The following is a 70,751-nucleotide window of genomic DNA, read 5'->3' on the forward strand; positions in this document are numbered from 1 at the left end:
GTCATCCCTCTGCTTTACCATCTCCTTTGGACACACACCCGATCCTGACAGCCCTTGTCTGTCTCCATCTTGCGTTCACCCCAAGGATGAGTGAATAATGACACTGGCCAAAGGGGTAATTCTCGCTGAAGGCTTAGGGGATTGGTGGGCAAAGCGCCAGCTCTCAGTAGGAGGTGGCACATGGCTCCACCAGCACAGTCACCAGGACACAGTGCCAGGACTGGAACAGGCACTGCCGAAGAGCATGAGATGTAGACAGGCGTTCTTGTGTTTACAGGCCACACTTCTCAATGCCTTCCTGACAAGGGGGCTGCCTGGGCTAGCCTGTCACAAAGATGCCTCCTCTACAGATTGTCATCCCTGGCTAAGCAAGGCTCATCACCACCATTTAGGGATCCACAACGCAGCTCCATCAGGCAGTGTTTCTGGCTGGAGGCAAACAGATGGACATGCCCAACCAACATCTCCCCACCTCATCAAATGGAGAAATCCATCTTTACTTGTCATCACATTTTGTTCTAAAGTTTCCTGCAGTATTTTCTGGCACAGCCATATCTAAATGGAATGGCAGAAGTCCTTTCTGGCACAGCCATATCTAAATGGAATGGCAGAAGTCATAAAGCCAACACAGATGCTTGACAAAGATCCAGGGTTGAAGATTTAGCTCAGTGGTAGAACGCTCGCTTACCAAGCACAAGGCCCTGGGTTTGGTCCTCAGCTCCAAAAAAAAAAAAAAAAAAACCAGAGCAATTCTTTGTTGCCGGGTGGTTGTGGTGCACACCTTTAATCCCAGCACTCCCACCACTCGGGAGGCAGAGCCAGGCAGATCTCTGAGTTCGAGGCCAGTCTGGTCTTCAAAGTGAGTTCCAGGAAAGGTGCAAAGCTTCACAGAAAAACCCTGTCTCGAAAAAAACCAAAAAAAAAAAAAAAAAAAAAAAAAAAAAAGGAACAACAAAGATCCAGCAGAGCTGAGCTGCATGATGGCTGCCATGCCACCTTTGGTTTTCATCTCCACCTGTTGCATACTTGACTTTTAATATTTGTACAATTTGGGGATACTGGATGATGGAAAATTCCTTATGAATCATTTATGCCTTCTCCCAGGAATGCTACTTCTAAGCTTTCCCAAGACAGTCCTGAACATCCTATTCCCCGTTCTTTTAGGGAGATATCCAAACAAGATATTCAAAACAAAGTAAACTTAAAAAAAGATTTGGTGGGCTAGAGGAGTTGGCCACAGTTCAGATTACAAGCCTCTTCCCACTGTATACTCAATTACATGGCATATACCTCTGCCCTACACAGAGACATAATGATGAGCAAAGTATGGAGTGGAAAGATGATAAAAAGAATGAGATGTCAAGACCTCCCTTTCTTAGAAAAGTTAGTATATACAGAGTCATGGTAATGTTATATGACCAAAGAACAACAGAATAGCAGGATTAGACATATAGGCAAATTCTATAAAGATATGTGAACATTATATTGTGCCAGAATTTGAATAATAACTGCAGCAGCTTTGGCCTGAGGACTTTTCCTGGGCACTCTGATCACTAAGAGTTAATAATACACTAATTGGGACATGGCAATATGCCCAGGGTGACTTGAAGATTTTGTTTTGGTCTAGTATCCTTGAAGCAACCAAAGCTACCAGCCAAAGAACCAGCTGTCATATGCTTCTAGATTCTTAAAATTGGGTTATGAAGTTAATGAATAAGAATGATAACTGTTTATTAATGATGTCAAAACTTGAGGGGAAAATGATTGGAAATGATAACTCTGTTCTGTCATAGTTTATTAATGATGACAAAAAGATGAGCAAAAGGAAGTGAAATACATGTCCAAAACCAAAAATGTTAAGATCTGTTTTGAAACATCATCATGTATCCCTGCTCAATAATTCTGCATAAATAAAGCCTGTGAGAGATACAGGTTGACAGAATAGGACAAGCCACACTGAGATGTGCTTCCTCTGACCATCTCTCCTAAAACGAAACTAAGAAATGTCCTGTGTCTGATTCCTCCTGTCGAGGCTCTTGCATCCACCCATCTTCAGACCCTGCCCTCATCCGGAGCTGGACTCTGGCAATTTTCTTCAAGTACATGAATTTTTTACTATTGATATAGAATTCGAGAAGAATATATTTTATTTTTCATAAAAGTTTTAACAAAAATATATTTTTTCCTTAACTTAAAAATACAGTTTCAGAAAGCAAAATTCAGGCTGTTACAGTTCATTACACATTTTACAAACAGTAGAGGGAAGCAGTCAGTAGAAGTGTGTGAAGCAATGGAGCGCTCACTTCAGAAGCTTGACTCTGTCCTTCAGCACCTTAAAAGTGGGGTTCTTGCTAATTTTCTTGTTGAAGATGGCCAGAAGCTCTTCCTCTGACATGTGATGGTCGCTCGTCACTGCATGGTACTGAGCTATAACCTTTACAAAAAGAAACAGATGTCAGGTGGGGAGGCCATGTCGTAGATGTGCTTGGCAAATCTACCTACCAAGGCTTCTTTGGGCATGAAGTATATGGAAAAAGGTCCAGATGTAGGTCAACATTACAAGATAAAAGAAACCCAGAAGCTGGTCACACAAGCCTGCTCCGCTTGTGGAGACCCAGCAGCTGCCCAGGTGTGTACACAACTCCATGTCACACAGCACTACAGAATCAAGAAGGAGGGGCTGGCAAGATGGCACAATGGAAGGGACTTGCCTTGCAAGCCTGATGACTTAGTTCAATGCCCAGGGCCCAAAATGGTGAAAGGAGAAAACATATTCCTACAAGCTGTACTCTGACCTCCACATTTATGCGTGCACACACACAAATAACACACACACACACACACACACACACACACACACACACACACACACACACAAGTAAATAACACAATAAAACTTTTTTTGGAAAAAGCACCAGCAATCATTTGCATCAGAGAGAGCAAAGTGCCTGGAAAAATCACTTCTGGTCATTTCCAGTACAGTCAACTGTAGGCCACTGCATGCAGTCTTTAGACAGTCAGAGAGCCACCATGGCGTGGCTGCAGGATGGATGGGCTTGTTCTAGTTGCACACGTGAGCAGCTCTGAATGTCTGTCTGTCTGTCTCAGTGTTTCAGGTTAAACAACACACATACACTTTTAGAAATAACCCCTCCCCAGCTGTTCCATGCCTTATTTTTGTTTCAGGATGTACCTTTTTCTTTAACTTTTTGACTGAGATCTCATTGTCTGGAGCCTGCTTCAGCACGGCTTTAATGGTCCCCTTCCAGTTGAATTTACCTGCAATGCAAAGAATGATGCATAAGGCCTTTTTTGTCTTGTCACCCAAAGGGCAAAGAAAAATATGTTTTCACAGTTGTGTGCTTCCTGGGAAATAACATGACTCTCCAATGAACAAGACACCCAAACTCTTTACCAGTAATGGGGACCTCTAGGGACCAACTATGTACTCAGTGTGGAGAGATGGTCCCCTCAAGCATCATGGTAGGGACAGCCTCCTGGGAGAAAGGATCAACAGCAACATTGACAGTGGGGTGCATTAGATACAGCTGAGCACCCAAGCCTGCTCTTGCTTTTCCTGCTAGGCCCATAGCTGAATGCCAGACTCAGCAAACCTAAGACAACATGGAAAGGTGGTGAGACAGAGACTGGCATTGTCTCAGGGTCCGCTTTGGCAGTGAAAAGAAGGAGGGGACTTTGACTTCCTTGCTCTACCTGGCAGCAGGAATACCCACCACCTTAAGGTCTGGAGAGAAAGCCAGGTAAGCAGGAGGTAGGCTGTGGACACAGGCCTGTAATTCCAACTAGGGGGGCTAGGCAGAAGGATCACAAATTCAAGGCCGGCTAGCCTGGGGTACAGAGCAAGGTCAAGGCCTGCCTGGACAACTTTGGTGATACTTTTGTCCCAAAATAATAGGAGAGGTCATGGATGAAGCTCAGTGATGGACTGTTTGCTTAGCACAGACAAGGCCCCATTCCTTTCAAGCCTTACTTGGAGGTGGGGGCAGGGCAGGGGGAGCTGGGTATGGTGGCACACGCCTTTAAGAGGCAGAGGCAGGCAGATCCCTGTGACTTCAAGGCCAGCCTGGTCTACAGAATGAGTTCCAGGACAGCCAGGGCTACACAGAGAAACTGTCTCAAAAATAAAACAAAACAAATATATAGATACAATACATACATATACGATATATAAAGAAGTCTCAAAATTATAATAGTGAGAGAACAAAAACCCCAAATCCAACCAGAAAAGGGACAAAAGGCCAGTAAGAAAGGAAACAACTTAATCCTTAAAAGCCTTCAGTCTACAGTCAGAGAAAGGCTTCGAGAGATCTGATTAAGCTCCCCCTATGGCTCCATCTCCCATCTGGCTCATTTCTGCTGGCAAGAGGAGAGGGTGGGAGTCTACACAGAGGGTACGGATTTGCCACTTCACAGAACTTTTAAGAGGAGCCCCGTGGTCTTGGATTCTGACAGTACATATATGGAGAGCTTAATGGGGTTGGGAGGTGGCCATGGAGCTTCATGTAAGGAGATACTAGGAACAGACCCAGAGGCAGAGAGGGGACAGCTAACAACTGCCTGGACCTCAAGACATCTCTACAGGAGAAGCTAGACAAGGCAGACGGGGCAGACGGGGAAGGCGGGAAGGGAACAAGCCTGGGAAACCCACACTGGGCTCCCTGCCAACTAAAGACAATATATCGCTGTGGTTTGGATCCGGAGTGCCCCCTAAAGACTGGAGCCCAGCTTGGAACCCTGACTATGTGGGACCCTAGTGAGTCTTTGGGTCATTGCAGAACTGACCTTCAAGAGGCTGTGGGATCTGAGTCTCTTTTTTTTCCCTTTTCGGCCTTTTGAGCAGCAAGGCCCTACCACAGACCCTAAATCATAGGACTAGTGACCATGATTCAAAATTACTGATTTTATAGTTTGGTCATCTCAGATATTTGTTACAGTAACGAAACACTGGCCCGCATTTCTGTTTTCAACCCAGACTCTCCTTTTTCCTTAAGAGAGGACAGAGGCACCGTGGTACCAACCCGTAGGCCTGGAGCTCTGGGTTCACTTTAAAATTTTTAGCTGTGCTTCTGACGGGCATGACCCTGCAGGGAAGTGCTTGCCTGCCTCTGGCAGGAGTATCTTTTCCCTACCCACACAGGATAAACACAGGCAGTGGTACCTTTCGCTGGAACCTCATGGTCCTCGGCCTCTCCCTCCTCAGGCCGTCCTGGAGACTTCATCTTTTTCTTCTTGTAATTGGACTCAACTGTGAGTGAAGCAAAAAGGTTCAGCTGCTTCCGGTCATAAAAGCCCAGCTCAGCATCAGCATGCCAATTCCCTCCCCGGACCTCAGTCTGCAGGTTCTGTTATATGCTTGCTGAAGATGAGCAAGAGAAGGCTGACAGGTGAGGTCAGCTGGACCCCTACAGCTTCTGCCCTTCTCCCTACCTGGTCTAGAATGTGAGGCCTAATACATTCCCCTGTACCCCAACTCACAGCCCCACCGAGAACTCAAGTGTACAGGCTGAGCACACACCTTCTGAGTGTTTTCGCCGCTTCTGTTTTCCTGCCCCCGTCTTGGTCTGCCCCTCATCAGCATCTTCCCCAGGGCCCCCGTTTCCATCTGCATCCTCTTCTGAGGCCTGCCCACCCCGGGCCCTCTTCTTTTCTGGTGGGCCGTTGGCCTCAGTGGTCTCCTCCCCACCAGCCTCATGTCCAGCCTCCTGGCCCTTCTTGCGCTTCTTCGTCTTCTGGCCCTTGAGGTTTTCCTGGTGGTTTTCTGACTTCAGCTCCTTCTTCTCTTTCTTCCTGTTCTTCTGCCGCTCCTCCTTCCTTTCTCTTTTATTCTTCTTTGCCTCTCCTTGTTCTTCCGTGGTGCCATTTGTTTTCACAGACGGAATCTTCGTGGGGATCTCTGCAGGTGGCTTGGCCACGTGGCTGGGTGGCTGCTGATCTTGCTCCTGATGAAGCAAAAACAAGAATTATCTAAGGATGTGGTCTGGCCTCGCCTACTGCCCATACTATACTGCTTATGACTGGGACACCAACAGCTAAGATTTAGCAATGCAAGTACAAAAGGACAACAGCGGCCAACACCCCCAGCTCCCAGCCACTCTGGAACCTGTTCTCATGATATTAAAGGGTGAAAGGAAGCCAGACTGTGATTCTGGCTCACTGTCGCCCTTCATCTAGATGAGGACACAACAGCCAGGTGTGGGGTGTCAGGTTGTGGAATATTAGCTGAAGATGTGTTACATTTGCTTATGCTGTGGAATATTTGTTTAATGATGCAAAGATGTGTTGCATTCTTTCATGTTGCATTTGTTTAACTCTGTAAAGCTGTGTTACTTTGTCTGTCTAAAACACCTGATGGTCTAATAAAGAGCTGAATGGCCAATAGCCAGGCAGGAGAAAGGATAGGCAGGGAAGACAGGCAGAGAGAATAAATAGGAGAAAGAGAGAAGAGAGGAGCAAGAAAAGGAGGAAGGATAAGGGGCCAGCCACACAGTCCGCCACAGAATAAGAAAGAAGAGATATACAGAAATAGAAAAGGTAAAAGCCCAGAGGCAAAAGGTAGATGGGATAATTTAAGTTAAGAAAAGCTCACTAGAAACAAGCCAAGCTAAGGCCAGGCATTTATAAGTAATAATAAATGCCCATGTGTTTATTTGGGAGCTGGGTGGCAGGCCCCCAAAGAACAAAGGGTAAAAGAGTGGAAAAAACAACAACAACAAAAAACCCAAACACCAAAAAGCCAACTAGAGTGTCAGGGAGCTGTAGGTAGCAGGTACCCAGGAGCTACTGCTTCATCTCTAGGACAAAGCACGTGTAACTGCCAATTGTGGCTGAGTCACCTGTAAGAGTATGGCTAACACAAGAAAGGTATGCCCTGTGTGTAGTGCAGCAGACACAATGCAGGTAAGTGTTCTGTGAATGGGTACAGACAAAGGCACTGCACATCACCCTTCTCCAGATGAGATGGCCACCCTCAGCATGGACATGGACAGCTGCCAGCGGGAAGAATAGGCAGTAAAATCTGCTAGGGTCTGAGTGCCTCTCATGGGGCAGGCACTGAAGGTTGGTTTCAGACGTGATGGAACCAGAAGTGGCAGAACCTGAAGATGAGGGGCCTAGGGAGGCTGGGTTATCAGGGATGCTGCCCTCAGTGAGTCAAGACCAAACCTACCCTGAACCTTGTTAGCTTCCTGCCAACCATGTCACCACTTCCCAAAATGCTCCCATCACACACTACCTTGTCTGCCAGAAGCTGAACAGATGGAACCACCTAATTTTAGACTTCCAACCTCCAAAAGTGTGAGCCAACCAAGCCTCTTTCCTTCACAAAGAGCCCAGCCTGAGTCACTGTAGCCCAGAAATCCAAGGCATTGCATGCACTGTGCTGAAACAGACTTCCTGCCTCATTCTGTACTCAGTAAGAATGGGCAGCAGGGCCCATGCGAACAGGTCCCCTTTCTGCTACATTCCTACCTTGATCTCTTAAGACGTATGAGGACAGGCACTGAACTGTTGTGAGCTGTGGGCCTCTGCAGAGGGAGGGATGTGGCTGCCTCAGGTGCTGACGCCTGGGCTGAGGCACCCACAAGCATGACAGCAAGTTTCACTCCTCAGCCACTTTCAAATGACATGGGACAAGTTACCCAGTCAGTCCTCTCTGCAATGCCAAAATGAAGGCAAACTGGCCTTCACTTGCTGCACTAACTCAGTGCCTGGGAGGACTGCACCGGGAAGCAGACCAACTAACTGCTGAGGATTTCTCAGAGGCTGACAAGGCTCCCGGGGAAAAGAGACTTAACGAGAATACAGAAAGAGACCCAGGAGGAGGAATGGGAGACATCCTTCACCCTTTTCCTATGACTGTCTTCTTCTGCTAAGTTATTAAAATGTATTAGCCAGCTTCCCACTGTGATAATGAACATCTGAGGTGACTAGCTTAGAAAACATTTATCTCAGCTGATGATTCTGAAGGTTCCTATCCAAGACCGAAAAGCTTTGGGTCTCAGGCAAGGGCACGGCAGTGTAAACCATTCATGTCATGAATCAGAAAGCAAAGAGAACAAGGAAGAGGCTGAGATCTCAACACCCCCTCAAAGGCATGTCCTCAATGTCCTAACTTCCTCTGACCAGGACCCACTTGGGTCCTTGCTAAAAGCTCCACACCTCCCAATACTGCCAGAAGCTGAGGATGAGCCTTTAACACGTGGGCCTTTGGGGACATTCAATACTCAAACTGGAACACGTGACCAGAGTGCCAGCGCCTTCCACTCCCCTTCCACTGAGCTTAGCCCCAGTCTCCAGCTGGGGTCAAACCAGCGCACGGCCGCAGAATGGAAGACACACAGAAGTTCTTGCTCCCGAGCGATGCCTTGCCCAACTCTTCCGCAGCAGAACACCCCCTTTCCTCTCTGCCCATGCTTTTTGCCCTTCATAGCGCTAAGACTGGGCTTCTATGTAACCCCTCATCCACTGCTGTTTCCACCACACTAGCTCCACTGAGGCAGGGCATCACCTGATGATGGCTGTAGCCACGGCACCGCTGCTAACCCACGGGAGAAGCTGTACATCAGAAATAGAAACCCCCACTCCCGCTACACCTGCAGTGAGAGGGTATGCCTAAGCCAAGGCTACAGCAAGCCAGAGGCCCTTTGTTCTGTAGACAGTCACTGGGCAGAGGTGGGGGGGGGGCTGCTGGAACCAGCCACTGCTTAGCTGTCGGGACACAGCAGGAGTTGACTGCTCATTTTCTTCAATTTTTCAAAAGTTCATGAATTCCAAAGAACTAGAAAGAAGTCAAAATCCCACATCTGAACTAAGCAATTTCAAATCTTTGAATTTTTTTGTGAAAATAACAAACAACCTTTTAAAATTATATGTCACATTCATGTCCATTAAATGATAAGCGGTTTTAAGATTTCAATGGTCCATTCTGTGTGCTGTGGAGACAAGTGCAAGATATACCATAAAGGTGAGTTTCCTTTTGATCTCACTTTGCTGCTCAAACTAACTTTCCCTTTCTGTGTGTGCACAGATACAGGAACACTGGCTTGTGTGTGTATGTGTGGAAGCCAGAGGTCAACATCAGGTACCTTTTAAAGCCACTTTCCACCCTATGTTTTGAGTCAGGGTCTCTCACAGAGCCTGAAGCTGTTTATTTAGGCTAGACAGATTGGCTAACAAGTCCTTGGGTTCCACCTCTCTCTGCCTCCTCACCGCCAGGATTACAGACAAGTACCGCCATGCCAAGCTTGTATGTGAACACCAGGGACCCAAAGTCAGGTCGTCATGCCTGTGCAGCAAGCACTAGACTAGTCAGAGCATCCTCCTGTTTTCACACCACCAAAGTGCCCAAACAGGATGTACGTGGGTAGATGGAAATGGACAATGGAACCAACAACTTCAGTGAAGAATAGCAAGCCAAGTCCCATTCCCATGGTCTACACCTGGGGGCTCTCTGCCCAATCACTTTCACCAATAGGTGGTTAATGGTGCAAATGCTCTCCCTGTAGCAGAAGCAAGCTCAGGCTGACTGACCATCCACTAAATACCCACAGGAACACTATAACATGCAGAGTCTGGGGCCCCACACTCTGGCTGCAAGATGGGATGCCCTCAGCCTGTTTATAAATTTCTTTCACAGTACCAAGTCACTCCTAGACATTTGAGGTCTGCAATAAGTAAGGAATAAATAAAAAGTGTATAACAGCACGGATGTTTTAGATTAGGAAACTGAGGATCTGAGGCTAAATAATGTGACATGATCAAACACACAGAGCACAGCTGAGTCCAGAATCAGATCAGCCAGACATCAAATCCTGGACCATTCCCATTCACCCAGCCCAGGGCTGTGCCAATCATTCCAAAGATTGGTCCACTGCCTCACATGCAGGCCGAATGGCTGCCTCTGCACACCGGGTGCTCCCAGCTCAGTGATGCCCATCAAGGAGAGAGCAGAGGCTCTGTGGAAATGCCCTCTCAACCTCCAACACAGCACACCATTCTGTTATTCCCAGCTGTCTGTCATACCGCAACTGCAAAGTGGAGTGGACTCACACTGCTGGACGCTTCGGAGAAGATGTTCCACACCTGCTCCAGAACAGAGTCGCTGTGCACTTTCAGGCTGTTCCTCATCCAGTTCTGCAGACATAAAGAGAAAGCCACTGTCCCCTCTGACAGGTCACTCACTGATGGGCCGCACCCCGGTTTGGGAACATCGTTTAAATCCATACCTGAAACTTTGCCTTTTTTCTGGGAACATTGTCAAAAGCACTGATTTGCTGCAAAAGTTCTCGAACCTTAGGGCTGACATTGGGTTTCTTTATTAATTCATTAATTTTCTATTAAAAAAAGAAGAAAATAAACAACTGACATATTGGCATGGTCAAGGGGCTCTTACCTTCGAAACCAAGATTCTGTATTTACATCTATGTGTAATGACAAAAATTCCCCGGTCCCACACAGCACTGAAGTCCTGGCCAATGTTATTGGGCAAGAAAAAGAAGCCTTCTTAACAGAAGGGACAAAATCAGGTCAAATATCCACAGGCAGTATTTGAAGGAGGCAACCAGTCAGAACTAACACCTCGTTCAGCAGAGCTGCAGAATACACAATCAGTTCTTAAAAGGCAAGCTGCATTTTTATATACCAACAAAAACAACTCAACTGTGAACAGTAGGAGATTCCATTTCCAATATAACATAAGGAACAGACTAATTAGAAAAGCTACAACCAAAGAGAATTATGAACTAAACACACTGTTACAAGAACCAAAGAGGGCATTAATCTCATGGACTGAGACCACATTAAGATGCCAACCTGAAAGTCCTGGCAAAGTCCAGCTGTATGTGTGCTCTAATTCACATGGAACCCCGAGGGACTCCAAAGGACAAAAATAATCTTGAAAAAATAAAAGGTTGTTTTTTTTTTTTTTTTTTAAATTCAAAACTCACTACAAAAACACAATGATCCAAAGAGTGTGGTACTGTCACAAAGACCACTGGAAAAAGCAGGAATAAGCCCCCGAGGATATAGTCAAAGGGTTTTTGACAAGGATGTCAAGACCAGTCCATGGAAGAATGGACCCCCTTCTAGAAATAGTGGATCCTCACACGGAAATTGGACTCTTACCTATGTTACATAAACATAACCCCAAATGGATCAAAGATCTAAACTTATAAAATCTTAGGAAAAAAACTTTCTAGATAACTAATCTGGTAATGATTTCTTACACACGACACCAGATAGACAGCATTAAGGGCCAGCAGGATGGCTCAATGGGGAAAGTGGCTGTGTGGAGGTCAGAGGACAATTTGTATCCATCACTTCTCTCCTACTATGTGAGTCCTGAGGATTAAACTCAGGCTAGCGGACTTGGTGGCCAGCACCTGTATCCTGGCTGAGCCATCCTGACGGCACTATACACATCTTAAAGGTTTCTGCAGCTGCTCTAAGCCCTTCATGAGGTCATGTCAGGAGACGCACCTTCAGAGAAGCCAACACCCCAAGTTCACACTCACACTCTGCCATTCAATAGGGGAACTAGTAATTTGATTTTCAAGAAAATGCAGTCTCCACAAAGGTGACATCTGTCCAGCGATCTCGCCTTCTTTCAAGTTGGAGCTCAGCACTTGGGTACATATTTTCACTTTATTTAACTAGAAAATTCCTTACACTTGTTAAATCGTTTACTTTGTTCAGAAGTGACAGGCTGACAAAGCTTAAACTGTAAGGTCTCTACCACAGGGAGGGCACCTGTACACGCTTCAGTCTCAGTTTACAGCCAAAAGAAAGTTAGCAGGAACCCTCAGATACTGTGAGCGCCATCTGTACACACATCAGCCAAAGATCAACAGAGCACAGTTTTATCTTTCTCAAGTGTTCTGACACTTCTGCTCCACCCGAAGGCATGCTGTCACTGGGGCTTGTCTGCACAAGTGACACCTCTCACCGAACTCCCAGAAGGAAGCAGGTGTGGGAAGTGACAGGCTGGAGAGAGACCCTTACCTGAATCCACGCCTGCTGCTTTGCGTCACCTTTGTGTGTCTTGGCTTCGTAGTCTTTGCCTCCATACTTCTGACCTTCACTGATGCACTTCACGTGGCTTTTGTAGTCATCGCCCCTGCAGAGAGACCCAAGTCTCATCACTAGGCTGACAATGTGCAAGTGGCACCCAAAGACAGCACACTGCTTATCGTTTGTGACTTTCCACACCCGGCCATCTGCGCACACAGCCTAATTCTTACCCTCATTATTCTGCTTATTTGATGCCTTCTTCAAAGCAATGGGAGCTGACAGAACCATAACAAAGTACCACCCCTCCCCCGTACACGCCCACTAAGTCCCTTATTCTGAGTGCTCACTTCCTTGCATTGGATAGTGGAAGCAAAATGCCAGCCAGGAAGCTGAATGATCACATTTTCTCTAAAAACTTTTTTTTAAAACTTGATGGTGCTGGGAACTGAATCTAGGGCCTCATACATACCAGACAAGATATCTGCCATTGAGCTATAAACTATATGCTCCCAAAACTGTATGCATACTAAGTGACACAGAGTACCCAGAGGACAATTTGGGGGAGTCATTTATCTCTTCCACCTTGGGTCCTGAGAATGGAACTCAGGTGGTCAAGCTTGTAGGGCGGGCACATTAAAACCCACTGAGCCACCTTGCTAGCCCCAAATTCTCTAACCAAGAGGACCCAAGAAGCCCTTTGGTCTTCACTTTAACAAGTCCTGAAAATGAAATGGCGCTCCCCGAAGAGTCACACCAAGTTTAGTCAGCAGACCATAGGCCTCTTTCTTGGTCTCTGTCCTCATTTCACCCCTCTATTTTCCCAAGCCTGGTGGGGTCTGGACTTCTATCCTCGGATCTTCAGGAATGATCAGAACTTACCAGAAATCTTTCCCACAGTCGATGCAGGAAAGACATTCACAGTTTCTGCAGACAGATACGTGCTTTTCCACCTGTACTTTCTTCACTGATTCACCGCATGCATTGCATGTAAAAAATACCATTTTTGGTTAAATGGTTAAATATTCTGAGACAGGTTTGAACTCTTGCCCTAAAAACCAAAACAAGATAAAGGCAATTATAATAAGCTGAAACTCCTCCCAATACATGAATTCCACAGTAAAAAGAGCAGGCTCAAAGCTTACCCATAATCCTGGAGAAGTACCCCATTACCAGTGTCAGAAAAACCCTCAGTGCTCAGCACAGGCCAGGAACTATGCTCAGGAGCTAATGTACTGAGCCTTCGCAACAAGCTTACTCAGAGACACAGGGAGTAAGGAACTTGCCCAGGACACCGTCAAAGGATTTAAACCTGACAGATTGGCATTGGCAGCACAGATAAAGCTTTCACTAAAGATCTTAAGCACCCCTCCCCCTACATAAAATGTACAAAATCAAAGAGGTGATGAGCGCCACAGTGCAGGTGTGCAGTGCAGATTGTTACTGCGACTGCAGCAGCAACAAAGCAAGGCAGTAAGCAGTGGAGCTCAGCAGGCAGAGAAGCTAAAGAACAATTCCCACATGCACGGTGATGGAGTCACAAATAAACTGAAGACATCCTCTTGGCCTCAGTGGACAGGGACAAATGAACACTTTCCATTAGGGCTTATGCGCATCAGGCAGGAAGAAAAGTCCTCCCAAATCCAGGTGTGCCAGCCTCCCTAAGTGCACCCAGCACAGAGGGCATCTGCACACACACACACACACACACACACACACACACACACACACACACACACACAGTCAGTTCATGCTGCATGCATGCTACTGTACTCTGCACAAACAGGCTTTTAAAGTGCTACAAATGCCACGGTAACTTTCCATGCTTACATAGCCTTTTAATCACTGGACTCTAAGAGAACAGTGCTGTTCTTACTAAAATGGGCTTTGTTCAGTCCAAATACTGAGAGCTGCTGAACCCAGAACCCTCCTCCCTCAGTGTAAAATGAAGCTGAGGAGCAAGTGAACACACAGGACTTGCTTCTCAGTTTCTTGTAAGAACTCCTCAGCACCAACAAGCTGCACTTGGTTTACAGTGAATTCTCAAGCATGTACCACCATTCCAACCCCCACCCACACCAGTGCTAGTGAGGTCATGCCAAAGCAAAAACAGGAAGGACTGTTTTCTTCCATTGAGCCCTGAATGGAAATGTACACCCAGGTGAACAAAGTCCCCCTGCCTTGTGGGGCACTGTTGAGACACTGGTGCATCTTATTCACTAGACACAAACTGCAGGTCCTGGACACCAATGTGCCTCCCTCCTTGGCTTTCCAACAGAGCTGATCAGCAAGAGAAGGCATGTGGACAGCTACAGCCTGGCACCAACGGTCAAATGAACCAGACAGGACCACTCTAGGCCACGCAAGTAATGTTGTCTGGTCTGGTTTTTTGTAAAGACATGTGACAGTCACAGCTCAGAGAGCTGGGACCATGTTTAATGTTTCCCATAGCCTGGCTTCTGAGATGCTTACCATCACTGTGCACAAGGCAGATAGATGGAGGGTTTTTTTTTGTTGTTGTTTGTTTGTTTGCCAGACAGCAAAGGCAGCAGTTCTGCTGCACAGGTGAGAAAACTCGGGAACAAGAGCCGACATCAGGTGTCACCTAGAATGGACACTCTTACACATTTATGTAAGAACATGACAAAAGTCGCTGATTAGATACTAAGAGATGGATTGCCACCACAGCACAGGGAGCAGCTGCTGCAATTAGCTAAAGGGGACACACACACACACACACACAAATCAGAAAGCACTTCCACAATGAGGCTGACGAAGAAAACACCCCTCCAACCTCCACCACCGAGGACTGCTGTTTCTGGCCAAGGGAGGATCGAGCAGCAAACCCTGAGAGCCATGGGTCTGTTGGTTGGGAAAGACCAGAATGAAAGGCCCCAAAGGGCACTGGAAACAAGATAGAGGAAGTGACAAAAGTGGTGTGCCAAAAAGTATGCTTACAGCACCTATACAGAACAGGTCCCTACGGTCAGGGCACAGCGTGAACACCAACTCTGGGGAAAGCTGGAATCAGGTCATATGTCCAACTGAAACATCAGTCTGGAGCCACACTCAACTGCTTTTCTATCCACCTGATATGAAAGGGGAAACAGTGTGTCCACCTGCTAGGCTAATGAGATAAGATCTGTAAGGAGCTTATTCATGATCCAGGGAGGACAACCCAGCCCCAGGGGTCACCTTGGCTGTGCAGCACATCCAATCTGGGGAAAATATCTTCCATTTATGAGGAGCATGCAGCACTAGACACATTAGGAATGCTAAGGCTCACCTCACAAAAGCCAGCTCAACTGACCGTCCAGCAGGATATTAGTCTTAGTCCAGGCCTACCAGCACCACAAGTGTGAAGGCTACAAACTACGAACGGAACCCTGGGTAAGTGAAGCCAGCAATGTCCTGTGAGGTTTCCACTGCTGTGATAAATAAATGCTGTGACCAAGAGGTACCTGGCAAAGCCAGAGGTCAACTTCAGGAGTTGCCCACCTCCCCCACCCCTCTTTTTTTTTTGAGACAGGGTTTCTCTGTGTAGCTTTGGAGCCTGTCCTGGAACTTGCTCTGTAGACCAGGCTGGCCTTGAACTCAGAGAGATCTCCCTGCCTCTGCCTCCTGAGTGCTGGGATTAAAGGCGTGCGCCACCACAGCCCGGCCCATGCCTTGCTTTTTTTTTTTTTAAAGATTTATTTATTTATTATGTATACATTGTTCTGTCTATACATATCCCCACAGGCCAGAAGAAGGCACCAGATCTCATTACAGATGGTTGTGAGCCACCATGTGGCTGCTGGGAATTGAACTCAGGACCTTTGGAAGAGCAAGCAGTGCTCTTAACCTCTGAGCCATCTCTCCAGCCCCCATGCCTTGCTTTTTAACCTGGGTTCTGGGCAAGAGGATTCAGTTCCTCATGCTTGCGTGGCAAGCATTTTACAGACCGGATTACCTCCCCATTCTTAGCATACTTTTAAACTTATGCCCACACACTGACTAGATTTGCCCTAAAAACAGCACATCTTAAAGGCCAGGCTGGCAAATCCGTCTAGCACAAGATCCAGTGAGCAAGACACTGCTCCCTTTAAACTTCAAATTCTCCCTATCTATGAAACAGGGACTCAGCCGGGCGGTGGTGGTGCACGTCTTTAATCCCAGCACTTGGGAGGCAGAGGCAGGAGGATCTCTGTGAGTTCAAGACCAGCCTGGGCTACAAAGAGAGTTCCAAGACATCCAGGGCTGTTACACAGAGAAAGAAACCCTGTCTCAAAAAACAAACAAACAAAAAGAATAGGAACTCAACACACTATACTAGACATAAGCCCCTTCCAGGATAACTCCCAGAAATCACAAGTGCAGTGCAAGACCAAAAAAGACAAACATACATCTCTCTACCTTCCTGGGACCTGGGGGAAGACCATGAGTCAGGCACCTGTTTCCATCGAAGCTCAAAGAATCCAAGCTATGCTTCTGCCCTGCAGTTCGAGCCTCCCCACTACAGCCTCACCTAAATAACTACATGTGTTAGGTACTGTGGTAGACACCAGGAGTCTGGCACAATTTGAGCAAACCCGTGTCCTAGGCCCTCAATGGCTAGAAGTTAGGCTTGCAGGCAACACACACCCCTCTCACCTCTCTCTCCTAGGCGTTAGTTGCTGCAGGAAAATCCTGACATTTTCTGAGCAACTACTATATGTCAAGCTCTCTACCTCTGTAATCGTCACACACACACCCCAAGTCAGGTTCTCTAGCATGCCTTCTGGACAGACGTGGAGCCAAGCACAACAGAGTTAAGTAGCTTGTAGCTAGTTGGAGATTTGGGGATTCGCGCGCCCTTCTTCGGTCTTTGGTCCTCTGTGCTATAGGAGCCCTCAGGGCCCTCCTCAGGAAGAAGAACCTTCTCCCCATCAGGCAGCAGATCTGCAGCCCTGTGCTGTGGGGACCAACCATGCCATCTGGCCGGCCCCGACAGCCTCTGGGACTAAAAACCGGGACGCAATTTCTCTCGGAGCTCAGGACTCCAGCCTTTGCCCGCGAGCGGGTCCGCAAGGAAGGCGGCCACGCCGCCATCGCCCTCCTTCCAGGCCCCGGGCTCCAAGCCGCCGCCCTTACCTCTCAGCAGACTCCGCCAACGGTCTCAACCGGCTGCCGGGAGCACGTGGAGCCGCCGCAGCCCAGCGCAGCGCGGCCACCGGCTCTCCCAGCTCGCCCGCGTCGAACTCACTCCCGGCCGGCGCGCGCCAACGCGCATGCGCGTCGCGGCCACGCCCCGGGCGGAAGTGACGGCGCAGGAAGCCGCCGATGAGCTGCCGAGGGGGCGTTGTCGGAATGGTTCCGTGGTGGTTGCAGTCTTGCAGTTGACGCCGAGGCTCTTGACGGGGACGAGTGACGAGAAGGCGGCCCGGCGGGAGCGGCCTCCGGTGGTAAGGCGACCGGGGACTCTGGCCTCGCGCGGGCTGCGGGTCAGCGCGGTTGGGATGCGCGCGGGCCTGCTTGACAGCGCGGTGTGGCGCGCCTGGCCGAGCACAAAGCTAGGCTCCGGACTTGGGAGCCGGGCCTCCTTCTTGCTGTCACCCTTACTGCGGTCTGCGAGGCTCTTGGTGCCTGCGTCGCCCCAAGAGAGGAGAGGCGCGCATGAGCTGGCCTCATAGCCGCGCGCCGCCTCCTTCACCACGGGGCCATCTGTGCCTTGGCGTCTTATCTGTAGAATGCTGTTACTGCAGCGCCTACTCCACGGGGCCGTGTAGGATTAATGATGACTCGGTGCAGGTCAGGTGCTGAGCCGGTATCTGCAGTTGCGTGAGCGCTCACTAAACATTAGCTGTTCGCAGCCCCTAAGACAGCATCTGGTATACGATAGTGCTCACTGTTTGTTGCTTAAATGAGCGAATGAAAGTCAGACAGGCTATGAACAGTATTCTGAGAGACAACCCTCGGGTGGGCATTTGTCGGTGACAGGGAGGTTTCCCTCTGTTTATTGTGGCTGCCAAAGCAGGATACAGCAGCTGAGGTGGTTCAGGCGGGAGAGATTTACTTTCTCATAGTTATGGAGGATGCAGGGTCATGGATGTGGTGTCATCAAGTCTGCTTGCTGTAGAGGACCGGCCTGGCTTACAGGTGGTCACCCTCTTGCTGTAGCTTCACATGATCTTTCCTCTGTGCCACTACACCACTAGCATTTCTGCTTGTACTCACATCTGCTTATGTCAGGACATCTTTCAGGTTGGAACAGGGCTCATCTTAATGGGCTCTTTTTAACCCACTTGCCTTATTGAAGGTCTGATCTCTACAGGTAATCAAGTTCTGAGGATCTGGAGAATGCGATGGAATACATAAAGAGGCCATTTTGGTGACATGCACTTGTAATCCCAGTATTGGGGAGGTGGAAATAGGTGGGTCCCTGGGATCAGTGAACCTCTCTTCTGAGTAAGAGACCGTGTCTCAAAAAACGAAAGTGGGGGCTGGAGAGATGACTCATTAGTTAAGAGCATAGGCTGCTCTTCTAGAGGTCCTGAGCTCAATTCCCAGCAACCACATGGTGGCTCACAGCCATCTCTAGTGGGATCGGATGCTCTCTTATGGCATAAAGATGTACATGCAGATTGAGCACTCATTCATAAAATAAATGACTAAATCTTTAAAAAAAAATGAAAGTGGACAGCCAGCCCTGAGGAACAATGCCTCAGGTTGGCTTCTGGCCTCCACACATATGCACCCATGTATACACAAAACATGCACGCATATCTGCACATACATACAGAAAAAGAAATAAAGATAAGCACAATAGTTAGCAACTCCTGAAGACCTCTTCTAAAGCTTGATATAAACAGCCCCACAGAAAATGTCCCACAAATCATCTGCTGGTGTTAACTACTTGGCAGAATCACCTCACTAAGCAGAAGGGCCCTTGCTGTGGGAGCCTCTGGGTTAAATTCCATTAAGGCTCCTTTTCCCTTGAGAAGTCCCTCTTCCTTCACATCATCCAAGCTTTTTCTTCTGTTTCTCCTTGCCCTTTTTCCCCCTAGTATTTTTATTGTTTGATGTCTTTCACATTGATCTTTCTACTGTCATATTCTTGATTTAGATTTTAGCTTGCTGAATTAGAAGGAACCCTACAGTCCTCTAGTTTCATGCGGTCACTCCATCCCCAAAGCCCCAGATACTTACAGGTGTCAGAGCAACGGTGACCAGTGAAGCGGATGTGGGCCAGGTCTTTATCTCACAAAGACCATTGCTTCTGCCAGCTAGGTTGCTCCCCCGAATAGGAGTAATGCTCAAAGTTTTAAGGGAAAGGGTCTGGGATAAGTAAAACATAAATTCTGGAAGATATGGTCAGGGCCTGGTTCAACAGGCAGCAACAGGTTACTAGGTTGTAAACAACATTTCCCCCTAGAATTCCAGGAAAACAACTAGGCACCTCATTCCATTGAAGAGGTAAGCTGTGTGTTTAACTTTCCTGGCTTCTCCAGTGCTTAACTGTGGGCACAAGGCCATTTTGTCCTCTACAGTTTAGTGTACCAGATTGCCATTTGGATCCTCAGTGTCCTCCTGTTCCTCCCACTGTGTCTGGATGCCAGAGGCTGCACCTGATTTCAGCTGTGTGCCCCCATGTCTAGCTGTAATTGTTCCATTAGCTGTGCACTGCCCTCACTCGAACTGAAGCTTCCAGGACACCTGCTGTGCTCTACTCACTGTTATTGCCCTAGAATATAGTACATAGTAGTCACTCAGTAGGTAGATGGGGAATGACCAGATTTTCTGTCTCCTTCCCAATCAGAGTCAGTTGTCATAAAGGCATGAAGCTCAGTGTCATCTGTCCTCTGCCTCTCTGGCATGCCATCTACTATGCAGCCATACTCTGAAGCTGGGCAAGTTCCTGCCCTGGAGTCTCCACACCAGCTGGTCACAGACCCCAGTAACCGGCATGTCCCATTCTCTTGCTTCCTCTATGTCTGTGAGAGGCACAGAGGCACATCTAAGCCGATGTGGTGCTCTGTGATACTGCCTTGCTCTCTGTCTGGTGATGGTAGTTACTTTAACTTGTATCTTACCTCCCCAGATAGGTTCCTGATCCTCTCGATCTTTGAATTCCACTGACCTATGTATAGGCGTGTATTGTTGCTATAACAAAATAGCTGACACTAGCCACTTAAGGAAGGGTTTATTTTGGCTCATAGTCTGAGGATGCAGTCCGTCATGGAGGGAAGGCTTGGTGGCAGGAGCAAGAAGCAGTTGGTCACATTACCTCTGCAGTCAGGGAGCAGGGAGATGCATGCTACTGCTTGACTGCTTTCTCTCTTTTATTCAGCCTGGGACCCCAGCCTATAGGTTGGTGTCACCCACATTCAGGATGGGTCTTCCCTGCTCATTTAAGCCTTTCTGGAAGTGCCCTCAGACACCAACAGGGCTGCATCTCCAGGATTCTCAATCCCATCAAGTTGAAGGTCAAGATTAATTATCATAAAGTGTTTAAAAAGTATGGGTTTGATCTTAGCTGGTTAGCTTTTTTTCCTTTATGCTTGATTGTGTATATGTATTTTTTATTTTTAATATGGCATATTTATTCATAGCTGGCCATAAAAGAAATGCATACACTCTTATCACAGCCACCTTCTAGGTTAGCAGACTCAGGTGCTTTGGGTTTCACATAGCTTAATGGCTTCCATAATGGATCAGTAAGAGGAGACATTTCCAGCTGGGCAGTGGTGGCGCACGCCTTAATCCCAGTACTGGGGAGGCAGAGACAGGTGAATCTCTGTGAGTTCAAGGCCAGCCTGGTCTCCAAAGCGAGTTCCAGGAAAGGCACAAAGCTACACAGAGAAACCCTGTCTCGAAAAACCAAAAAAAAAAAAAAAGAGGAGACATTTCCATATTGCAGAGAGGTGGGCTGAACAGCTCTGAGCTAGGTGCTGAAGTTCAGTGGGTAGGTGTGTGCTTTAATTTGTAACTTTGATGCACCACGATGAAAGCCAAGAGCAGTTTGTGCTTTTGGGGTCCCTTTTGTCCCAATGGTGTTCTTGAGAGGCTCTTACCTACATTCTCTGCTGTAGGTCTCATGGTCTAGTATGGACCCTGTTGCTATTCACAGCTGCCACCTCCTCCAGCAACTGCGAGAGCAGCGGATCCAAGGCCTGCTTTGTGACTGCATGCTGGTGGTGAGGGGAGTCTGCTTCAAAGCACACAAGAACGTACTGGCAGCCTTCAGCCAGTACTTCAGGTGAGTACCTCACACTGGGGAACCTGTCAGAAAGTACTGTGTCCACAGTTCACTTTTCCCGGGGATTTTTCTGTCTTTCTCTTTGGAGTTTAAACAAAATAAGAATTTATGGGTTTTCTTATTTCTTTAAATACTATCACTTTGTGTTTAGAGTAACCTGAAAGGAAGAGACTCTAGAGTATATTGGAGATGACTGAAAAGAATTAATTTCAGTATTCACTCTTTTTTTTTTTTTTCACTTTTTCTGAATAAACTGATTGAGGAATTGAATCTGCGGTAGGAATTTTGCTGCGATAAGGAATTAGAGTGGAGAATACTGGCTGTCTTGTGCACATCTGCCGTCCCAGCCCATGGTGGCCATAGCAAGAGGACAGAGAGTTCCAGCCCAGCCAGGGCTCAGGGATGCTTCTGTCTGGAGAGAGAGAGAAATCGGCAGAGGGAAAGAGTTCTGCATGCGTTCCCCCTCCGTGGGCCCCTTCCTACCTCTCTACCTCCCTAAATTAAATTCCTCCCTAAGTTAAAGCGGTTCAGTTTTTGTCTCTCATTTGAACGTTGTAAGAAAATCCTTAGTTCAGCTTCAACTTAGTTATCCCTGCCATTATTTTGGCCTTGTGTGATTTACTTATATATACTGACTAACACCAAGCAGTTGTGTTCCATGTCACTAACCTTCATACCTGTCCTTTAGAAGTCAATTCTGGTTAGCAAGTCTCTCTTTAGACACCATGCTCCTCTTTGGTGCACATTTACCTGCTCGGGTCAGCAGTGTGTGGAAAGGGACCTCCTCTTGCCCTGATAACCCTGCATCGTGGCATTAAGCCTTGGCTGTTGTGTGCACTGTCAGGACTGTGTTACTGCGACACACTCTAAGGACTCCGTTCAGGAAGGTAGGGGTTCCCAGACTCTCGGGCTCTGCTGTCCTGGGTGTCTTCTGTCTTCCAGGACACTTAGCTCTTGCAGGTGTCCTATGTCGGCTGTTGTAGCTAGCATAAAAAGCAAAGGCTGTTGAGGAAACAGGTGACTGGACAAAGGGTCTGCAGCGGGTTTGTGAGACAGTTTACCTGAGTCATCTTCTGAAGTTGTGTTCCACACCATTCCCTCCCTTATGCACTCCACCCAGCTGGAACCATGAGCCCGGGCCTCATGGGCCTTTTTCTTCTCTAAGTCAAGGTGCATTTCTTTCTGTTGGTTTATGGACCATTGAGTCTCTGCAAAAGTTAGCAGCCAGAAGGGCATGGTAGCACACCAAGCACTGGGGAAGTAGAGGCAGGTGAGTCTCTGTGAGTTTTAGGACAGCCTAGTCTACATAGTAAGAACCTGTTTCAACAAAGCAAAAACCTAACCAAAACAAAATACCTTAGCAGCCAAATTATAGGTTACATAGTGAGTACATACTGAGGGTTGGTTATTACCTTTATCTTTATCTTTAGAAGTGTTTCAGGCATATAGGTGTATAAATGCTTATTTGTGTGTTATATGGTGTGGAATGTATTGTGTCAGACTAAAGATATAAAACAGAAATACGTAATGTCCTTTTTCTTTTTCTGTACTCTGTCTAATTGGTACATGTGGTTAATTATATTTCAAGCAGTGTAGATCATGTTCCATAGAGTGTTTGCATGAGGATCTGAATTTGATCCCAGAACCCACATGAAAAGTCCAGGCATGGTGGTGTATTCTTATAATTTCAGAGCTAGGGAGACAGAGACAGGTGAATCCCTGAGGTTCACTGGACAGCCAGCATAGCCTTCTTTGCAAGCTCTGGGCCAGTTAGAGACTCCATTCTCTTAAAACAGAGTGATGGTGCCTGAGGAACAGCATCCAAGGTTGACCTCTGGCCTCCACATGTGCATACACACACATGTGTATACACTTGAACATACACACTAACCCAAAAAACTACAAAAAAGGAATAAAAGTGAAAAAACTTTAAAAATAAAAACATTAAACTTGTGATAGCCAGGTGGTGGTGGCACACACCTCTAATACCAGCACTCAGGAGGTAGAGGCAGGCAGATCTTTGAGTTCAAGACTAGCCTGCTCTACACAGAGAAACCCTGTCTCTAAAAACAAAACAACAAAGAAAAAAAATATTGTGACAACATCTTAGCATTCATAGATATTTTGTATATGTATGAACTTTAAAAGAAAATGTTAGCAGAATGTGAAAATAACTGACTTTCTTTCTTTTGTCAGGAGCCTTTTTCAGAATTCTTCCAGCCAGAAGAATGACGTTTTTCACCTGGATGTTAAAAACGTGAGCGGCATAGGGCAGATCCTGGACTTCATGTACACGTCGCACCTTGACCTCAATCAGGACAACATTCAAGTGATGCTGGACACAGCGCAGTGTTTGCAAGTACAGAACGTTCTGAATCTGTGCCACACATTTCTGAAGTCGGCCTCTGCAGCACAGCTGCCGGGCTTGTCCTGTGCTGGTGCCTTCTCCCTGCAGAGTGTGACTCTGGATGGCCCCTGTGCGGTAAGTGAGCACTGCCCTCCCCACTCACTGCAGGAGTGCCCTGCGGAAGGCCCACCTGCTAAAGTTCTGCCCGAACTGAGTCCTCATGCTCCATCAGCAGGTTTCAGTGGTCCCACAGAAGTCTCCAAACCAGCCCCGGATGCCGCAGGTGGCAGCTGCCCAGAGCTGCCCTGCAAACAGCCCAACTACTATTACAAACTCAGAACTTTGTACAGCAAGCAGTACTACAAGCAGACCGCCTGCCCCAGCCGGGTGCCTACCACAGAAGAGCCACTCACTCTCGGGGCCTCCACAGATGTTGCTGCAGCAGACTCACAGCCTTCCGTGGAGGGCCGTGCAGGTGTCCTGGAGTCTTCAGAGCAATTGCCTTCCACCTTCCTGGCTCCACCCCTCAGGAACTCTGGCATGGACTCGGAGGCAGACCCCCTTTCTCAGCCACCTGCCAAGCAGATGAGGCTGAAGAAGGCCATGCACCTGAAGAAACTAAACTTCCTTAAGTCACAGCAGTCGGCTGAGCACACTTCACATCCCGAACCAGATACTAGCTTGGTCAGGAGGGAGGAATCTGCTGCTAAGGAAGATGGGGCCGAGAGAGCCAGAAGCCCGACTCCTGCAGAAAAGGGGAGGGAAGAACAGGGCGCAGAAAGCAGCCACGAGGTGGAGATTCCGGGAGCCCCGGCCACATGGGAAGACCCGTCCCAGGGCCTCCAGTCCCAGAAGCAGTACGCATGTGAATTGTGTGGGAAGCCTTTTAAACACCCGAGCAATCTGGAGCTGCACAAACGGTCCCATACAGGTACACTGCCCTGAGCCCAGGCACGGAGAAGGAAGCAGCGCTGCCCCACCCCCTGCTGGCCTTGTCTGTAAGACACTTGACTCCTCAGTGGAGCCACTGATGTCTGTAACGGGGTGCTTAGCTGCCCTCCGCTGTGCTTCTTGGTGATCTGTGTGTATGTTCTGTGCAGGTGTCGTCAAGCTGCTGTGAAGAGATAGCATCCTTTCATGAGCAGTTCCGACTGTCTAGCTCAACAGTCAGGTGCTCTGATGCACTCACATGTCCAACTCTAACTCAGACACACGGTGTTTAGTTGTCTCTAGGGTTTTCTGCTTATTTTCTCAGTGGAATGTAGACTGATAGTGAACTGTAACAAATTGTGCTGAATCATTCTTAAACTTCTCTCAGAAGTAATTTTAATTTGAAAAGTTAGGGTTTTGGAGGCAGGAGGTAAACTCTTAAATAAGAATCAACTTTAACAATTTGATTTTGTTTGTTTGTTTGTTTGTTTTTGTTTTAGTGGTACAAGGATTGACCTTGCACATGCTGGACAGCTGCTCTACCACTGAGCTGTGTCCCCCACCAGCCCACTCTGCATCTGATAATTTCAAATGAAAATTCTTCCACCTTAGACATTGAACTTCTAATGGTTTATTATCTTAATTCATAGCATTGCCTTCCCCAAAAATTTCTAAAGTTATTATATGATACACATCCATATAATACACTGTGTAATACTTGTACCTCGCTCTCCCCTAGTTAACTGTGATAGAATTACTAGTGCATCATGAGTTAGTAACAGTTAAGGTATAACCGTGAGCTGAGTATAATGGTGTACACCTTTAATCCCAGCACTCAGGAGGCAGAGGCAGGCAGATCTGTTGTGAGTTTGGGGCCAGCCTGGTCTACATAGTTTCAGGAAAGCTAGAGCTACAGAGTGCGACCCTATCTCGAACCACCTCCCTCCACCCCGCAAAATAAGGCATAGCAATGAGCAGTGACACACAGCAGCATGCTTCCAGATTGCCCTGTTGGCATGCTGCTGGCTGTCTTCCTTGGCATGCTCTTCTCTTGGCACTTCGGACTTCTGGTTTGCTCAGGTGATTTCCACCTCAATGCATCAGTGGAGACACCGTCACTATTTGTAAAAGTCATTTATAGATGTCAGTGTATTCAAATGTAAAGACTGTCATTATTTCATTACTAGTGGTTCAAAATGAGACCAGGTAAAGACAACTCTCACTCAGTCTTGCTATGAAAACAACTTGACTTAAATCATTTTGTTAGCTTAATTTTCTACAGCCTGAGGAATGCTATCGGTTTTATTTCATTTTTCTTTTAGAAACTTAACTGTTATAGCTTTAAGGAGAAAAATTAAATTGCTAATTCTGGAGAACATCTGTGAATGACAGATAGTCATAGGGCAGAGACACTTCCTCGGACATAAATGCTGCATTGAGGTGGTAGCAGAGCGTGACCCGGATGCCAGGGATCTATGAGGCCAGAGCTGTTTCAGAATGGTGCAGATGCTACTTCCTCCTCGAGGTGTGCTGTGGAAGCTGCCGAAGGCCACATGGTGTGTGATGATGTCCTACTGGCAGCCAGTGAAACTTGTGTTTCTCTGTCTTCAGAATGCCTTCTGTTTTATTTCTGATGTGTATATGTTGATATCACAGCCCACAGGACCAAAAGCTCTGTAAAGCCTCATTTTTTAACAGTGAAAAGAGCTTCCAAGACCTATTGGAGTAGGATTGTTAAAACCTTGGTCTTTTATGATCCATGAGTTATCTTTTTTAAAAAACAAAAACAGCTCATCTCTCTTTTGGGGGCTGAACTTACCACCATCTGTTACAGAAAGAAGGCAAAACACAGGTTTACATGGTGATAGTCATCCAGGGCTGAAGACTAGCTTAGTGCAGACCCAGAAAGCTGCAGCTGGAATTGCCAAGGCCACAGGCCCTGTGTGTAGAACAACAGTGGTGTTACTTTTAAGAGCGTCTTAATGTAACCACTTGAATTGAGGGGAGTGGGGAAGTGGCATTTCTTGGGGGTTCAAAGGCCCATGCAGACTAAAGCCAGCACCTTAAAGTACACCTACCAGCAGACCTCCATGCAGGACAGCTGTGGCTCCAGTCTATTCTGTCCCAGACTGCAGTGCTTTAGTTACTGTGCTCAGTGGAGAAGACCGCAGACCACACCTCTCTGTGCTGTGAAAGCCCAGTCTCAGCTAAGGCAGGGAGCCAGTGCAGAGGGCTGCTCCTCAGGCCACCTGTGCCTCACCCTTTGGGCCCCAGGGTCCACAGCCCCCATGGTGTGAAGGGACTGTCCACTCTGTTTGGAGTCAGAGGTCAAGTAGAGAAATGTCCCATTTGGTTTTGTGCTGAAGAAAAACTAGGCGGTCTTTTTATTTCACCATAGGTTTGTATTTGGAGAACAGTTTGACTTTTAGATGAAGGTAAATAGATTTGATTTTATCATCTTTCTGCAAAGTCTTGGGGTAAGAGATAAGTATTTGGAAGTAGATGCCCTGTGCCCACTCTGGGGATAAAGAGTGTCATGGGCTGGTGTGGTGCCTCTCATATGCTATTCCAGCATTCAGGAGGCTGAAGCAGGAATTGTTGAGAGTTTCAGGTCAGCCTGGGCTGCAGAGGGAGACTTTGTTCCAAAACAAAACACAGAAGAATGGAATGGGCAGCTTGGAAAGGAAAGACGCAGGGGATCAAATATTTTAACAAAAATGAGTATGAAAATTCTTGTACTGACAATAAATTGTTGTGTTTTGCTTTGTTTTAGGTGAGAAACCTTTTGAGTGTAACATTTGTGGGAAACACTTCTCTCAGGTGGGAATACTCTTTTTAATGTTGATAATTGGAAGCCTGAACTCCATTCCTTATTTTATTACCAGTGAGACTCCCTTTTGTCCATGGGAGAGAAACCTGTGGTGGTAGTTGCACAAGACTTAGGGCTGGATCAGAACACACATTTCTAGCACATTAGAAGGTCTGCTGTTGTGAGTGAGAGCCGTCGAAGCACCTTTTCCTTTTCTGCACTGAGGATGGGTCCTACCCTGGTGTCTCTTGAAGTTCCCAGCGGCCGACACTGAGCTTCCCTGGAGCCGCACTGCATGCTGGGTCGGGTCCAAGACCAATAGTCGCTCTCACTGTGGCTGTAGGCAGGATATTGGACAAGAATAGACCAAGGCATTTTCATCCCCTGCTTTGACTGCGGCGGCCTTTGATCTGACCTCCAGGAAGGTCATTTGGACATGGTGGAGTTGTCTCACATTTATTGTGCCTTGCTGTGGCAAGTACTATGTTGGGCTCAGACTCAAACACCTCTACATAAAGTGTCCAGTATCATAGCCTGGCTCTAAGCAGCTGCTGTTCCCTCTGAAATAGAGTGTCCCTCTGTTCATGGTCACATTCAGGGTCCCAGGCATCCAGAGTAGGACTGTGCAGGGGGAACAGCCAGCATTGCTGCCCTACTCAGTGCAGTAGCTCCATGGTGGTGCTGTGTGACATTTTGCTCAGGCAGGGAATTGCTTTGGGCTGGTCCTACCATGGAGCTAGAGACTGTGGTGGCAGGGATTGGGAAAGCAGCCCCACGGTCCATGGGAACAGTGAGTGCCATTTTGTTACGCACGCTCCGTGGTTTACTCAGAGCCCATTGAGCGCGTCAGTTCCATCGTGCCATGCACTGGTGCCAGCTAGTCTGCTCAGTTCACTCTTACTCTCGGTGACTCCCTGCATCTTCCCACGGTTGGCCCTGTCCTCCCAGAATGGTGACTGTGGGACGGCATCATGTCTCAGTGTCATCAGGAGCCCCTAGCTCTGGACAGGTGTTGAGTGTGCATCCTCTATCACCATTCCTGGGGAGACTTTAACTGCCTTTCACCTGGGTACCTAGAGTGCAAAGCTTGACCTCTGAAGCTTAAGGGTCTGGATTTGAACCTGCCTCTGTCAGATTTACCGTCCTGTCATCTTGGATGAGATAGTGTCTTGATCTGTTTTTCATCCTAGCTGCCTAGCACTGGGGCCAGTAAGATTACTTAGAAAATAGGGGTGTTGCTGCCCAGCCTGACAAACTGATTCCAATGCTCGGGGGCCACACAGTGAAAGCAAAGAACCAGCCACTGCAAATTGTCCTCTAGTCCTCACATGTGGCTTTTTCCTGCTCCTCCCCACCCAGCAAGATAAGTAAAAATGAAGAAAAGTAAAGGTAAAACTGTTCATGACCATTGATAATAAGTAGTCACCATACTTCTCTGGGCCTCGCTCTCATTCTTTCAGCACTATCTTTTGGAGCTGTTGGGAGGATTAAGAACCTTTCATGTGTAGTGTCTGAGTTCCTCTTCCTGCTCAGAGCCCTTCTGGGGCTCCACTTGGTAACTAGAATACAGCTGCACATTCAGGATCTCTATCAGCCTCCCTTCCTCCACCCACCCCGCACTACTGCTATGCCATCCCTCAGAAATGCCCAGTTCCTGCTTTGAGTGGGTCTCTTATCTTTTTGAATAGTGATTTTGGTGTGTAGCCAAGCTTAAGAACCGTGCTTTAGACCTTGATTTGTGCCCTCCCTCTGCATTATACCCAGGGTGGCTGTCTGGAATACCCCTTTCTTCTGGATTGGTGTATCCATCTGTTAAGTTTTTATGAATGCAGAGCTGTCTGTAGCTGTGGTTTTCAAATGGATCTTGCTGTTTTATATTCATAGTGAAGTGATGAAGTTATTTTGAAAAAGGACTGTTTTAAAAACCTAATTCAGCAAGAGTTGTATGTTACTAAGCTGCCCTTAGCTTTGCCACATGCTGGGATGGAACAGACAAGAGTAAGGCTCTGAAGAACTTATTCTTCAGAGGGAGAAATAACTGTGAGGATGGTCAAGGACAAGGAGACTTGGGACATGCTATGCTAGACTACATACAGGAACAGTGCAGACAGAGAAGAGAGCAGTCATGGCCACCCAACAGGCATGGCATTTGGAGCAACCTAAGGGCAGCACTTGACTGCCCTTGGACGAGCCTTGGAGACAGCTAGGACTCTGGGGGTGGAGGGCAGGGTGCTGTTGCATGGAGATACCTAGGAGATGACACTCTCCCCCGATTTCTGCTATACATTCATCTGGGAATAACTGGAGTGAACAGTTGTAGCCAGAGGGTTTCTCTGGTCCTGCCCGGCCCTGTGATCAGGACAAATCTCTCCCTCCCATGTCCTGCAGCCACTTGGTCCCAAGTAAACACACAGAGGCTTATATTATTTACAAACTGGATGGCCTATGGCTCAGGCTTCTTGCTAGCTAGCTCTTAGATCTTAACCCATTTCTATTAACCTATGCATTGCCATGTGGCTTCGTGGCTTACTGGTACTTTTACTTCTTGCTTCTCCTGGCAGCAGCCCCCACCTTCTCCCCAGACTCCACCTTTCTCCTTCTTTTCTCTCTCAGATTTCCTGCCTGTCTCTAAGCTGCCTTGCCATAGGCCAAATCAGCTTATTTATTAACCAGTGGGAACAACATATATTCACAGCATATAGAAAGACATCCCCCAGCATTTCTCCTTTTCTATCTAATCAAAAAGGAAGGTGTTAGCTTTAATATAGTAGGATGATTATATATAACAAATAAGTAAGAATTACAGTTACACTATCTAGTCTATTTGTATTTGGCAAAATTAAAGAAAATATTTTATCTATTCTATATTTGTGAGTCTAAGGTTTCATATTTAATATATCTTTTATCATAATCAAGGAAAATTATAACTATTTAGTCTTCAACTACATCAGAGACCTCAGAAAGATATAATATTACCTAAGTAAACAGGAAGAGCATTGAAAGCAACTTCCAAAAATCTAGAATGACAGAGACAGCTGGCAGTCTGACTGGCCCTTCAAGTTTCTCTGCAATGTTGGGACATCTATCCTTGGCCCACAGGCCTAGCATATCTGACAGACTCATCTGTGAAACAGGATCTTCTAAAGAGCTTTCCTACCTTGTCTTGGCAAGGATCAGCAGTCCTTTCTTTTGTGTCCTGCTTGTCCATTTTAGACAGCATACTGTCAGCACTTGAGACAAGGGCATTTTCTTGCCCAATGGCTAACTTTTGCCACAAAGAAAGTAAATTCCATAAGGAGTTTCTTCAATGCCCATCATCTCTGAAGTAGATTGGTGCTGCCAGGAGCAAACATGTCTCATTATCATAAAAAAAAGGAAACGTGTGTTATTAAACTTTTCTGTTTGTTTGTTTGAGACAGGGTTTCTCTGTGTTGTTTTGATGTCTGTCCTGGATCTCACGCTGTAGTCTGAGATTAAACAGTCTGGCTTAAAACTCAGAGATCCACCTGGCTCTGCCTCCCGAGCTGGGATTAAAGGCGTGCGCCACTTCCACCTGGCTTTATTAAAACATTTTAAATGCCATATTCTGTAGGTCTTTGAAGTGTTTGAAGATTACCTACCTAATTGAAATATATCTATCTATGTATACCTAGAAAACTTAATTAACATGACTATAAGTTTGTGATTATAGATGATTATTAATTAATCCATATTTCTTAATTATATATTACATTTTCAAATGAGCTGTACAAATATAATACCTTAAACAAGAGTAGAAATATACATATAGTATAACAAAATTAGCTTTAAATTTGTATCAATAAACTAAAATCTTTCTCTGGTCTGGGGCTAAGCTAGGGAATTGAGATCGGACTAGCTGCTCCCTTTTTTGGGAATGGAACCGTGTAGGTGTTCCCTGGTTATATGGAACTTTGCAGGCGGGTTTAGGTACCCGCCAGCTAGGGAGGAGAGGGCGGGAGCCACCCAGGCCTTTGGAGTTTGCCCCACGTGAGCGCCAGGTGATTATTAATTAATCCATATTTCTTAATTATATATTACATTTTCAAATGAGCTGTACAAATATAATACCTTAAACAAGAGTAGAAATATACATATAGTATAACAAAATTAACTTTAAATTTGTATCAATAAACTAAAATCCATAGCAATGTAAAACATTTTAAACAAGTTGTTGCTCTTTAAAAGTAGATTCAATAATCTGCCCTTTTATCCTATCATATCTATATTATCCCCTCTTTTTTTTTTAAGAAAAAGATTGTATTTATAATCAACCCCCTTTAAATAAAAATAAACATTTATAACAAATTTTGGGAATTTGAGCATAGCTTCTCATACTACTTCCTGGTCAGGGGTACTGGCAGTCTTATGGGGATCCTGAGAAAATTAAGAATTATGGTCAGGTCCTGACTGGAGTAGTCTGTGAGGCTGCATTGTCCCAGCCAGTTGCCTTGAAGCTGTTCTGGATGTTGGATCATCTGGAGACCTCTCAGGGGATCTTCCTTGATCAAACCATATTAACTTGGAAGCAATCCGTAAGTTCTTATCTTCTGTGGAGACAAAAGCAGAACCTCTTTTCCAAAGCAATGTATCCTTAGACATAAATTTTGAAGTCAAGATACCTTTAAAATATACATATTGGCTTAATTCAGCAGCTTTTACAATCAAATGTCTTTCTGCAGTTAAAAATCCCAAAGACAGTAAAATCTAGACTCTGTGATTTCCATCTTTACATGGCTTATTTTTTATATTACTTTTACTGTCTCTTTAAAGACTTCATTTTTTAAAACTATTCCCTTATATAACTGTTTATCCTCCTTTTCCTTTCTCTTCCAAGCCTATGTACATTTTTTACACATGTTGTAAACCGGTTAGAGTTTTATTCCATCTGAATCTGTCTTATTATGAATCTGTAATCCTTCCCTGACCAGGAAAGATTTTAAACTGCTAAGCTTTGTGGCTGAGATTGAAGAGGCAGCCCTGGCTGCTGACTTCACTTTTCAATATGGTGGAGGTGCCCAGGAGAGTTGCACTTACCCCGCCAACTCCGGGGCCCATGCTGCCATCAGGTAGCATGCAGCTGGTCCGTAAACAGAGACTTCTGCCCACAAGCAGTGATGGTCACAGTGGATTGGAATGCCCCTCCTGGTCTGCCAGCATGTGCTGTAGTGCTAAGTTCCTAAGGGCCTTTTCTTCGGAGAATTTGAAAGTTCGAAAACATTTACCAGTAAGAATCTCCAGTCCTGTTTCCTAAGGATTGGCTGTCTAGAAGAGTTAGTCTGTCTGCACTTAGCCACAGCTTTCCTAATGAGGTGGTTGGCACTGTGGTACATCAGCCAGCATCATCTTGGGTTGTGGTGGTGATGCACTCAGCTGTTTATAGCATCATATTCTCTTATAGTATGGCCGTGTCTTGTGTACTGTGCTTCCTTTGTGGTGCACAAGGACACCAGTACATCCAGGACAGTGGGGGAAAGGGAAAGCTGGTGAGTCAGCTGTCTTTGGAGAAGAGCAGAGCTGTCCTTTCTCCCCAGGGAGGCAGGAAGAGAGGCTTTGGTCAGCTGGTACCACATTCTGAGAGGCAGAGGGCAGTCTTGGGGGAGAGACCATGTTTTCTGGTAGGGCTGTCTAGATGGGGGTGGCTTTCCTTGTTGCATGCAGTACACCAAGGAAACCCCCTAGGGAAGTTCAGAGGCAGGGTCCTGGATGCTGAGCTAACAGCAGGCCAACCACACACCTCATCCTTGGTGAAAGTGCAAGAAGCAAGGACACCTTGACCATGTCCCCAAGTGCTAACCTGGGCCTCAGGTGATTGATTGCCAGGCTTCGGTGGATCTAGTCACATCATTTCATAACATTAACAGGGGAAGTGTGTGTTTATCCTTAGTGTCTTAAATTTTACTATTCTCTGAAATCCTAAAGACTTGGAACTCAACTAGATGACTAATGTCTGTGATGCCTTCTGCCTTTGAGATTGGGAGACCTCCCCCCCTTCTTACTCAGCTACCATCTACAGGAAAGGGAGGCCAAGTTTCTTTATGAGTGAATACTGAGGTTTGAGTCCACATCAGAAAGTTTATTATAAGAGTGATTCAACTCGGATGGTACTTTTACAAGTACTTCGTATTTATTTATTTATTTACTGGGGGCACTTGTACCACAGTGTATGTATGAAGGTCAGAAGACAGCTCTCAGGAGTCAGTTCTCTCCTCGCACCATGAATGTGGGTCCTGGGGGTTAAATTCAGTACATCAGGCTTGGAGGCAAGTGCCTTTAGCTGCTGAGCCACCTCATAGGACCAGATGTTACTTCTTTTTTCTGATGTGATTTTTCTCTTAAATACTTTATCTTAACTTAAAAGTTATTGGAAACAAGATTCTTTTTTGCTAATATCTTCAGCAGAGTTTTATTAGCACAGGCTTTGAAGTCAGCAGATAAACCTGAATTAGGCCAAATGTGGTCATGCATGCCTTTGATCTCAGCACTCAGAAGGCAGAGGTAGGTAGACCTCTGTGAGTTCAAGGACAGCCTGGTCTATATAGTGAATCCCAAGCTAGCCAGGGCTACCTAGTGAGACCAGGTCTCAAGAAACGAAGAACAACATCAAAACCCAGGTGAATTAGCTCTCCCAGTCTGTGACCCAAGGCCTCATCAGCTGACTCTCTGAAATGCAGTGCAGCTCTATAAGCCTTGAGTTCAGCACTATGTGCAGCCTCGGAGCAGAGCTCTGATCTCTGTTCATAGCATTATCATCACTGCTTGGCACAGTTTCTGCAAACAAAAGTGCAGATGTTTTTGAGACATGCTCTGTGCACTTCAGATACCATAGTGTGGCTGCAGTCTACTAAAAATAGAAGGTATGGATTGATGCCCAAAACAGCAGGGCCAGGACTCCTGGCTCATCTGTACAGACTGCCTACATGCACCACAGCTTGGTTGTGGGGTTTCTGTGGAAAGCATTCCATCAGTTCTATTTTATTTGTTTGTACGGTTTGTCATCCTGGTATGTGCTACTGTGTGTGGGAAAGATACTGATTTTCATTATGTATTTCCATGTGAAATGGTAAAGACACACTAAAGGTTTTGTTGCTGTTGCTTTCTTTTGTTGTTTGTTTTACTTTGGCTTTTTTGAGACAGTCTCCCTATGTAGTCTTGGCTGCCCTGGTGCTTGGTAGTATCCCTGGTTTACCTCAAACTCATGGTAGTCTTCTGAGTGCTGGAATTACAGGCCTGTATTACCACATTCATCAACTACTGCTTGTCATACTGTACATTGGAAGAGCATTGGGTTACATTTGCTTTGAAATAAGTAATACTGCTACGAGTGGGGGAATGCTATCCTTGCTGTAAATGGCTCCAACGGTGTTTCATCACAATGCATATTTACTGTACCTTGAGTGTACAGAGGGTTCTGACTGGCAGTAGAGCAGGTGGTACCATTCAGATTGTTGTGTGGGTGTGTGGCATTGGTTTTCTGAAATGTGGGTGTTGCTGACTAAAGCAATTAGTATTTGAGATCCAGCTCTCTGAGGACAGGTATCCCAGGTGGCAGCGTGGCTGTCTTGTTGACTGTTCAGGACATGTCAGTTTTTTGTGATTTGCAAAAGCAGAGAAGACTTGTACCCCACATGACCAGTACTAACCAGCCCAACCATGGCCCTGGGCAACTGTTCTGATCACCAAAATCTCAGTGTTTTTGTTAGAAAAAGGAATACCAATTGCCAGTGGATATAAAAACCTAGTTAGAATTTCATCGTGTGGATTTTGCTGTTGACATTCGCTATGGTCTTGTTATTAGTAGTCACTATAAAGCAGGCTGTTTACCAGCATTCTGCCAAGATCCCTCTGGTTATTGAAAGTTGCAGTTTTCCCTCAGCTGTGTTGATCACAGTCTTGAATGTAGTGCCTAACTGAGGCTTCCCCGATTAGATCCCACAGACAGCATCTTTCCGTGTCTGTGAGCTTTGACGCACAGATGGCTACAGCCCAACTGTCTTCGCATTTTGTCAAAGGCAGCTCGCAGAGGTAGAGTAGTTTGTCGGCTGACTGTCGCTTATTCTCCCTTCTGGCTCTGTTGTGTACTGCAGTGTGGCCCATTGGCATCTTTGTTTGTCACTGTGGCCTTTTTTGGCAGGAGGGCACTAACAGCTTGAGCTGTTCGGGTGTCGTGAGGGAAGGCTTTGCCTCTCAGCCCTAATTTAGAACATTTCCAGGGGGCATTCGTAACATGGGAAGCATCTGCAGCTCTGCTTTCACTGATTAGGTAATTCTCTGATTTCATACTGATTGAGGGTATGGAAGTCTAGGTGCAAAGCCCCGTTAGCTTCACAAGGTAGGGATGCAAAGATCCTGCAGTGCTGCCCTGCTTCTCCTGAGATGCACTCGAGCACAGAGGTGGAAATGAAAAGCTGGCCAGGCAGAGCCAACCTTCCTGCCAGAGGACACACTTTCTGGAAACATCTTTTGCTCCTTTGAACAAATTCGTTCATTTTAGAAAGAAGTCATGAGCACTTAAATAAGCCCCACAATTGCTTAATTCTCCATATGACCCTGCATGTGGGTGCTCCAAATGAACTGTATCGAGGTCTGCTTAAAAATAGGCCTGGGGACCCTAATTCCTCCCCAGGGTAGCCCAGCCTTTTACAAGGGAGGCATCACAGAGTGGACACCAGTGTGAGGCCACAGCGGGATCCTTGTGTGGGGGGCGCTGCCCTTCACTTTATACACAGCTTCCTGTCTGCCCGTTACTGGATGTGGTGGGACCAGCTAAATCTGTCAGTTCCCCTTTGAATTCTATGACTCTTTGGCTCTTCATTATTGGTGTGTTTCTTGTCCTCTTGTAGGCAGGCAACCTCCAGACTCACTTACGCCGGCACTCTGGGGAGAAGCCATACATCTGTGAAATCTGTGGAAAGAGGTCAGTGCTGGGCTTGAGTGAGGGACTGTGGGTGGCCCAAGTCTTTGCAGTGTTGCGTCACTGGCCACCAGGGCTCACACAACCATGGCAGAGCACAAGTACATTCACTCTGCGGCACATGAGAGAAGAAGAACAAAAGTTCATGGAGAGCAGGAAAATCTAGGTTGGGTCCCCAGGAAGGAAGTCGGCTTTACAGGAAACAGATTAGTTTACGTCAAAATGTTCATTCTAAAAACATCCCCAAGGAGGAGACTGTCTAGTCAGGGGAAACAGTGCCTGCAGCCTGAGTGACTAGACATCCAGAGATAAGGCGACAGGGCGTACCTAAGCTGTGTTATCAAGCCGGGCTGCTGGCTTCAGGACAGAATCAGTGACACTCAGCACTGGCAGGTGAGCTTTGACCTGAAAACTGAGTGTTGGCATGGCAACAGGGAATCAGCCCATGTTGGTGGGTTGACGCCTGTGCAGTGATTCCTTCACAGGGCATGGGTAAGCGAGGAGCTTGTCCATCCCTCCTGTGTGCACAGGCCACAGCCTCAGCCCTCCATCCCCTTGCTCGGTAACAGTCCTGGAGCATCTTACTGCACCATCCTGCCACTGTGCTAGAACTGCAGCCTCCACCAGCAGCCTCAGAAGCCATAGGCATCCCCATTGCTCCGGGCCTGGATTCCATCGTGTAGTTACTCATTCGTCCAGCAGCCGTTACTCCCACCATCTGCTCAGTGCTGTGAGGGGAACACAAACGTCAGGAGCTCAGATTCTCTACCCTTCACAAGTCCTCCTTGCAGTGGCTGGAAGGTTAAAAATTCTAGGAGCGTAGCAGAGGGGAAATCAAGCCTCAGTGGGTTTGGAGAGCATGCCTGCCTCTGCCTTGGAAAATGGAACGAAGCAAAGAGTGCTGTGCTGACCACAGCTCCCTCTATTGGAACTACCTGGACATAAAGCCAGGTTCTGGGTGGTATTCTCTGGTCATGGCAGGTGCCCAGCAGCCCAGACAGAACTGCCTCACATGCTGCCACTTCCCATGGGCTCCTGAGTGTATTTTTGCAGTGTTGAAAATTAGGATCTTGGCAGTTCCATGTAAGATCTTTTCTGTGGCTCCCTTCCTTGGAACAGCCTACCCACCTTCACAGGGGGCAGCCAGGAAAGAGTGTAGATCTCCACATCATGGGTGAGAGGTCCTTGTTGCCTGCCCAAGCTCGTGAGCATCTCTGCACTCAGTGTGTTTCCCATGAGAAGGTGGGGTGAAAGGGCCTCCTGTCGTGTGGAGACACATATGGAAGGTACCAATTGTCAGACTCCATGAACACTAGTCCCTCCTTTATCCCCATCTCTGTCCCTCTGTCTGAGGATGGGTGTGTATGGGTCTCCAGTGTGGGCTAGAGGCGAGCGAGTGAGCTCATTTTCTAGGATGGGTGAAGGAGGGCCAGACTGTCTGTATTTCACACTAGGGTGAGCAGAGCTGGCTTCATTGCCAAGACCATGCAGAGTCACTCTGTGCGCTCCAACGTGAGCCTTGGGCTGGCACACCACATGGAGCAGGATGTTAGCGCCATAGGGCTTCACGTTCCTCTGAACTGTGAGACTGGCCAGGGAGATGGCTCAGAGAGTAAAGGCGCTTGCAGCCAAGCCTGGTGACCTGAGTTAGTTCCTGGGAACCACATGGTGGAAGAACTAACCCCCACCCAGCTGTCCCTGACCTCCACGCGCATGCTGCAGTGTACATACATAAGGGGAGAGGAAGTGAACTGTGACTGTCTCACCGGTTGGCCTTCTGGTCTTGTGCTGTTGGAAACTGGGAAGAGTGTGATGATGCAAGCGGGAAGTGCCTTTGAATCAAAACACGGGCATCACTAGAAACGGTTTTACACACAAAGCAGGCCACACCAAGCAGGTGGGGTGGTCTCTCTCCTCTGAATGGTCCCAGTTATCAGGGTCTTATCAGTGTCGCCAGTCTCCTGAGAGGACTTTGCATTCCTTGCAGGTTTGCGGCCTCTGGTGATGTCCAGCGCCACATCATCATTCACTCTGGAGAGAAGCCACACTTGTGTGACACATGCGGCCGAGGTATTGCTGAGTGAGCGAGTGACTCCCTATGTTCGCAGGGTCACTGCTCCAGGCTCCTGCCTGTCAGCCTAACCCCTGCTGTGGTCTGTCTAGGGTTCAGCAATTTCAGCAATTTGAAGGAGCACAAGAAGACGCACACAGCTGACAAGGTGTTCACCTGCGATGAGTGTGGGAAGTCCTTCAACATGCAGAGGAAGCTGGTGAAGCACCGTGTGCGGCACACGGGTGAGCGGCCCTACAGCTGCCCTGCCTGTGGTGAGTCTGACAAAGCCACTGTTTTCTCGGAGACTGAGGGGAAGCGGCCCGCCCTTTGCCTCCTCACAGGAGTGATCCCACATACCAGACACTGCGTCTTCGAGGTATCAGGAACTGACTTTAATGCTCCAAATACAAAGCAATTCAAAGTCCCACCACCAAGAGCTGGCAGTCCCACTTTGGGAGCAAAGGGCATGCTTCTTGGAGTCACTGATTAGAAAGCAAAGGGCCTGGCCAGGCCTCAGCGAGGGCATTGATGGAAGTGGAGAGCAGGTAGCTTTCTATCTCAGGTGCCTTGCCACACAGATGAAGACCAAGAGCATGGTATCTGTAGTTTGTGACTACATGGTATATTGTAGTTGTAGACTGCGTAGAATCGAGAGTCATGCACCCCCAAGGCACTTGAGGACTGCGTGTGCGCATGTACCCGTTCTGTGTGTCGGCTTGACAGTGCTGACGGAGCTGTGATGAGCAGGTGACTGGAATTTACAGTGCTCTGTCCCGAGCAGTTGAGGAGGTGCTTAGAGCACACCTGGATTAGGTTCTGCTGAGGCCTGGCACTGCAGCTGGCACCTGGCAGCACAGAATTTTGGGAATGCAGCCAGGATTTCTTTCCCTTCTCTATTTTGACAGATCTAGTGAACGCCACTGTCCTGCTAACTGAAGTCAGGTTTCACTCCTCTTCATAGTAACTCCATATGACTAGTTTATACATACTAGGGACGCTACAGGTGGTGGTGCCAGCCTCCCAGTAATCCCAGGTGAGAGTTACCTTAATGGTGCAATAAAGGCAAAGCGTCTACATTATGGCCAGAGATGGTCGGGAGCAGAAGCTGCTAAGACACAACAGTAGTAAAGGAGGAGCCAGGAAACTGTCAAGCCATCGACTACCACAAACACACTACCAGGACAACACATAAAACTGTGACGATGCCTGATATAACATTAATGTGAAAATTCTGAACCTGGGTAAGACTTGGGGGTGGGTCACAGGCAGTGAGCTATTAGTGGGTGCTGGTTCGGGTTTACATGGAAGTCAGAGTTTTCTTGCTTGGAGAGTCCGATCTAGTTTGATTGTTCAAAGGCATTCTTCCTTGCACCCTACACCACATGCACTTGTTGCTTAACCAGCCTAGGTAGCTGAAATCAAAGACATAAGTACAGTGGGAAGTTCGCAGTATGTCCAGTGTGCATGAGGATGTTTCCCTTGAGGGAGTTCTCGACACATTAGATAGAGCCTTTGCACTTACCTGCTGAATTCCCGCTTCTCCCAGGAGACAGGCTGAAGAAAAAGTGTGTGCACATCTTTGGTACGCGCTGGCTGCACAGACATCAGGAGAGGGATGTTCCTAGGCTGGCCACGTTGCACTGCTGTAGTAATGGTCACTCCCACGGGCTGCCACCACCACTGTTCCTGACAGAAACCAGGGAGGAAAGATAGTGTGGGCTGAAGGTTTCCTTCAAAGGTCCAGTCCAAATGACTCACTTTCCCCCGCTGGGCCCCATCTCCAAAAGCTCCACATCCTCCCAGACATCATCATCAGTTGGTGGCATTAAGGGACACTGCAGGTTCAAATGGCAGCCACATAGCACAGAAGTAGCACTGCTGAGGAGGGCTGGGTTTCCGCAGAGGAGGGAGCAGCCGCTGGCTAGCACTGAGACAGACCCTAGACGACTTGTGCTGAGTCTCCAGCTGCAAGGGACCTCATCCAAAGTGAGGGCGCCATGGACCACCCTGAGATCATCCTTCCATTTCTAAAGTCCCCCGTTCTCTCCTCAGGGAAGTGCTTTGGGGGCTCAGGAGACCTGCGCAGGCACGTCCGAACTCACACTGGGGAAAAGCCCTACAGCTGTGAGATCTGCAGCAAGTGCTTTACGCGCTCCGCGGTGCTGCGTCGGCACAAGAAGATGCACGGCCGAGCCGATGCCAGGAGCCCAGCTGCGCTGGATGAGCTGAGCCAGGCCATCGAGACCTCTGACCTGGAGAGGTCTCAGAGCTCCGACTCCTTCTCCCAGGACGTGTCCGTCACACTGATGCCCGTGTCTGTCAAACTCCCTGGGCACCCAGTGGAAAGTTCTGTGGCAGCATTCGATGGTCACTGCACTGGTTCCTACTGTAAGTTACGCTCCATGCTCCACCCTCCTAGCATGAGTGACCAAGAAAAACTGGGCCTGGATCCTGCCAAGCTGGCCAAGCCCCAGGAGCTGCAGAACCAGCCCCATGCCTATGCTTATTCGGATGTGGACGCCTCAGCAGGTGCTGAGCAGTCACAGGCTGATGGCATGGCTGTGACCCGCTCTTCCTTGGCCACGCTGGACAACCACTGCACTGAGCCACTGGGCAGCCGGGCATCTTCAGTGACTTACAGGAACTCTGAGGGACAGTTTTTCTCTAGTATGACCCTCTGGGGGCTGGCAATGAAGACCCTGCAGAATGAACATGAGCTAGAGCAGTGATGTGCCATCTCATAACACTGGAGAGAGGCACCCTGCCCAGGACAGCCCCCTGCAGCTCTGGAGACCAGTTAGATGGTTTCCCTCCCAGTGGCTGCTGGGAACTCCATGGATGGGCCCAGGAGTTGCTAGCCCCCTGCTGGTCCCAGGGGCAAATGGTGTGGGGAAGTCTCCACAGCAGCCTGGGTCCTAGGGTATGGGACTAGCTGATGTACATCGGTGTGGCAGTGCACCTTACGTCAGCTGCTGTACATTTTCGTCCTGTTAAATGTCATATGTATACATAAAAATACAGATTTTATTTTTACATTTTTATAAGAGAAATTTTTAGCATCTTATATTTTTAAATATTTATACAGATTCTATTTGTATAATGAACTTGTAATATAATTTGAATAAATGAGCTTTCTTTTCTATATACTGTTTTATATTTTGTAATTTTTCCCAGGACTTTACTCTGTTTTTTTAATGCAGGGTTTCACCATGTATTCCTGACTAACCTCAAACTCTCTAAGTAAACCAGAGAGAACTCACAGAGATCCACTTGTGTCTGCCTCTCAAGTGCTGGAATTAAAGGCATGTGTTACCATGCCCAGTGCTCAGCATTTTTATTAATCTGAAGACCTTAGTACTATAAAAATACATATCAATGCAGAAGACCTTGGGTTTGAGTCTCAGCACCGCCCAGAAATGGCATGAATATCACTGACTTGGCTGTCTTAAGCCAATTCATTGGCTTAAATGTAAGACTTAAATATTAAGCCCTGAGTCCCGTCATGTCACCAGCCTGGGGTGGGGGCCTCAGAGTCCTCTGAACATCCCAGCTCCTGGCAGCCACTTCTGGGTAGGTCACAGGATCTTCTCTTGGCCACCCAGGATCTTCTCTTGGCTGGCTTGTTGCAGAGTGAGATGAGCCCTTTACAGGCCTGAAGTCTATCCCCTGCTTGCAAAGCCCCGTCAGCTTCCAGCATTAATGGAGCTCCTTAGGCATGAGCTTACTCTGTCCCTCAGGCCTGAGGGACTGATGACATGTCTGTCCACGGAACTGTCTCTGGGATGTCCTAGCAAACATGGGAACAGCTGCCTTGTAGCACGCAGTGGATTGCCTATTGGAGTCTTTGAGAGCACCCTCTTGCAACTCTAACTCAGAGAAGCAGTGTACCTGCAGAGAGAACCTGGCAAGGACAGGAGGATGCCACAGCGAATAGCCAGGCCCAGAGAACTGTCAGCCAGGAGTGACATCAGGTTCCCCTCCCGGTTTCCTAGCCACTCACTACACCATGGTTCCCCAAGGGTGGCTCAGCAGACAGAACCAGAGCTTTATGAGGGTTGAGCAGCCTGTCCACGGGCATGCCTAAGTGTGGGTGCTTTGAATAAAACGTGTGCCTGGGTTGAACTTGGATGGAGTGTGATGGTTGCTGGTGAATGTCGGCCCCTTACATCCTTCCCCTTCCCCCCATCTCCCACTGCCTTGATAGCTTCTCATTCCAGTAGCTCTTGGCCTCCGTGGGTCATGTTGTCCTTTAATCCCTCATCTCATCCTTACAGATCCCTCTTACAGGCTACATGCCACAGTCCTCATGTCACAACTCCCTCAGCAGGTCACCCATCACACAGATGGGACAATTCATCTCTGCCCTCTGTGTACCCAGCCATGAGAAGTGGCCCTTTGGTTTCTAGACAACACTTCCACTGAGCCCTTGTCCATCTCATAGCCATCTCGTGCTGTCCTTCCTGGCACTCTCCTCCAGCTCCTTGGGCTCTTGGGCCTGTCCCTTCATCACACCTCTGTCCTTGCTCGCTATAGTTCTGAGAACACAGAAGCAAACAGGAACTTCCAGCAAACAGCTTCCAGTATGTGTCCACACCTGTTGACCATACTCTGTTCAGCTGCAGCTCCCCGCCCACATCTCCCCGCATCATCACTCAGGATGTGCTGAGCCACTGGTGCGGGCCTTTGGTGTCCTTGCCGGGATGTAAGCCTAGGGAATGTTCTGAGTAGTGCCTGGCACTTCGGACACTCAGTACTTACTTAGAAAGCTGCTTTTTTTTTTTAAATTGGAATATGGCCACCTAGATTGATCCTCTGGTTTTCCCTTGAGCCCTGGCCACTTAGATCTTTGTCCCATTACTCCATGAAATGTTTTTTTCCTCAGGTCACCAGTGATCTCTCCATTGCAACTCACAAATGGATTCTCAATCCCCAACTCAGGTAGACCTGAGCAGCATGTCCACCTTTCTTCCTAGGGCTACTCCTTTCTCTGGCGAGTGGCCCAGTCTCAGAACCCATCCTTGCTGACTCCAACCCACATCCCAACATCAAGTGTCCCAGAGCCCAGGCCCTGGATTCTCCCCTCCTCTTCCTTGTCCACTCTCTAGATAACACAACTACGGACTACAGGTCATTTTGCCCAAGATCTCTTATCCGGACCTCTCAGAACTCTAGAGTTATATGAGTGCTTGCTGCTCTTGCAGAGGACCCCAGTTCAGTTCAGTTCTGCATTGGGATGCTCAAAATCACCTGTATGTAACTCTAGCCCCCGGGGTATCCAATGCCCCTCTGCCCTCCACAGGCATTGCATTCACTTGCACACATACAGATAACACAAAGGTCCGATGAAAGAACAGTAGCTAGGATTTACTTGGTGAGACCCTCTGCAATTCCCTGTATCGACTTATGAGCTGCTCCAACACCCCAGCACCGTTCTCATGCATGGGATCACCTTCCAGACACTTGCCTCCGATACAAATGCACTTAGACATTTTCCCCAAGTGATCACACAGTGACCTTAGCCTGTCATAATTTGTCACTGACGTCGACCCCTGTCATCGACATCTGTGGAAGCACAGCCAGGGGCAACACACTTGGGGTCCCCGATACAACTCTCTTTGCCACCCTTGCAAAATAAAAATTTTATTTTAGAAATCGCTCATTGTAATACTTGCCATGTGTAAATTTTATGATGTGTAAGTGAAGCTGGAAAAAAAACTATGAAAAACAACCCAAAAAAGTCTGTTGGCACCAGCGTTCTGAATGTCTGTGTAATGAATTCCTTGGTCCAGCGTCCTGTCAGCTTGATGGTGTTTGTCTGTGACAGCTGGTACTCATCTACTACCTCTGCCCTAGCTGCTTTGTGCAGGTTTCCATTCAGCCAGCAGATGGCAGCAGCATCCCCTCAGAAGCATGGCCGGGCCTCAATCAAGTGCTAAGGCCTAAGGCTACTGGGCCTGGGATCTTGCAGTTCTTTCCACATAGCCCAGCACATTTGCTCACCCTAGCTTCCTCAAGCCCTCCTGCAAGCCTGTGGGGAGACAGCAGTCCTGCCCCCACCCCAAGAGGGAAGTCATATGCTTGGTTATTTTTCAAGCTTATTGGGTGTTGTCCATAACTCTGGGTCTAGTATCCACGCTGGAGGATTCCCTTGGGGATGACTCAGACTGGGGAATGTTCCTAGCAGTGTTTGGGACTTCAGATGTTCAGTACCTTACTTGGCCAGGGGATGCTCCCAGGAGGGTACTCCACACCTCCAGTCTGACCTTGCACAAGGTTTTTGGGGTCCTGGTTCTCTGTGACTCTGGCAAAAAAAAAAAAAGGGGGGGGGGAAACCATAGGTGTGAGGGCTGGAGATGTAGCTCACTGAGCCTAGCATGCCCAGAGTTCTGGGTTTAATCCCCAGCATTGGTTCTGTGAACCTGGAGCTGTGGGAACAATGCCAGACAGAAAAGGCCGTATGCTGCATGCACTAGATTGTTATCTGATTCTCTGTAAACCATCCAGACCAGACGCGTCCAGAAGGAAAGAAAGTAGACAGCTTGTTGCCAGGTATGGGGAGAATGGAAAAATGAATGCTCAGTGGGCCCAGGGTTCTGTTTAGGGAGGTTAAAACATTCTGAAATTAGCTCGTGTTTATTTAGGATGAGTTGGGCGGATGTCCTAATTTCTGCCCCTCCCCCCAAACTGTCTGGAGACAAGTCCTTTGTGGAGGAATGTAGGTTTGAACAGGTCATAGGGGTGAGACCAATGCGATTGATGTCCTAGTAAGGGATCGTGGTGGTATTACCACCACCACCCCCCCATCTACTGCTGGGCAGTGTGGGAATTATAGAGAAGTGACATTGTTGAGGTCAGATGCTGTTGTCCAGCTGGGTGCAATGGTTCAGAGTCACCAGCCACCACCTTGGCTCTCCCTCGCTCTCCTCCTGTACAAGATGCAACTAGAGCGACTTCGCCCACTTCACAGGGTTAGAGTTGATGACCCGGGAGGCCAGACTAGAGCCTGCAGGGCAAGTGGAGGACCAGGGTGCTCCTTGCCATTGCTCTTTCATGGGGGTGACGGGAGAGTGGCACTCACCCCTCTTCTGCTCACTGATGTCCTCCCTATCCCTGCAGTGGTACCCAGCACATAAGAGACATGGAAGAGTCATGGAAACAGAAAGTGGAGCTGGTGTTTGTGGTAAACAACATTCTCTCTGTGACAGTTGTTCAAATGGCCAGTGACATTCTGACATGAAATCCAAGCAAAATCTAGTTACTACCATGGGCCGGACACACACTACCACCACCACTACCCACCACCACCACCACCACCACCACCACCACCATCACCACCACCACCACCATTACCACCACCACCACCACCACCACCACCACCACCACCACCATCACCATCACCACCACCACCACCACCACCATCATCACCATCTCCACCACCACCACCACCACCATCACCACCTCCACCACCACCACCACCACCACCACCATCATCACCATCTCCACCACCACCACCATCACCACCTCCACCACCACCACCACCACCATCATCACCATCTCCACCACCACCACCACCACCACCACCACCACCACCACCACCACCACCACCACCTCCACCACCACCACCACCACCACCACCACCACCACCACCACCACCACCATCACCATCTCCACCACCACCATCACCACCTCCACCACCACCTCCACACCTGCACTGAAGTCCTAACCCCCAGCACTTCAGGATGTGACCTTGTTTAGAAACTAGGTCACTGCAGCTGTCATTAGGAAAAATGAGGCTGTGTTGGAGGAAGGCCCCTGCTCCAGCGACTGGTTTCTTAGAAGGACATTTTGGACATCGGGACATGCACACAGCAAGAACTTTATCTGAGGATGGGAACAGGGATGGGCATGATGCCTCCATAACCCTGAGAGCCCACATGGCCATCACAGCCCTCAGAAGGAAGCAGCCGGCCCTGGCCTTGGCCAGATCCCCAGCCTTCAGGCCCGGCTGGTGATCAAGTGGACTTCTCTGTTGTTTGAACCACCAAGTCTGTGCCTCTTTGTGGCAGCAAACTAATTAAGTTCCTGATGTTCGAGAGACTCAAACACCAAGTGTCGAGGCCTCAGACTAATTCACACCACACACGGGTGTGCAGATAATTATCATTTCTTAATTCTTTCTGAATCAGGGAAGTGAGGAAAAAATAAACGCAGCGTCTGGCCCAATTTTAGGCTCGAGAGACTGTAGAGTCTTTAGGAATCACTTGCTCCCCCTGGACTCCCTGCCCCTGGCTGGTCCCGTTAATATGAACTTGGAGATCTGAGGACCCATGGCTCATCCATGATGAGGGGAGGAATCAGGTACCGGGAATGTGTCCTAACGTCAGGAAGCTACTGTCCCATGACCTCCACTCTGCTCTGCAATTGGAGATCCCCGCTCAGGGGTTCTCAGCCACTTAGTGCCTGAGGACAGTGCAGTGCTGCCCCTCACCCCCCCCCCCATCACCTGCAGCCCCTGGAGCTACCAGATTGGCCAGCCCCTGCCTGTGGTGACCCTGAACCAATATGCCCTATGTACAACCTACTGTCATCTGGGTACCTACAAAGCCTTAACCTAAGAAAGGCAGGGAGGACAGCAGTGTCCTCTATGGGCCTGCCCTTGCTGTGTCCTGAGTGATTCCTGGCCTGTCCCTATGGGGAGAGGCCACTGGCGCCTCCCTGTCCAGTCCCACGAAAGTCCGGGAGTGTGACAGTTGATCTTGATTGTCAACTAAATTGACTTAAGGATTTAGAATCACCATGGAAACAAACCTCCTGGCATAGGGGATTATCTAGCTCGGGCTAACTGAAGTGGAAAAGACCCACCTTCAATACAAACCACCCGTGGCTGGAGTTCCAGAGCGAATGAGAAGAACGCCGACTGAGCACCAGCCTTCACCTCTGCTTCCTGACCGGATGCAATGTGACCAGCCGTCTCCTGCTGCTGCTGCCACGCCTCCTTGCCGTGATGGACAGCAAGCCCCGAGACCACTGGCAAAGCAAACCCTTCCTTCTCCAAGTAGCCTCTGCTGGACATTTTGTCACAGCAACAAGACAGGAGGTGACAGAGGACAGGAGTGGCATTTGAGCCCCAGCCACTGCGAGGCTCAGACGGCAGTGCAGCCCCGTCCTTTGCTGACCCAAGTCCTGCTCTCTTTCCTCACACGCTGGATCTGCACCCCCTATCAGAGCCTGATCTCTGAGGTACGAAAGCACAAAATAAAGGGAATTTTGAAAATTCCTTTCTCTGAACCCGACTCTGGCTTTTGACCATCCTGACTTCCGAAAGACGTACCTCACAGGTCAAAGCAGGCCTGGGACCTTGCTCCTTATCTGTACACTCTTGATAGTCTGACCTCGCCTGTGTCTGTCCAAGGATGCTTTGGGTGGTCTGTGGAAGACTTTGTCCTCAACAGCCACAGAGAACAAAGCTGATAGCTTACAAAGGAACACCCTTAACATTTGTCGGTACTGATGGTAGACATGAGCCTGAGCCGGCCAGGGGCTCAGAAACCTCCTCCATGCTGAAACCTTGACATGGACTTTGTGCCTTGAGCCGGGCTTGGCTCCACATCTGTACTGAGGGCCACATCCCCCACCTGGCTGGCTTAGGAAATAAATGAAACCTTCTGTTGCCCTTTGCTTTGCTTTTCCATATTTAATTTATTTAATTATCTCAATGTTATTTTCTCTCATGTACACAGCAGGAAAGGGACAGGAAACATTTCAAGATGTGCACTGTGCATCTTCTTATGAGTATGCGGCTTTATATCACTTTCACTTCATTGTCTAAAAACATGAATAAAGTTGCATCTAGACACAAACTGACAATGAGCCGTATGCACGGAAAATTCAGAGGCCAGGAACTGCCCAGCCTGGGCCTGGCTTGTGACAGCCAAGTATGAATATTAGCAAGCACTACACCCACAACCTTAGCCTTACAGGCTGTTCCACTGCCTGTTTGGTTTCCACTGCTACGATAAACACCATGATCAAAAGCATCCCGGAGAGTTAAGGGTCTGTTTGGGTTACATGTCCTAACCGCAGTCTCACAGATGGAAGTCAAGATGGGAACTCTGGAGGTGGTCATCTGTTAGGAGCTGATGCAGAAGCCATAGAGGAGCGCTGCTTACTGCCTTTGCTCCACGAGGCTTTTTCAGCCTGCCTTCTTATACCACTCAGGACCACCCCGCCCAGGGGTGACACTACCTCCATTCCCTCCAGTGGGCTGGGCCTTCTTGCATCAATTATTAATCAAGAAAAGGCCCCTAAAGCCTCGCCTGCAGGCCAATCTGATGGAGGCAGTTCCACAGTTGGTGTTTGCTCTTCCCAGATGACGCTAGCTTGTATCGAGTTGAAAACACAAAACAGCACAGAGGCTGAGATGGGCCAGCCTGGGCTACACAGTGAGACCTTGTGAAGAAAGAAAGAAAGAAAGAAAGAAAGAAAGAAAGAAAGAAAGAAAGAAAGAAAGAAAGAAAGAGGGAGGGAGGGAGGGAGGGAGGAAAGAAAGAAGGAAGGAAGGAAGGAAGGAAGGAAGGAAGGAAGGAAGGAAGGAAGGAAGGAAGGAAGGAAGGAAAGAGAAGGAGGAAGGAAGGAAAGAAGGTAGGAAGGAAGGAGGGGGAGGGGAGGAGGGAGGGAGGAGGAGGGAGAGAGGTGGAGGGAGAAGAATCTACAGATGAATAGAGTTGATTTAAAGGAGGCTTAGATGCATGGTGGAGATCAGCCAATAGGAGACCAGGAGTTTCCCAGGAGAGGGAACTCCTCCTGTCTGTGACCACAGACTGGAAACCAGGAGAAGGGAGTTGGTGGCAGATGGCTCTCCCCTCAGCTCACTCAGGGTGCTGTCCTTGCACACACCCCTCTCCTCCACATGGGTCTTCTGGGGAGACACCCCTTGCCACTACATATAGTATGCACTCTTCTCAGGCTGACACCTGTCCGTGTCATGCTATAGTGGCCGCAGTGGCCATAGTAACCTACAATACACCAAACCTGTTGCCACAGACCCTGCCGATGGAGCTGTCCAGCAGAGGTCTCAGCAAGGCTGTCAAGGTGGTCAAGAGCTGGGCCTGCCTACACCTCTCTGCTTCCTTGGGCATTCCAGTCACAGGCTCTGAATTCTCCTCCTGTGCTCCCGGGTACATGAGCAGGGCGAAAACCTTCACCACACATTCCTTTTGGTACATATATGAAAAACATGGTTTCATCTGTCAGGAAAAGAATTCTTAGCTGACTTCTGGAAGTGAAGTTTTGTCCATATTTTGACATTTTCCCCCTCTTGCTTTCTATTTAATTTATGCCTGACTTCGGCGGCTTCTCCAACCCAGAGTGTCTACTTGGCTGACTCAACAAGGCCCTCAGGCTGGGTGCATGAGCAGCAGGTGTTTATTATCACACAGCACTGAAGGCTTATGGCCCGGATGAAGGAGAGACAAGATTGGTCCCTCCTGGGCCTTCGCTCCTTGGTGCAGGCATCTTCTTCCCGAGTCCCACCAGCTCTTCTTCTGTGTGTCTGTATCCTCATCTCTTCCCAGAAGGATGCTGATCAGATTGACCAGGACCCTCCTGTGTGACCTTGTTTTACTTTAATTATCTCTTCACGGGCTCGGTATCCACATTGTGCTGGCTAGTCAGTCTCATGTCAACTTGACACACGAACTAGAGTTATCTGAATGGAGGGAACCTCAATTGAGAAAATGCCTCCATAAGATCTGGTTGTAAGGCATTTTCTTAATTAGTGATCAATGGAGGAAGGCCTAGCCCATGGTGGGTGGTGCCATCCCTGAGCTGGTGGCCATGCATTCTATAAGAAAACAGGCTGAACAAGCCAGGGGAAGCAAGCTAGTAAGCAGCTCCCCTCCATGGCCTCTGCATCAGCTCCTGCCTCTGGGTTCCTGCCCTGTTTGAGTTCTTGTCCTGACTTCCTTTGATGATGAACAGCAATATGGAAGTGTAAGCCAAATAATTTCCTACCCCCAATTTGCTTTTTGGTCATGGTGTTTCATCACAGCAATAGGAACCCTAACTAAGACAAATTGGTACCAGGATTGTGGGGCACTGCTATGACAGACCTGACCATGCTTTTGGGAGGATTGTGGAAGGGCTTTGGAACTTCAGTCTAGAAAAGCCACTGAGTGTTGAGAGCTCAGCGGGATGTTCTGTGGGAGCTTGGAAGATAAGAATGTTGATTAAGAATGAGCAGGAGGCCGGGTGGTGGTGGTGCATGCCTTTAATCCCAGAGGCAGGCAGATCTCTGTGAGTTCGAGGCCAGCCTGGGCTAAAGTGAGTTCCAGGAAAGGCACAAAGCTACATAGAGAAACCCTGTCTTGAAAAACAAAACAAAACAAAACAAAACAAACAAACAAACAAAAAAATGAGCAGGAGAAGAAGACCCACAACCCCCCCCCAAGGGCTCTATTATGGTGAGCAAATACATAATGGGGTACAGAAGAGTGATAGAGACAGAAGGGTTCATGTTCCATGAAGAGAGGCAGATCTGAAGAGATGAAGGCAGTGTGAATCAGGCTGAGGAGGGCGGCCTACTTCCCACTTAGGGTTATGGTGTTGTCTGGGCCTGAGCTGCTGCCAAGGGTCGTGTCTCGGCCCATGGCCCTGCTGCAGCCATGGTCTAGCCAAGAGGATAGGGCTGCATAGAGCTGACCCTGCCCTTCACTGGCTGCAACCCTAGGGAGAACCGGCCCTGCCCCTCACCAGCTGCAGCACTCGAGAGAGCAGGTTCTGCACCTCGCCTGGGCAGCACGACAGGGCTGAACCCGTTGATGGAGGCATGGGTGGGCTGGCTGGAGAATGTGAACATCAGAGAGCTGGCCCTGCCCCTCATCCTCCATACAGTGGTGTGGACGAGGGAGAGACACCCTCCCCCCAACCCCTTGCAGTCTGTGGCAGGTGGGAGAGCTGTCTCTGACCCTCATCAGCTGCAGCATTGGGAAGAGTGGCCCCTGTACCTCACCTGGGTAAGACTTGGTAAGAACTGGCCCTGGTGATGTAGGTGTGGGTGAGCAGGCCCCGAGTCCTCAGAGCAGAACTGGCCTAACCCCTTGCTGTTTACTACACAGGGTGAGCTAGCTGGGGTGGGACTGGAGAACTTTCCCTGGTGGTGAGGATGGGGGAGAGCTGGCTAGCTGACCAATCCTGCAACCACCTAGGCTCAGAACCAGGGCTATGTGTTGGCCCATCCCAACATCCACCCCATCTGTGATCTTCTGGAGCATTAAAGGGACCACCAGTTCTGTGGATCCAAAGCTGCTGGGTCTCCATGACACAGGGCAATTCAAGAGGCATCCCAGGGTGGGGCCCAGTATTGATAGTGTAGCAGAAACCAGAGGCCTCCAACCGGACCAATGACTCCGCAGTGAATATTTGCAGTAAAGATGTGTGGACTAAAGGGTAAACTGTGGGATTCTGTCTTTCACATTACAGTTTCCACGAGATTTTTCTTTTTTCTTTCTTTTTTTTACTTTTCTTTCCCTTTAAATTTTATTGTGTTTTATCTTGGAGTGGGATTGCAAGGGCAGAGGGCAGATGTGAAAAGACAGGGAGATGAATGGGATTGAGATGCATGATGTGAAATCCACAAAGAATCAATAAAAATTTTAAATGGGGGGGGGGTGTTGAGAGCAGTGCAGAGGATGGAGGCCTGGTTTGTGAAGTTTCAGAGGGAAGTTTAAAGACTATCAGGGTTGTTTGGTATTTTAAGATTCTGCGGTTCTGGTGAGCTGAAGAATCAGCTGTGATTAGTAAGATATCTGAACTACTAAAGCCAAACCTTTGCTTTGCTGGGATAGCGGTGATTGAGAAGAGGCCAGCACCACTGAAATCGATTCTTCTGGAAAGAGTTTCCTAAGAGTCAGCACACAAGCTGTGTTCCAGAGGCCACCAGGGGTTGCACCTTACACTGGCAGGCTAACTTGGTAGTGTAAGAATCACCCAGGTAGTACTGGTTTTGAGGCATGAAGAGGTCATGGAGAACAGCTAAGGCTTAGTACTATGAGAGGTCAGGAGAGGCCATTGGTGAAGGTGCAGTCTCAGAGGCAACTGAAGGCCCAGGACTGAAGGGGTCATGAAGAGAAGTTGAGGCTTGGTACCATGAAGCCTGTGAGAGGTTATTGGCGAAAGTGCCCAGATTAAAGGTGTGTCATCCCCCCTCAAGATCCAGATGAAAGGCACGTATCTTTCTGCTTCCAGACCTAGATCACACATACAGCTGCAGTCTGAGGTTCTTGGGATGAAGACATCAACATACAATAAATTTGTGAGGGATACAAGTTGGTCCCCAAGATGGATCCAGAAGCAGGAGAGGTCAGAGTCTATGGTATGGAGAGACCTGGTGTATCCTAGCCAGACAGAGAGGTCTCAGATCTTGTGAGGTGACTTGAACACAGTGCTTAGCATGTATAAGTAGTGTGCACCAGGGACCACGTGCACGGATCTACCAATAATTTCAAACTCCCATATTAAAAAGCTAACGGCAAGCAAGGTCAATAGCAGAGGAAAGGGGTCATCTTACCTTGTCCCTGGGACTCTCAGTGCAGCAGGCAGCCTTACCAAGACCCCCTGCTGTGGACGTGACCAGCACTGGAGAGAGGTGGGGACTGATGAGCTGCCTTGATTTCTTTCTTGCAGGGATCCCACAGGCTCAATTGTGCTGCCTTGCATGGAAATCTGATCGACCACTGAGCCAGACATGACATGCCCTTGTTGACAGGAACCAGCAGTCCTGAGCCCAGGGTGCATGGTCCCTTCTTGCTCTACCTGGCTCCAGCCTTGCATACTCAGGGCCTCCATGAGAACACTCCCCCACAAGATCCTTAACGGCTCCAGTGAGTTGTGGAAGAAGTGAATGCTAGAAATGTCTGATGAATCATGTCTGTCACTTGGGCTCTAGTGTTGAACCCACAGCAGTGTGTGTGTGTGTGTGTGTGTGTGTGTGTGTGTGTGTGTGTATACACATGTTTTCATATGTAATTGATTGTACAAGTCCATGAGGTGGAGCAGGGCAGAAGTCAGCCTCAGGTGCCTTCAATTGCTCTTCAACTCATTCTTTGAGACAGGGTCTCTCTCTGAACCTAGAGCTCATCAACTCAGCCAGATGAGCTGGCCAGAAAGCTTCCATGATCCGTCTGTGTCAACCTCTTTAGCACAAGGATTACATGTGCACATGGCTGACTTTTGTCTTAAGAGCTGGGGATTTGAACTCAGGTCCTCATCCTTGTGCAGTCAGAATTTGACCAACTGAGGCATCTCCTCGGCCCCTGTTTGGTTATTTATGAAGATTGCCTCACTCTAAGAAGACTGGGCTTTCAAACGTATCGACATATTTGTCCAATATCTACGGGGCTGAGACAGAGAAAACAGAGGTACTCAGTGGGGTGAGGTAGGAGGTGCAGTTTCCACATGGAAATAAGTATATAATGGAGAGAGAGAGAGAGAGAGAGAGAGAGAGAGAGAGAGAGAGAGAGAGAGAGAGAGAGAGAGAGAGAGAGAACAGATCTTTCCTTAAGCCCCTGGAGGGAACCCCCCAGCCCTGCTGACACCTTGATCTAACCCTCCAGCACTATGGGACAACCAATTATTGTTCTGTCTCCTTGGTTTGTGGAATGTTGCTATGGCATCCCCAGCAAAGTAATACACAGATGGTCCTGCCACTCACTCACGGGAGCTCTGTCTTCAGCAGGAAGATTCCTGGCGGCCAAAGCAACAAGGGCATCTGTTACTAGGCTCAGCATTCCAGGCAGGCTAAGGCAGCCAGGTCCACAGAACTGACAGATCCATATGTTTAGCACAGTGCTAGGGACCCAGGCGGCATTTAAAAAATGATGTCACCTGGAATTTTTCTTAGTTTTAAACTTTCTCCACTCACTTGCCCCTATAAAATCATCACTTTGAAAACCAGTAGGCTAGAGAGGATCTGCCCCTCTAGCCCTGTGGTTTTTGGCTCTCACAACCCTCTCCCGGAAGCTGGTGTCTGATTTCATGGTAGAGAAATCACTGCTAGGCGAATGCATGGGCTGTGGGCTCCAGTCAAGCCACAGGCTAGGCAGCCCTGTTTCTTAGGCATGTGCTATGGGGACTGTCCTTGGTGCTGGCTGCAGACCAGGAAGAAGCCACTCTGCTATGGCTTGACCTTCCCACTTGGATAAGAGGAAGGTGCCGTCCCCTCCCTCTGCCCTCCCCCAAGTGTTTTTTCTTCTATCTTGTAATGAAAACACGACCTCTCAGCCCTGATGGCTTCCTCTGGGAAGGCCCATTGGGCTCATGTGACTGATACTCCAGGCAGATCTGTGGCTTCAGTGGCAGTATCACCTCACTGAGCTGTGGAGGAGCTCAGGGCCCTTCTGAACCCCACACAGTCTATTTGGTAGCTTTTTCCAGCCTAATTGACTGCACCAGCAAAGAAGTGTCTGGACATCCCCACACTAAATCACCTCAACAGCCACCTTGAGGGAATGCTCTAGAATACCACTTTATATGGTGGACCTCCCAACTTTGGTTCTCACTCCAATTTGTAGTTTTGTTCAGGCAACAAGCAGACATTTCTTTTCTTTCCTTTTTTTTTTTCTCATTCAGTACAGTTTTGATAATTTTTATTTTTTATTGTTATTTTTTTATTCATTTTACATACCAACCACAGTTCCCCCTCCTCCCACTCCCCCCTCCCCATCCACTCTTCATCCCCTCTTCTAATAGGTTAAGTTCTCCCGTGGGGAGGGGGACAGCTAAGCCTGGTACATTCAGGTGAGGCAGGACCAAGCCCCTACTCACTGCCTCAAGGGTGAGCAAGGTGTTCCACCATAGGTAATGGGATCCAGAAAGCCAGCTCCTGCACCAGGGGATAGATCCTGATCCCACTGCCAGGGGCCCCTCAAACAGACCCAGCTACACAACTGTCTCCCATATGCAGAGAGTCTAGTCTGGTCCCATGCAGATTCCACAGCTGTCAGTCTAAAGTTCATGAGTTTCTTTGAGCTTGGCTCAGTTGGCAGACCTATTTCTTAACACATGGTGTGTGCATACATGCGTTCATATGTGTGTGCATGTGTGTCTGTTTGCAGGTGCTGATGTACATGTATATGTGTGCATGTGGAGGTCAGAGGACAACCTCAGTTATCACTCTTCAGATGCTGGCCACCATCTTTTGGCAGTGTGGTGGTTTAAATGAGAATGGCCTTCCGATGGGCTCATATGTTTGAATGCTTGGTCCCCAGTTGATGGAACTCTTTGGGAAGGATTAGGTGTGGCCTTGTTAGAGGAGGTGTGTCACTGGAGGTGAGCTTTGAGGCATCAAAAGCCAATGCCATTTATAATGAGCTCTCTGCTTCCCATTTATGAACTCTCAGCTGCTGCTCCAGCACCATGCGGGCCTGCCTGTGGCCATGTTCCTCACCATGATGGTCATGGACTCTAACCCTCTAGAACCATAAACCCCAAATAAACTCTTTCTTCTGGGCTGGAGAAATGGCTCAGAGGTTAAGAGCACTGACTGTTCCTCCAGAAGTCCTGAGTTTAAGTCCCAGCAACCACATGGTGGCTTACAACCATCTGTAATGAGATCTGGTGCCCTCTTCTGTATACATAATAAATAAATAAATCTTTGGAAAAAAAAAACCCTCTTTCTTCTGTAAGTTGCCTTGGTCATGGTGTTTTGTCACAACAATAGAAAACTAAGATAGACAGGGGTTCTCACTGACCTGGAACTTGCTAAGCAGGCCAGGCTGGCTGGTCAAGGAGCCTTGGGACCCATCTCTCTCTGTCTCCCCAGTGCTGGATGACACATTGATACCACCATGCTCGGCTCCTCCTCCTTCTCCTCCTCCTTCTTCTTAGTGTGAGTTCTTGGGATTAAGCTCAGGTCCTTATGCTTGCAAGGCAAACGCTTTCCCAAATGATCTACCTCCACCTGGCAGACCTTTGGCCTTTGACCTTTGCCTCCCTGGGATATGGTGCCAGTGTGAATATTCCTTGTTTCCTTACTCGTCTGACATGACAGTCCCTAACCCTAGTACATTCAGAACAGCAGTCCTGAGAAGATACACACTAGTTGTGCATCTGGCCAGTAGCTTCCTCTGGTTCTCTTTGCCACCTTTCTCAGAGGGTGGTTGGGGACGGGTAGTCTGTCCTCTCCCACAGGTGGATGCAGTCACACTCTAACCCCAGAGAGTGGTACAGGGAGGACGAAGGTGCCCTGGTCACTCACAAGTTTACCCAGGGTCTGTCCAAAAACACCAGCTGCACCCTCAGGCCTTTTAATCCTCCTCAGGCATATCCCTTCATTGGGGACCTGAGCTCACTGGCCTCCTCTCCTATCTCACTGCTGGACCGTAAGTCATCTGACAGCAGGCACAGCCTGTAGTCTGCTGGATACCCACTTCCTGTAGCTCTATGCCTGTCCTGGGGCTGATGGCATGTCCTCCATCTGGGGCTGATGGCATGTCCTCTATCTGGGGCTGGTGTCATGTCCTCCATCTGGGGCTGGTGGCATGTCCTCCATCTGGGGCTGATGGCATGTCCTCCATCTGGAGCTGAAGGCATGTCCTCTATCTGGGGCTGGTGTCTTGTCCTCCATCTGGAGCTGATGGCATATCCTCCATCTGGGGCTGATGGCATGTCCTCCATCTGGGGTTGATGACATGTCTCCCATCTGGGGCTGATGGCATGTCCTCCATCTGGGGCTGGTGGCATGTCCTCCATCTGGGGCTGATGGCATGTCCTCCATCTGGGGCTGGTGGCATGTACTCCATCTGGGGCTGATGGCATGTCCTCCATGGCATATAGACAGATGTGAATATGTAGAACTACCAGACCTGGATGTTTCAGACAAAGAAGGTGTGTGTGCATGTGCCCATATGCAGAGGCTGGAGGAGGACACCAGGCACCTTCCCTTATCACTCACCATTTCATTTTTGAGGCAACACTGAACTAGAAGCTTCCGGTTTTGACTAGACAGGCTGGCCTGCCAGCTAACTTGCAGGATCTGCCTGTCCCTACCCTTCAATGCTGGGGTTCCAGGTGCATGTGACCATGTCTGGTTACTGGAAATTTGAACTCAGTAGTCTTACTTTCATAGCAGGCAACGTTATCCACTGAGCCTCCTCCCTCACCCCACCTCTGCTCCTTTCAATGGAGCCTATGTAAGACCCTGGCAGGCCCTGTAGGCTTGTGCTGAGATCACATCTGGTCACTGGCATCCAGGTGTGAAAGTCTGGTCCAACTGCCTGTTCAGGCTTTGTCTTTACACCTGAGTTCACCTCCCAGCCTGCAGGGGGTATCTAGCTGGGCTCTCTCTACCACTTCCATTTCTTCATCCTGCCCCGTCATGTACAGGTGGGGTGGGGAGGCTTTGCTGTGAAGGAGAAGGAATGGTCCTCCATAGATGCCGGAGCTCACGTTTGCTCCTGGCTCTGAAATGTCCCTGGCCACAGCCTACATCCATTCTCCATCCTTCTATGAGCTCTTGGCAGACTACCCTTTCCATACTGTGCAAGTCCTGGGAGGTCTCCCTTCACATCTCCTCCAGCAGGCTTCCCTGGCATTCAGCAGCCTTTGGGAGCTCCCGGGGGCATCTGGCTCAGGGCTTTCCAGGTCCCAACCTTACAGGGCAGCAAGGACTTTGAAGGTGCCATGATGTTGATGAAAGTGTCCTTATAAATAAATGGCAGAAGGGGAAGGTTTGATGCAGAGAGGAGAAAAAGACCGTTTCCCCTCAAACTTTAAAGTTTGGAGTCTTCCATAACAAAATAAGATTAACCAGAGAAAAGCAAGCAGATTTGTTAACCATGCAGTACACATCACATAATCAAATAGGATACAGGAAGAAGAGCAACTAACTGTAGCAGGCTTTTTTGGACCACCAGCCCCCAAATCATGACACAGAGATTTATTATTATTATTTATGAAAGCCTGACCTTAGCTTAGGCTTGTTTCTAACTAGCTCTTATAACTTAAATTAACCAATTTCTGTTAACCTACATGCTGCCATGAGGCTCACGACTTTTAACTCTCCTCCTGGATATCCTGTTTCCTATTTGTCTCCCCTGGTGTCTCTCCTGTGCCTAAATTCATCTCCTCTTTTTCTCTCTCTGCCTGGAAGTTCTACCTAACTTCTTCCTGCCTAGCCATTGGCCATTCAGCTCTTTATTAAACCAATTAGAAGGTGCCTTGGCAAAAACGTATCTTCACAGTGTACAAAAAGATTAATCCACAACAGCTAACTAGGGATGTGGCCTGGGTGTCTCTGGCTTCTCAGCAGAGAACAAGAAATACACTTTCAAGAATGAGTGGGGCAAAGAGAAGCTGCAGCTTCTAGAGGCAGAGCCTTCCAGAAGGACACAGCCAGAAAACAGCTAGTCTTCTGACCAGTCTCTTCGTAGGCTGCAGGGAGGAGAGTTGACATCTGGGTCAGTCTGGAGGGGTGGAAGGTGGAGAGGGAGGCCTGAAGACCTCTCTCCTCCTGCTTATCTTCCATCGCCTTTACATCAAAATGATCCTGACAAGTAGATGCTTCTGGGGAGACACATCCTGTTTCCATCAAAGATGACGCAGATATGGAAGCAGAAGTCTCCTGTTTCCATCAGAGGTGATGCAGATATGGAAGCAGAAGTCTCCTGTTTCAATCAGAGGTGATGCAGATATGGAAGCAGAAGTCTCCTGTTTCCATCAGAGGTGATGCAGATATGGAAGCAGAAGTCTCCTGTTTCCATCAGAGGTGATACAGATATGGAAGCAGAAGTCTCCTGTTTCCATCAGAGGTGATACAGATATGGAAGCAGAAGTCTCCTGTTTCCATCAGAGGTGATGCAGATAGGGAAGCAGAAGTCTCCTGTTTCCATCAAAGATGATGCAGATATGGAAGCAGAAGTCTCCTGTTTCCATCAAAGATGATGCAGATATGGAAGCAGAAGTCTCCTGTTTCCATCAAAGGTGATGCAGATATGGAAGCAGAAGTCTCCTGTTTCCATCAAAGGTGATACAGATATGGAAGCAGAAGTCTCCTGTTTCCATCAGAGGTGATGCAGATATGGAAGCAGAAGTCTCCTGTTTCCATCAAAGATGATGCAGATATGGAAGCAGAAGTCTCGGGAAGGGAAGCAGAAATTTCAGTTTCAGGCACTGCCAACCAGCACATCAGTCTCGGGGAGTTCTCATTGGAGCAGAAGCAGACAGGCTGGCAGCCTGAGAACAGGGTGACTTCAGATTGTACCTGTCACAACAGCAGCCTTTATCTGACAGGGTCTGGCCTGGGCTCAGGACCTTACAGGAGAGGACAAAGAACCTGGAGCTATTCCGAGGTGCTGCACCTGCTCGTACATGTCCAGGAGGAGTCATGGTCAGACGGCAAAGACAAGCTTCGGCTCTGCACCGATGGCTGGGACATTCTTGAGGCAATCCCAAGCTGCCTCCTGCCTTCTTCAGGGTTTCTTTGTCATTTGATCACCAAGGGATTCATTTATTCAACAAACTCTTGGGGACTCCTTCATTTTTACTGGGTGGGCACTTCATCATTTATCACCTCATCTGAATTTCTCTCAGCCCAGGCTGCCATGCCCACCCAGTCGACAAGAGTATAAGGGAAATGCTGCTCCACACAAGCTAAGCAGCCGCTCTCTGCTCTCCAGGTGTCCCCCAGGTGTCCTCAATGAGAGAATCCATCAGCAGTTTCCCAGGCTCTGTACCTGGTAGAGGATGGGGACCGAAAGCACTTCTCTTCTCAGCCCATTTTCTGGGTGAGTCTTGGGAGAAAACTTGGGGGACACCTCATGAAAATCAGATTCCTACCCTCTGTGTGTGCACTTTTGTCTGGGGCTTACAAGTGTGGACCAGGACCCCATTTCTAGCACACTGCAGTTCAGGAGCCAGGCTTCGAGGAGCAAGCCCTTTGCAGACTCTCCCCTCTTACCATGGAGTAGCTCTGGTGTGTTTAAACCATGACCTTTTGCTGGGGAAGCACTCGGGGTGTTATCTGTAACACCCCATTTAATCGCTCACTAGCCCTATTTGGTAAATAAGGACATTGCAGCTTAGAAGTATTAGTGTCTTGCCAAGTCCCAGAGACATGTGGAGCCAGCCTTGGAACTGGGGACACCTGATTCAAGGCCCATCTTCAGAAAAGCAAGGAAGGAAAGAAGGAAGATCAGTGGGCTGGTCGCTTTTAATTGTCACCTAGAATCACCTGAAAAGAGAGTCTCAGTGAGGGAGGGGCTGTCTAGATCAGGCTGGCCTGCCGGTGTGTCTTGGGGAGTTGTCTTGATTATATTAATTGATGTGAGAAGACTCGGCTCACTATGGGCAGCACCATTCCCTAGGCAGAGTTCCTAGACTGTGTAAGTGTGGAGAGCAAAGAGAGCTGAGCTGAGCACTAACAAGCATGCAGACATTCACCCTCCTTCTGCTCTTCACGGCTGTGACTAGTTGCTCCATGGCCCTGCCTTGACTTCCCCATAATGATGAACTGTAATCTGGAATTTTAAACAAATAAGCCCATTCTTCCTTGGAGTTGCTTTGATCTGGGCATTTTATCCCAGCAACAGGAAAAGTAACTAAAAACAATCATTATTGGCTGAGCAACGTGAGTCAGGCTGAAGTCCTTATGGGGCATTTGGTACTATCACTAACTTATAGAAGGGAAACTGAGGCACTGAGAGGTGACATAACTGACCCAGCTTGTTGGAGTGGCAGAGCTGGGATTAAGCTTGTGCTCCCTGACACCCCAAATTGCACAGGACTCGAGTCTCCCAGGGCCTATTACACCACTAGCCAGCTCTCCCTGCCATAGTTTGGATTAGTTGCCTGTGGCTTTCAGACCAAATCACCACTAAGAGGTGGCTTAAAACAACAATGTTTTTTCCCTTTAGTTCCATAAGGACAGAAGTCTGAAACCAGGGTGTCAATGTGGCCGTGTTCCTGCTAAAGGCTCTAGGGAGGTCCCTTCCCCATCTGCGGCCTTGTGAGGACCCTGGCATTCATTGGGTTACTAACTGTGGTCATGTCCATGCTGGACAAGCTCTCACAGGTCATCTAAGCAGTCAAGAGATTGAGGCAGGAGGATCACAAGGTTCCAGGAAAACCTGAGCCACACCGTTGAACCCTATCTCAAGAGCCAAACTATAAATAAATAGGTAGCCATTCTTTCCCATTGCTGTGGTCTCTTTGGGGGAAGTAATTTGATCACCTTCCCCAAGTGCACAGCCCAACTCTCCATGCATACCATACCCTCTTAGCACTAAAGAAGCAGACAGGGAGGCCTGGAGGTCCTGTGGTGCCTGGCACTCTGTCCCACGCAGCACCAGCTGCACAGTGGGACCCTGACAGTGTGACTCTTGGTGAGCTCATTGTCCTTCCCATAAGCACTTTAACCTGTTGGTGTTAGTGGCTCGCACTCGGAACAGCACTTTTAGGAGGTGGAGGGCAGGGTGTGCACATGGTCCTGGGGCCGATATGCTACTGGTTAAATAGACTGCAACTATTTTAACACCTGGCCATCCCGCCAATATCAGCAAACGCAGCTGACACCTCTCAGGGCTGGGGAGATGGCTCAGTTGGGAAAACACTTTCTTGTCATTGTAAGGGCCTGAGGTCCAGTGGCAGAATCTGCATACAAAGCAACAGCAGTGTGTGCTTCGTAGTTCCAGTGAACTCTGGGGAGACAGAGACAGGGGGACATCTGAAGAATGACACTTGAGGTTGACCTTTCACCTCCACACAGGCATGCATCATGACTCATGAACATGCACACACATACACAATCTAAAAATTATTTCTTGCCCTTCAAATTAGTGGGAGTTACTATTGAGATTTATTATTATTATTTCTAGCTAGGTGTGTGTGGAGTGGCATGTGCACAGGCGTGCAGGTGTCTTTGGGGGTCAGACAGTGAGATCTCCTGCAATTGGAGTTACAGGCGCTTGTGAGCCATCTGATATGGGTGCTGGGAATCGAACTAGGGTCCTCTACAAGAGAGGCATGCATTCTTAACCACTGAGCCATCTCTCTAGCTCTGGGGATTCCTGTTTTTCAGTAAAGTGGTCATGTCCATGCTGGATATGCTCTGACAGGTCACTCCCATGAGCCATCTAAGCAGTCAAGAGACTGAGGCGGGAGGATCACAAGTTCCAGGAAAACCTGAGCCGCACAGTTGAACCCTGTCTCAAAAGCTAGACTGTAAATAAATAGATAGCCATCCTTTCCCATTGCTGTGGTCTATTTGGGGGAAGTAATTTGATCACATTTCCCAAGTGCATCCAAAAGGCTCCCTCTATTCGATTCCATGATTCACTTCTAAAAATTTCTCCAAAGGAAATAATCAGAGACATGGCCAAGGATTCTGCATAATGATGTTATGGCAACATTTAAAAAATAGTGGTTAAAAACAAATTAGAGATGGCTTAGATGACTAACCATAAGTGATTACTTAAATAAGCAATGGCGTATTGGCAGGGCAGAAATATGTTCAAAGAGTTTGTAATAACTTAGAAGAATGCTTATGCTGTGAAAAATGATACAGAATCGAATGCCCAGCAGGACCACAAATGTGCACAAATCCACGCAGAGAAGAAAGAACTTGAGCTGCTCATTAGAATGAACCTCATCAAAGGATGTGTCATTTCCCAGGATGACAGAGGGATTCTCTGGGACAGATGTCGGCTCTGTTCAAATGGGAGTTGTGCTTTGTCTCTGGCACTGGTGCCTCCTGGAGCTTTTAGCCCTGGAATTTCCTGAGTAACCCGAGTCATCAGTTCCTCACACAGAGCCCAAAGTCAACCTGAGTCTGGGCTAATGAGCTGGCTCAAGGCAGAGCTTCCCGCACTCAGGATGGAGTGGGTATCCAGGAAGGCTGAGCGATTAGAAGCTGAGCCCACCACCGCCCCCTGAGAAGGTTCTGTCCTGGTTTGCTTTCTGCGGCCGTAATAAAATACTCTGGCAGAAAGCAGTTTAGGGAAGGGAATGGTTTATTTCACCTTAAACACTTCCAGGTCACAGTTCATCATGGAGGGAACTCAGGGCAGGAACTTGAAGCAGAAACTTTGGAGAAATGCTGCTTACTGTCTCACGCGATTGTGGTCAGCTGGCTTGCCATCAAACCTGACAACCTGAGTTTCCAGTAACCACATGGTAGGAGGAGAGAACGGACCCTTCAAGTTGTACTCAGACTGTTACACACATGCACACACACACACACACACACACACACACACACACACACACACACACACAAAATGGCATTTGTATGCACATGCCCACAAAATAAAAAAATTTTAATGTAAAAAAAAAATGTGTTTCTGGTTCCAGAGGCCCCTGAGGTGGAACCGACCTAAAGGCTTCCTCCCTGCGGATTAGATTTTTGTGGTACCAGAAGGTGATGTGCAAGCTTCCAGAGGAGGGAATCAACCGATCAACCGAATCTCAGCCAGGTATGAAGCCTATGAACCACAACAAGGACCACCATGGCACAATAACCCTAAAGCTGCAGTAGTGGTAAATACATCTTGGAGGTAAACAACAGCTCTCTTGAAATTAAGGCTGGTTCAACAAAAGGAAAATCATTCCTGGTACTGGAAACTTAACCAAAAATCCAGGGCTGGGGAAGCCATGGATCTTGGAGGAGAACCTACAACCACTACTTTACTAAGCCAGCATCATCCCTACCTGCATTATAGTATTTGTCCTTACACCCACAGATAAGTGTAGTCCTCATTTCTCATCAAAGAAACTTCTCTTTGCAACAGTTGGAGACCATTACAAACAACCACAACCGATCAAGGTGTGAAGTTGTAGAGCCCAGTCCAGATGGATACGTCTGTAGTACAACTCTCACACCCAAGGTTCAGGGATCCTTGCCAAAGAGGGGGCAGAAAGATCATAAGAGCCAGAGGAACAGGGAGTTTGCTGTGAGACCGTGTCTCCTAGTAATGTCAGAAGCTACACCATAGAATCTCCTCAACATGACTATCTAAACATGAGCTGAACAAGGACACTACAATAGACATGCCAACATGAATGAGAGAAATACCATGAAGCCTCAACCCTCATGAACCTACAAAGAACTACAGGCAGCTAAGGGCTGCTGGGAGTAGGAGAAAGTCTTTCCCAGGGGAGAGCACATCAATTGGTTATCTAATACCAACTGGTCGGCCATGAAACCATGCATACAAGTAACATACAAACTGTGGAGGTTGCATTTATGTATTAGGGATGTGTATATGTGTATCAACAATTAATGAGAAAAGATGTCATGAATTTGATAGAGAATGGGGAATATTGGAAGATTTGGAGTGAGGAAAGGGAAGAGTAGATTAATCATATAATAACCTAAAAATAAAAATTAAGTTAAACTTTTGTTTAAGCTACATATTTACAAGACTCACAGATAAGACAGGTGCAGGGACACATTGTGATTCTTAGGGGAGAAAAAAGCAGGGATAAGGGATTGACTGATGCAAGGCTGGAACTCAGCCTGGGGCAGCACTAGATCTCAGCACGTTAGCCTATCAGCTTAATACACTGTAGCAACATAGCAACAAGAGCCCCAGCTACTCTAGCCTAGCAGCCTAACACAGTGTAGCAACGTGAGCCCCAGACACTCACCCTCAGCCTGTTTGCTGGCCATGGGTCACATGGTTGGCCTCTGGAGTCACATGTTGGTATAGGCAGCTGTCCTGGGTGGCTGTGACAGGATGCTGGTCTCACACATTTCTGGACTCCTCCTTGTAACTCTGCTCTCATAGTCCCACTCAACGTGAACCTGCCAAGGACCCCCGAGACTCCACCCCTCAAGCATCATTTTTTCCTGGCCTTCTGGACTTGCCTTTGGTGTTGTTTGCCTTTGGTGTTGTGTGAAAGCTGCCATGGTCCTGCAGCTCTGGCCTCCTGAACACCTTCAGAGGCAGGCTTTGTGTACGTCATGGAGGTCTGCTATCACAGGGGCTGTGCTTGGCCTGTTCCAACCGTGGCCACAGTGGCTGTGAAGCATACTGCCAAATCTAGAATCATGAGGTGGTACCAAACAGGCTTTTAGAAGACATCCATCTTTGACCATGAAAAAAAGAAGTGCACCTCTCATCTCCTGAAGGGATAAGCAGCCTCCAAGAGTCCCTGTGTCCTCAGGCACATTTCTGCTTGTCCTAATATTAGCTCATCTGCTCACTTCTTTAGCAGGTCCCACAACCTCCTGACCCAACCGTGCTTTTGATGTCCTCTTTCTCTCACCAGAATTCTGCAAATCTTTATCCTCTTATATCTATATTATACACTCTCTATAGCTGTAAATCTTTATTCTCCTTATATCTATATAATATACTCTCTATAGCTATAAATCTTTATGCTCCCAAGTCTAACTATAAGTCTGACCCAAAGCAGCCATTGATAGTTGAACGATGGCTGGAATGCTCCACATTGTGATTTTCCCAGATGAGTTAGCCACGGACAAAATGCAGACAAGCTCTTTGCTGTGATATAGTGAAGACGGACTCTAAGCCAGGTCCAAGAGTCCTCCTTTCTTTTCCTTTTCCTTTTTTTTTTTTTTTTTTTTGAGACAGGGTTTCTCTGTATAGCCCTGGCTGTCCTGGGACTCACTCTGTAGACCAGGCTGCCCTTAAACTCAGAGACCCACCTGCTTCTGCCTCCCGAGTGCTGGGATTAAAGGTGTGAACCACCACCATCCAACAAGCGTCCTCATTTCTTAAGACCTCCTCAGTGTGCCCTTTACTGTCCAGACGCCTATCAGCATCTGGTGACTTAGCGACCCTGTGCCTTCCTGTTCTCCTTGTCTGCGCCTTCACTAGGATCGCTCCTGATGCTCCATTTACAACACTATAGGCTTCTGTCAGCTTCCAAAGTGTGCCCTCCTCTGCCCCTAAATCAATTCAGGCTGCCTCCTTATTTTCAAGCATAGTAACAAGTCCACTTCTTCATACCAATGTTCTGCACTTGTCTATTTTGAATGACTGTAATGAAATACCTGAGACAGGCTAACTATAAAGAGAAGAGGTTTACTCAGCTCAGAGCTCTGCAGGCTCAAGGTCATGGTGCTGGCATTAGCTCAGCTTGGTTTAGGACTCTATGGCTGCACACAAGATGGAGACATTCGAGGAAGCTTCCACATTAGAAAACAAGGAGCCAGAGAGCACAGCATGAACCAGACTAGCTCTGTCATCATCCAGGGACATCACCAGTTAGTCAACACCAGCCCCATATTCAGCTTTGGTGACCAATGTTTTTTTTTTTTTTTTTTTTCTTGAAGATTCCTACACAGACCTGTCTCATACTCCTGCAATAGTCACCCTGCTTGGATCCTCAGATGCATGGTCTGTCTAGCACACAGACCCCAGATCAAAACCCCTGTTCATTTCCCAATAAACTCAGCTTTCTTCGGAGAATTTGATTTCCTTTGTTGTTCGGGTATCCTTTGTAACATTCTTTGAGATAAACCAGTAGACACAGGAAAGTGAACCACCCTGACAGATCATCCTGTAGATTCTATCTGTGCATCTGCTATTGTTCTTTTTCTGCCTCAGATCCACATCTTTTGCACTCTATAAATAGCAAACTCCTAAGCATCCTTCAAAACCCAGCTGGGTCATTGTCTTCTCGGTGAACTTTTGACTGTCTACAATGGTTCTTTGCTCGGTTTCTAACCTTTTCTACCATCCCAGTTCTCAGCTGCCTACATGTAAATGACTCATTTTCTCCAGGTAATGGACTCATGGAGTGTATGTAGGGCATCATTTCTTCATTGTGAATTTCCAGAACCCAGGTGGGAGGCAGCCTGTAACAGACCTATTCAGACACCTGCTGGATAGCAATCACATGTCTTGGCCCATGTTCATCCCTCATCTTATCACAGCGACTATCACAGGTGAGAATCAGGATCCCCACGCAGCCCCAGAGGAAGAGAGTTTTAGGTTGAGGGGTCCAGTCACATCAGCAAGAGTTAGTGGCGGCCTTGCCTGCCTCCCAACACGGGGCCCAACACGGGGGCTCTTCCTGCGATTGTCTACGGCAACTATGTAACATCACTGTAAACTTTGTAGCCAAAGCAATAGCAATCAGCTCTCTCACCTGCTTGGAGGCCAGAAAGTCAGAAAGCAAGGTGTGCGTGAGGACCCTCCAGCTTCTGCTGCCAGCGTTCCTGGGGTTGTGTCTCCAACGTCCCAGTTTCCACCCCCACCGCACGAGGCCGTCTCTGTTTGTGGGTCACATGCACACACAGTTCTTGCAAGGACACTGTCAAGGGTCTGGGATCCAGGATGTTCTGACCTCAGAGCCTTAGCTTGGATTGCTCAGATGACTCTGGGTGGAGGTGCTTGCTGCCAAGCCTGACGAGAGAAACCAGCTCACTCAAGTTGTTCTCTGACCTCCACACGTGCACACTGGCCTGGGCACATTCACAGCATGCCAACATGTATGCACGTGAGTGCTCACGCATGTGGGAGGCTGGGCAGAGGGTTCAGTTACTAAAGTGCTTGGCTGAGCTAGGAGAAGGACCTGAGTTTGATCTCCAGAACCCACATTTTTAAAAGCCAAGCATGGTAACCTGGGCTTATAATTGTAACACTGAGGAGGCAGAGGCAGGAGGGTCCCTGGGGTTTGCTGGCCAGATAGACTAGCTACAGAAAAAAAAAATGAGAGCCTCTGCTTCAAAAAACCACAGTGGAGAACAGCTGAGGAAGATACCTGAGGTTGGACTCTGGCCGACAGACACACATACACACATACACAAACACAGTCACACGCACACGGGGGGGTGGGGTGGGTGGTCCAAATAGGATCACCTTCATGGTCTCAGTGATCACCACATGGGCATCTCATTTTAGAGTCACCTTTCAGTTCATTCCAGACACCTGGGCTCTGTTTTATTCTTCTCAATTCATTTCATTTTCCAGTGTGGTTTCTTTTAATCCAATTCACTCGATCAATATTGACTTTACACTTGCTACGTTCCAGACCTGACAAAGTCCTAGAGGTGATAGGCATGGTTCCTGCTGTAAAGATCTCTTTTTAGTGAGGTGGTAAATTGGGGTGGGGGTTGCCTCTTCCTATGGGCCTTTCCACCTTCTAGAAAAGGTTCTCACTGTTAAGGGGTGGACGAGGAAGAGCTGCTGCTAGGAGCAGGCTGGCCTCTCATGATCATAGCACTCTGGCTGGCCTGCCCTGGGGAATGCTAGACGTGCCAGGAAAGGCAGGGGCAGGGGGAATTGCTGGGGGCTCACCTCTGTGGAGTGGCTGCTAAGTGACAGTTTCCCCAGGACTGTGACACTGGGCCAAGGCTGGGCTCTGTCTAGGCTGTAAGAAAGTGTCCACCCAGCCTGAGCCCCACAGCGAGGTGGTTAAGGGTGGGCTTGGATGTGGCTGCCAATGGCTTTCTTGAAAGCTCTTTCCAAGGTTATAGCCATTCTGCCCACTGTGCACTTCCCTCCCAGAGCCCTTGAGCACCAGAAAAAGCTCAGACACACAGATGGGGCAGGGCATTAGAACCTCTTTTGGCCTTTCCAGGAGGTCTCGGCCTTAGGGAGACATTCCCAGAGTCCAGATCACTCATGCCAGGCCATACACACCATGCCACATCTTGTTGAGCTGGAGCCTGGTGCTTCCAGACCACACAGGGCACTTCTGGAGTGGAGCTGAGCCTCTTACACATTCCAGAACCTTTGGCTGTGCCTTGCTCCCTCCCGGACTCCCTGGGTGCATCTGTAAACTGAACAGGCCAATCAATTTTGTCGCACAGGGTTTGCTTATTTATTTATTTAATTTTGTTTGACCTGTGTGTGTGCAGATGTGTTCATATGTGTGTGAGCACAGACCTATATGTGCCACAGCGTGTGTGTGGAGGTCACAAGACAACCTCAGATGTTGGCTCTCCCTTTCCACCTTGTTTGAAGCAAGGTCTCCCGTGTGGGTCATGGGGATCCCAACTCAGCTCCTCACACTTGTATAACAAGCATTTATTTCACTCACTGAGTCATCTCCACAGGAGCACAGGGTTTTAAACACCAGGGAAAGTTAGTATCTATAGATACCCATATTCATATATGTATATAATATATATAATTTACATGTCACTTATAAAATTTGCCACTTAGCCATGCTCAGCTTACTGACAGTTTGGCCTGATGCTGTGTAACCATCACGTCTAACCACTTCCAAAGCCTCTCCATCCCCAAGCAGAACCCGTGGCATCTGCTCAGCTCCATGACCTCTACTCTACTTTCCTAACTGTGGGTCTGTCTGAGCACCAGGCCCTCACCTGGGTGTAATCCAGCACTGTGACACTCAGCATTACATCCTCCCTCAAGGTTCATCTGTGTCTCAGGGCTGTGTCAGATCACTCAAGTTGTGCTCTGACCTCCACACGTGCTCTTAGGGCTGCATAGAGAAAGAAGACTTTATCCATTCACTGTTGGCGGGCACGAGACAACTGTCACCTTTCAGTACAACACACATGCTCTGGGTTGAATCTGAGAGGTCCCCAGAGGCTTGGTGCCAGCTGGTGGCTTTGGAGAAGTGACTGGGACTGAGGGCTCTGACCTCATCAAGGACCCACTGATGGATCCATGACATCATGACATTACTGAGGAAGTGGCGATGGTAGGAGGTGAGGTCTAGTAGGAGGAAGTGAGCCCTTCCTGGATTCTCCTCCCTCTGCTTCCAGAGCTGAGGCCAGCCACATTGAGTCTTTCCTTCTCTAAGTTGTTTGTGTTGTGCATTTTGCCACCACGGTGTTGAGTCTACCTCACACAGTGGTGTGCCCACGTCCACTTGAGTCCCTGCTCTCAGTTATTTTGGGCACATGCCTATGAGGGTAGTTGCTGAGCTTAATGGTGCTGAACCATTCAAAGACTTCTAAGATGCTAACACAATAGCTCCACTGTGCCATTTTGTTTGCAGGGTTTGCACGTTGTTTGGGAGAGTTGAGTTGGTGCTATCAAGCAAGAGTTCTTGATATTGTGTGAAGAAAAGGGCTTCCTGAGCCGAGACAGACACTGCCTGGAAAAGGGACCTCCCCTGGGGGCATGTTCTCAACTCCCAGGTGCAGATCTGGACAGTACCTGGGGAAATGACTCCAGGCTTAAAGTTAAGGACAGTGTCGTCATGAAAATATGGGGAAGGCAGGCTTTCCCTAGACTGCAGGGAGAAGATGAAGCTGGAAATGTTGCAGACAGAAGGGTGGGTGGCCAACGAGAAGGACTGGACTCCTGGATTAGAGGTACGTAAGCAGTATGCGCTGGCATCAGCCCGCACCTATGATGCAGCTGTGTGCCGTTCCCTGGGTGGCCAATGAGAAGGACTGGACTCCGGGATTAGAGGTAAGCAGTATGCGCTGGCATCAGCCCCCACCTATGATGCAGCTGTTGGCCGTTCCCTGGTCATTCACAGAGGCCTTCTGTAGCG

The 70,751-nt window shown here is 48.2% G+C and overlaps 2 protein-coding genes across 6 annotated transcripts; one reads left to right on the forward strand and one right to left on the reverse strand.

Annotated features, from left to right (window-relative positions):
- Window positions 1-2,124: 2,124 nt before the first annotated feature.
- On the reverse strand, window positions 2,125-17,279 carry Lyar (Ly1 antibody reactive). 2 transcript variants are annotated; one of them, XM_006985619.4, is made up of 9 exons: window positions 17,137-17,279; window positions 12,907-13,075; window positions 12,019-12,133; window positions 10,245-10,352; window positions 10,069-10,152; window positions 5,537-5,960; window positions 5,180-5,266; window positions 3,194-3,279; window positions 2,125-2,434 (listed from the first exon to the last, which is right to left on the reverse strand). In XM_006985619.4, the coding sequence occupies exons 2-9, from the start codon at window positions 13,026-13,028 to the stop codon at window positions 2,300-2,302; spliced, it is 1,161 nt and encodes a 386-aa protein (XP_006985681.1). In that variant the 5' UTR covers window positions 13,029-13,075; window positions 17,137-17,279; the 3' UTR covers window positions 2,125-2,299. The 2 variants fall into 2 exon arrangements, with proteins under 2 accessions (XP_006985681.1, XP_076401794.1); XM_076545679.1 differs by having other exon boundaries at window positions 10,042-10,152; window positions 17,137-17,273.
- Window positions 17,280-17,318: 39 nt separating this feature from the next.
- Window positions 17,319-41,456, forward strand: Zbtb49 (zinc finger and BTB domain containing 49). 4 transcript variants are annotated; one of them, XM_006985618.4, is made up of 8 exons: window positions 17,325-17,447; window positions 21,075-21,241; window positions 23,438-24,519; window positions 27,292-27,338; window positions 36,189-36,262; window positions 38,247-38,329; window positions 38,423-38,584; window positions 40,365-41,456. In XM_006985618.4, the coding sequence occupies exons 2-8, from the start codon at window positions 21,090-21,092 to the stop codon at window positions 41,039-41,041; spliced, it is 2,277 nt and encodes a 758-aa protein (XP_006985680.3). In that variant the 5' UTR covers window positions 17,325-17,447; window positions 21,075-21,089; the 3' UTR covers window positions 41,042-41,456. The 4 variants fall into 4 exon arrangements, with proteins under 4 accessions (XP_076401792.1, XP_006985680.3, XP_015859554.1 ...); XM_016004068.3 differs by having other exon boundaries at window positions 17,338-17,447; window positions 21,113-21,241; XM_076545677.1 differs by lacking the exon at window positions 27,292-27,338 and having other exon boundaries at window positions 17,319-17,447.
- The last annotated feature ends 29,295 nt before the right edge of the window (window positions 41,457-70,751 follow it).

The sequence above is a fragment of the Peromyscus maniculatus genome, chromosome 10 (genome assembly GCF_049852395.1).
Source record: "Peromyscus maniculatus bairdii isolate BWxNUB_F1_BW_parent chromosome 10, HU_Pman_BW_mat_3.1, whole genome shotgun sequence".
Taxonomy (NCBI): Eukaryota; Metazoa; Chordata; class Mammalia; order Rodentia; family Cricetidae; genus Peromyscus; species Peromyscus maniculatus.

Excerpts from the sequence above, each read along its gene's own strand:
- Lyar (XM_076545679.1), bottom strand. The coding sequence starts at position 13,028 with ATGGTATTTTTTACATGCAATGCATGCGGTGAATCAGTGAAGAAAGTA. Across the intron at positions 10,353-12,018 it reads AGCAGCAGGCGTGGATTCAG|AAAATTAATGAATTAATAAA; the intron begins GTAAGGGTCTCT and ends TTTTTTTAATAG. Across the intron at positions 5,961-10,041 it reads CACTCCACTTTGCAGTTGCG|GAGCAAGATCAGCAGCCACC; the intron begins GTATGACAGACA and ends TTGCTTCATCAG.
- Zbtb49 (XM_006985618.4), top strand. The coding sequence starts at position 21,090 with ATGGACCCTGTTGCTATTCACAGCTGCCACCTCCTCCAGCAACTGCGA. Across the intron at positions 21,242-23,437 it reads GCCTTCAGCCAGTACTTCAG|GAGCCTTTTTCAGAATTCTT; the intron begins GTGAGTACCTCA and ends TTCTTTTGTCAG. Across the intron at positions 27,339-36,188 it reads GTGGGAAACACTTCTCTCAG|GCAGGCAACCTCCAGACTCA; the intron begins GTGGGAATACTC and ends GTCCTCTTGTAG.